Raw genomic sequence first — 70,519 nt, 5'->3', positions numbered from 1 at the left:
GTCACAAGTGTGGGGTTTGGTTTCCAAGTGTTGGGCCGGATGGCTTTCCGCGGCTGATCTCCGGCGGGATTTCATCGCGGTCAGAGAACGCTCTTCGGATGACCCGAAACCTCCATTTATGGGGACTCATTTTGTGGCCCAGAATGTGACCTATTTTGGCAAATAGGTCGTGTTTCAAGCGAAGTGAATTCTTATATTGCTGGGTGGAGCGTCCCATACACACCAACCGGTGTGCAGGTGATGTGCTGTGGAACCGAGACCTGAAACATGTATAATTTTGTTAACCAGCGTTGCCCCAGTAAATCCTATAAAAAGGGAAAAATTAAAATAAAATAAAATAAAATAAAATAAAATAAAATAAAATAAAATAAAATAAAATAAAATAAATAAAATACAGAGAGATAGACAGACAGCTACTTCCAGAGCTTATTAAGAAAATGGCATTTGGATCAGAACCAAGCACGTGCTTGAAATTCTCCTCAGATGAGTGACGACCCTAACTTCCCAGACAGTGGGAGGTGCCATCCGCGTCTCGGACAAGGTCCTCCTTAGGACTCGCAGCCCGAGTCCCGGGAACGCCGTCGCTGAGGGCACTGCCAGCCCCACAGAGAAAACGGACGTTCGCTAAACGCCCTTCCTTGCTTTGGAAAGAGAGGAGCCGGGACATTGACAGCCTGCAGCGAATTCTCACGTGGGGTCTTCATGATGGGGGGTGTCAGGTGACTGACAGTCAGTAGGTGAAAGACACACTGCTGCTCGGGGTGCTACACAAACCTGACTGTGACAGTCAACCTGCGGTCCCCCCAGTCCTTCCTCCTGCATCAGAGATGGCGAGAGACGGGCCCCCGGACACCGAAGAGCCCGGTCAGCGAGCACGACCCGTGACCCGAGCGCTGGACCGGCCGGGCTGCCCGGGGAGGTGCGGACGGGGAGGGCTGTGCTGGGAGCAGCTGCAGACTTTGAACTCCTGCAAAGGGACAAACTGTCCAGACCCGGGCTCTCCTCGCCTGACCTGGCCGTTCCTGACACTCTCTCCTCACAGCCACGCCCGGGGCACAGCAAGGACGGGGACAGGCCACAGGGAGCCCGCGGATGTTTGTGCCCAGAGTCAGGAGCCCGGCGGCGTCCACTGTGCCCAGGATGGGCAGGGCCACCGGGAACCAAGCTGTTTCCATTCGGGAAAGCGCCTCTCCAGCCGCGCGAACGTCCACACCGCTCCCGCCACGGTCCCCGTTCAGTGGGGGCCTTCCCCGAGTGCCACCGCTTCGCTGTCGGTCCCAGAGAGGCCAAACGGCGTCCGCTGCACGGGGCCTGCAAAATATTTAACCAGAGCTGCAGCACCGTCGATCCGTAGTCACCTCGAGGTCCCTGACAGCACCTGCTGGCCAGGGAAGCGTGGCAGCCAAGCAGGGCCTGGGGACAGCCTCGCGGCGCGGCTCGGAGGTGCCAGGAGACAGCCACCCCACTTGGCTGAGCCAGGGCACAGCCTGGCCGAGGAAATCAGTCCGCAGTCAGGCGATGGACACTAGGCTCTCCCGCCAGACGCCACGTCAAGGGGACATTGGTGGGACACTTGCGTCACATATGGCCTATTAGGAGCGGAAATGGTGGCGACCCCCTGCCGGGCCAGCGAGGCTCAGCGGTTGAGCGTGGACCTAGGATCCAGGCGATCCGGGTTCGATTCCCGGTCAGGGCACATGCCCGGGCTGTGGGCTGCAGCCGATCAATGACTCTCTCATCGTTGATGTTTCTCTCTCTCTCCCTCTCCTTTCCTCTCTCTGAAATCAATAAGGATATATTAAAAAATAATAATAATAAAAAAAAATTTTAAAAAAGCACAGGAGGGCCCCGCGGACATGCCCGTCTCCACGTGGGCGTCGGGAGCTCGGCAGCCACTGCCCCTTGTCCCGCTCGGCCGGCTGACCAGCCCCCTGCTTCAGGGCTCACTCAGGGCGTCCCCGGGCCTGCCCCCCACGACCCCTTCCCCACGAAGCCTTGATTTCATACCGACCGCGTCCCCCAAAAACGTATACGCACACGCTGAGCGATCATAAAGGCAGCCTTTACGAAAATACATCTCACTTTCAAAGCCGGGCCATCGGCTGTTGAAGCGCGTGCACATTTTGGGGGGACACGTTGTATCCCCAACTAGTGTTCCCAAAACAAAGCAACCTCGACTGGGACTTATTTGTAGCTACCCCTTGACTGCAAAGGGGGGAAATAAGAGCTTGAACGGGAAGACAATGTTACACCTGTTTTCAGGCCTCTGCCAGGCGCGGAGCGCTCCCGCAGCCGTGAGCTCGGGCGCCGGCCCTCAGCGCCCCGCGGCGGCCCTCCCGCCACCCGGTCGCCGCCGGGAACCACAGGCGCTTTCTCATCACGCCGATGATGCCGGAGGCGTCTGGAAACGTCGCTCACGCGCGTGTTGAGCTGGGTGCACCAGTAGATCTTACTTGAATCGTTCACAGAGAAGCCTACGCACGACTACATCACAAGTTGGGCTTTTACTAGGTTGTAATTCCCCTTCTCCGGGACAGGTTTCCTCTCTAAGGCTCCGTATCTGAGCGTATTCGTTGAAAAACACGAGCCCGAGAGAGGACCTGTGGGCACAGGAGGGAACCTTGGACGAGCGCCTCTGTCTGCCGGGCGCTGAGCCACACCCGTCCTCCAGCTCTCAGCTGATTTATTTTTTAACTGTTAAAAATATTTACGTATAGTCTCAAATTATAATAGTAATTTAACCTATTATAACAATGGATACAAAGCAGGAGAAGGTGACACAGGGGCAGACACGCTCACCCCCCCGGGACCCCCGACGGGGACCCTGAAGAACCCGCCACGCGCCCGGCCGGCGCGGCTCAGCCTTTGGGCGCCGACCCGGGAACCAGGAGGTCACCCGTTCGATTCCCGGTCAGGGCACGTGCCCGGGTTGGGGGCGCGACCCTCAGCAGGAGCCAGTCGATGTTTCCTCTCCCGTCATTGATGCTTCTATATCTCTATCCCTCTCCTTTCCTCTCTTAAAAACATATTTTTTAAAAGAAAAAAAAAAAAAGAGCCCAGCACACCCTCCCCCTGCTTCCAGACACACACCAGAGGCCTGTTGCCTGTTTACACCAAAAAAAAAAAGAGCCGTCATACCCCGTTCTTCTGTATTTTGACCACTTCTTTTTTTTTTTTTTTAATATATCTTTATTGATTTCAGAGAGAGGAAAGGAGAGGAAGAGAGAGAGAGAAACATCAATGACGAGAGAGTCACTGATCGAGCCCGCACCCCGGGCACGTGCCCTGACCAGGAATCGAGCCCCGATCGCCTGGATCCCAGGTCGACGCTCAGCCGCTGAGCCATGCTGGCCTCTTCTGTATTTTGTATCTGTCACCTGGCACCTGACTCTGTGACACAGACGCTCCCACAGGCCCGCGACTGTGCGTTTCTGTTTCTTGGCGCCCCGGGAGGTAAGCGCGCAGGAGGTCAGATCAGCGCGCCCAGCCGCGTGGGCAGCCGCCTCCCCGCGCCCTTCGCACTCCCCGGCTCGAATCATCGCTACATCGGGAAGAAACTGTTGCTACAGGAAAAGTCACCTGTTGCTACAGGACAAAGTAACTCAGAATGTAGCAGCTTAAAGCAACAATACACTTCTATTGGCCTAGCGCTCCCGGCCGGGTCAGCCGCAGGCCCCGGGACACAGGCTGCGGGAAGGCGGAAACGGGGGGCCGGGCCACCCCTCGGCACGGCCGCCCTCCCGGGTCGCCCATGTTAACAGCCTGGCGCGCGCACGTCGGTCCTTCCTTCCATACTACATGCTACATACAGGTTCCTGCACAGACTACAGTTGCCTCATGAGATCGGTATTATTAAATTTTAATTTTTTTTTTTTTTTTTAATCTTCACTCAAGCATATTTTTTCCCATTGCGTTTTCAGAGAGAATGGAAGGTGAGGAGAGAGAAGCGCCAACGTGAGGGAGACACGTCGGTCGGTTACCTCTGCCACACGCCCGGGCTGGGGCCGGGATCGAGCCTGCAACCCACGTAGGTGCCCTTGGCCAGGACTGAACCCAGGACCCGTCAGTCCCCAGGCGGACGCTCTACCCACTGAGCCACACCAGCGAGGGCTAACATTTTAAATAGTTTGGAATACTTACTATAGGTCTTTATACAAATTTAATAAATTTTAAAATCATATTTAAAAATAAGAAACCAGAACTCTGGTCCAAGATCCTATGACTGAAAAGTGGAGCGGCTGGTCTTTGGAGCCAAGACCCTCAGACCCCAGAGCCCACGGTGCCCAGAAGGCCGGGCGGCGGTCACCAGGCCGTCTCGCCAGCCGGCCTCTCCCCCGGCGACGGCCCTGGGCCTCCTTACAGAGGACTGTCGCTCATTCTGCGGCTCACGGGGCTGCAGGGCTCGCGGCCACGTCCTCTGTGCCCGGCCCTGTGCCCTCAGCCCAGCGCCCTCCGTGAACGCGAGAAGTTTCCTCTCGACCTGACCGTTCACGTGTCTCCCGAGCCTCGGTCCATCAGATGATTTCTCTTCCTATTTTACAATGAAAGTTTTCCTTTACGTTTTTTTTCTTGTGCAAAGAAAGACAGAGAGCGTCCCCCAAAAGTGTCTGCTCCCCCCAGGGAACGGAGTGAACGCAGCAGAGAGGGCGGGGACGGGCCAGCTCTGCGGGCCACCTCCTCCGTCCCCCTGCTTCCCGAACTGTTCCTAACCTTCCTCGCGGTGGGCAGGTCCTCAGGGCCTCGCCTGCGCCACCGGGACAGATACTTCGGGGATCCAGTGGGACAGGAGAAGCGTCCGTCCTTGGGAGAGCGCAGGCTGGCCTGAAGGGACACACGTCACCGCAGGCAGGACGGAACCAGGCGCGGGCGGAGTGCCGTGGGGCACGCGGCGGACAGAGAGGCCGCCTGATGGAGCCTCGCCAGGGGCGCGCCCGGGGGCAGGGCGCAGGTTTCCCACGGGATGTGGGCCGGCGGAGAGGGGTCTGTGGGCACCGGGATGGGACGGTGCTGGGCTGAACAGGGCAGTCGGCGCCCTCTTAACCCAGCGACCGTCAACCTTCTTCATCTCGTGGCACAAAAACTCGTCACTAAAACGCTGCGGCACACCAAAAACTGTATTTTTCACCAATTTGATTTTTTTTAAAAAGGCGTAATGTTTTTTAATCCTATGTTAGAAACAGCGATTGGTTGCCTCCCACACGCACCCCAACGAGGGCCGGGAATCAAACCCACAACCGAGGTACATGCCCTTGACCCGGATTCGAACCCACGGCCTTTTGGTGCCTGGGAGGACACTCCTACCACCCGAGCCACACCGGCCAGGACAAAATAAGGTGTAATTGAGACTCACCCGCAGCGAACGGCTATGGTCGTGCGGGCGGGTGTCCGTTTGCATTGGGCAGTCTAAGGGAAAGGCCCTGAGTAGCCGGCAGGGTGCGGCCGGCTGTGAAAATTCCTGTCGCACAGTGGCCGGGCCGCCGTCCTAACGCCCCGAGCGCCCCGAGTCTCCCGGGGGGGGGGGAATGACAGGCGAGGTCCTGAAACCGCGAGGGCCGTGAGCCCCCCGCCCAGAAGCACCCTCTGTTCCCCGGGACACGGTTTGGCGTTGCCAAAACGGGGAATCCAAGCTCTGTTCTGCCCTCGGTGATTTAAAACACGCGGCGGGGACGGCGGAATCGGCGTTTTCTCCTCGGGCCAGGAGACGGTGATGTCTCTGCCCCGCCAGGATTCTTCGTTTGCCTTAAACAAGAAACAACAATACCACCACCAACAGAGGGCTCACTTTTTTTTGGGGGGGGGGGGGCACCATATCCTTTGGACTCAGCTGTTACCTTGCTAGAGGAGGAACTTAATTACTTACAGGTTTTTCTAGAACAGTCCTCAGTTCAACCCACCACAGTTTACACGACAGAATCGCACTGGCGTCCGGCTCCCCGGGCCCTGCTGAGCCGGGAACGCTGAGCTCTCCGCGGTGCACACGGGACGAGGCAACGCCAGCCTCCCGAGAACCGCAGGCCCGGGACCGGCCTCCCGCCAGCACCCCCGGGGGCGCCACCCCAGACATGTCGGGTGAACGGGCCCCACTGGCCACTCAGATGAATCCCGTGTCTGCTCAGCTGGAAACCAGAGGCCACCAGCTGAGCACCTGGGAGCGAGTTCCTGCGAAGCCCGCGGCCTCGGGAGAGGCCTGCGGCCGAGGGAACCAGGGAAGACGACAGCCCCTCCCGCTCCCGTAAGCAAACTTCGGAGACAGGACGCTCCCTTCCCAAATTGCTTTGAAAATGATCAGCCTGCAAATTCCTGTTTGTTCCTGGTGTGTCAAGGATCCCGTAGAGGGGCGCAAAGACGGACTCCCTAAGCCACCTTTCCGTGGGCACAAACGGCGGGACCCGAGGCCTCCCGCCCGCCTCAGGGCGGCTCTGCCACCGGCATGCGCCTTGGAAAGCACAGGGGTCCCCAGGGCAACGCTTTTGATGGAGCTGATCTGCTTAAAGATGGGGGGCATCCTGCCTCCCCCCCCTTCTCCCTTCCTCCCGACAGGGAATCGGGAGGGTCTGAGCCCCGCTGACTCGCCAGCCCCGCAGGCAGCGCCCTTGGAGGCCAGGCCCTCGCTTCCTGAACGGGCCCGAAACCCGCGTTGCTAAAGAACAGCAGGGCTGGGGCGGCCGCCCCCGCTCGGAACGCTTTTATGGACGACGAACCAGCAGTAACGCCGCAAATGACCGTCTGCGGAAACCTTCCGCGCCTGGAGATCTAAATGACTCTAATTTTTGTGCCCCAGAATTAGGTATAATATTATAATTTCAAGCAAAGCACAAGAGCAATTTCTCCCTTCAGTGGGCACCAAGCTCAAGATGCTACAGGAAAAATAAATCGCTTTCTCCACTGATCGGAGAAATTTAAAAGAGAGACAAGTGTGAGCAAACAAAAGCTGTCACATCAAATACTGCGGGGGAAAAATCCAGAAAAAATGCCAGAAACGCTCGAGTCTAAATAAAGTCATTTATTTGCTATTTAACCCCTTCGCCGCCGGGCCTGCAGCAGAGGGTGGCACCCCCGCCCCGGGGGGGCTGACAGAGGGCAGGCCTCCCGTGCTCCTCTCCACGGTTGCGTTGCCCAAGCTTCTCTCGGTTCCCTGGGCTCTCAGAGGCTTTCCACGCACGGAGCTGCCGGTGTCCCTCCGGCCGCGCTCCTCTGCAGCGTCACTTCTCCGGAGAATTCTGTCCCGTCCAATGTCCAGCGCCTTCGGCAAAGAAACCGGGCCTCGCGGTCACAAAGGGCAGTGGCCACGCGGCCCCTGAGTTTCTGCTGGCCGCGGGGGTTCGGCGGGACGCGGCGGCGACCGATCAATCGGTTCTTCAATCCGGTGCCCCAAGGGCGACCACGCACCTCCAAGGTTAGGCTCCTGGGGGCAGGGGAGGGCTCTGAAGACAGCCCGGAAAGTGGCGAAAACGCAGATGGGACAGGGCGGGGGCTCGCCCCTGGCTCCTCCGGAGTCAAGTTCACAAACCTGTTTCCTGGGTCAAAGTCCCCTCATCTCTGCTCAGCCACTTCCTGCAGCCCGGGGCCCACATCCACGCCACGCGCCAGGCCTCAGCGCCACTGCCGGGAGTCCCCCGCCCAGCGGCTAGTCCTCTCCTGGCTCCCGGCTCCAGCTCCATGCTCCGTACTCACCAGGTGCCCGCACCTGCCCGCCGGCTATGATGGGCACCTGGCGGGCAGGACCCCACCGCTCCGCTCCGGATGCGGGGCCTCAGCAGGGCGTAAGCTGAGGCAGGGTCTTAAAATAGGCCTGAGTGATTGGCGCCCAATCTGTCCCCCAGAGGAAATGCACCAGGTTTGCAACAGGCGAGCTTAGCGCCCGCGGTGGGCCTGGTTAAATCAGGCGCCATGGTCTTCGCAGTTATGCACAAACAGGATGACCGTGCGCGGCCCCGCCCAGAATTACAGACCCCCGGGCCCATTGGGGCATCTCTGCAAACTCCCACCTCCCTCCCTCCCTCCCACCTGCAGGTTAGGACTTGGCGGTCGCCTCACCTCCTGCAGACTTGCCGTCCCTGGGAGACAAGGTCCCTCTGTGGTCCCGGTGCCCGTGATGGCACCTGCTCCTCCCGCGTGCCCCACGCCCAGCGCGGCCGTGACCCCGGCGCCTCCGAGTCAGGGCGGGAGGGGGGCTCCGGGCCAGAGGGCCCTGCAGCCGGTGCTGGGAGTCCAAACGCAGCCTCCCTCCCGGCTGGAACCTGGGCCGTCCGCTCACAACCCCACGTTTGCAAGAGGGACTTTCATTTCGTATGAGTTGTGGGTAATTATGTAATTCTACCACCTTCTCAAAACAGGGAGGTTGCAAAGCGTCCCCCGCAGTCAGGCCGACATCTGTAAGGGGACAGGCTTTTCTGCTTCGGGTTTTGAGGCACGTGCGTGTGTGTGCGTGTGCGTGTGCGTGTGTGCGTGCACGCGTGTGCGGGTGCCAAATTCTTCAGTTGAAACAGTTCGTGATGGAAAACAGCCTTCCCTCTCGCAATCAGTTCTCAAGAGTCCCTTCTGAAGCAGACGTGCGGCGTTTGTATTTTCAAAGAGGCGCCTGTTTCTCGAATGCCTTCCATCCTGGATCCGACCCGGTCCCTCTAAGCCACCCCGTCATCAGCATCCCAGACCCGGCTCGGAGCCCTGGGGGTGCGGAGCGAACGGGCAGAGGGAGTCACGGGGTCTCAGGGGCCCTACGGAGTCGGCACCCTGATGTCACCCGTGGCTGACCCCACGACGTCCACGCCGGAAGGCAATCGCTTCGCAAAACGCGGACAGGAGGTTGTCAGCAGTTAGGATGGGCTTATATTTTTTCCAGGGCATGTTTTTCTCCTCATATGTATTTCATATTCTTAGCTGGAAGAATATCAAAGGAAGCTGAATATCACCATCTGGAAGTTATGCCACGGACTCCAGTGGGCAGGAGCAGCGCCGGGTTTCTTGTCTTCCTGGGAGAGCGTGTTTCTCCCGCTTTGCGATGGGCACGCACATGGCCGATGCCCTGACAAGACTCGCCCAGCGTCTCAGAGCCACCCCACATCACCTCGGGCAGGGGTCCCTTCACGGTACTGGGCCACCAGTGACTTCACCTCGCCAACCAGCCAAACATGCGGACACGCAGATGTCAGAGATGCCGAGCGCGGCCGCTCGCTAAGCGCCGACGGCCTGTGTGGGCCCCGAGTCCTGTGAGGAGCCCGGGGGAGCCGCCCCCGCTTCAGGACAGTGCGACCACCAGTCGGGGCAAGGGCGTCTCCCCTTTCCCGCGGTTCTGCTTTCCAGAGCTTCAGTTACCCACGGTCAACGGTGGCCCGAAAAGATTAAATTGAAAATTGCGGAAATTAACAATTTCGTTATGAACGGTGCTCTGTTCTAAGGAGTGGGGGAGGGAGTCCCATGGTGTCCCCCTGGGACGTGAATCGGCCCTGTGCCCGGCGTCCCCCAGCGGCAGACGTTCCCCGCCCCTTAGTCGCTCAGCGGGATCGACCGTCATGGAATCGCAGAGCTCGTGTTCAAGTCACCCTCGTGTTCCTTACGTGGCCCCAGAGCACAAGGGCAGCCAGCTGACGGTTCTGATACAGCCGAGGGAAGCCCGAAAGTGCTGCCTTTAAGTGAAAAAAATGCGAGTGCAACGCAGTCAGATGTTCCCGGAGAGACCGCATTCAGGTAACTGTTGTTACAACGTATTGTTACACTTGCTCTGTTCTATTCCTTATTGTTCCTCTCTTGTTGGGCCTAATTGATAAGTGAAACCCGATCGCAGGTGTGTATGCCGAGGAAGGTTCGGGCATCCACGGGGGTCCCCGAACTGGGCCCCGTGGATAAAGGGGGGCAACTGTGTCCCCCACGTTGATGGTCAACTGGTTACTTTAAAGCTGCCAGTGTTCTTAAGAAGCAGAGGATGGTTACAGTGTCTGGAAACTTTCACTTTCCACATCCCGCTCCATCACTTTTGCGTTTCCACGGCCTTCCTGCCCACCCGGGGTTTCTTTTTCTTTTTTTTTTTTTTTTTAAATATATCTTTATTGATTTCAGAGAGAGGAAAGGAGAGGGAGAGAGAGACAGACAGAAACATCAATAATGAGAGAGTCATTGATCGAGCCCGCAACCCAGGCATGTGCCCTGACCGGGAACCGAACCCCGATCGCCTGGATCCTAGGTCGACGCTCAACCGCTGAGCCACGCCCGGCCCGGCAACCCGGGGTTTCTTCTTCGTGACGTGGTTCTCTCTCCGCCCGCCCAGCCTGCGAGCCCCAAAGGAAACTCCCGCACCCGGCCGGAGACGAGCTCAGTCATCAGAATGGCTTTTTAATGACAGTTGTAAACTATCCGTTACTATTGGATTGTGTGGGGGGCCCATCGTTATAACATTAGTTCTTTAAATTTTCACAGGACAGTTTCAACTTGGAAACGCCCTCGGAGGAGCACGTGCCCACGTCCCACGACCACAGGCTGCCACTCACAGGCGGGCGTTCGAGCAGAAGCTCACGGCGCCGGCCGCGTAGCCTGCCCGGCGGTTCTCACTCACACCACCCCTGCCTGTTACTAACACACTTTGTAGCATCACAAGCTGGGGCTGGACGTGAGGGATCCCGGGGCCCCTGACACTGAGGGGCAGGACGGCAGGGTCCCGAAGCCCACAGGCGTGACCCTGGACGGTGGAGATGACAGAGCACCCGTCCCTCCGGACCGATCCCGGGCAAACACGGTGAGCAACGGGCAAAGCCCCAGAGCAGGACTGGACACGGCCAGAGGGATTTACCACTAACTCTTTTCAAACCCCGTCAGCCACCAGACGGAGTAACTGAAGACGTCTGTAGAACTACGGAGAATTTAGCACGGGGTTCTCTTTGGGGGAAGTTATAAGCAGCTTTAATATAATTTATATCCATGTATTTCAAAAGCCCTACTCAGAACTTCAACTGAGACTCACACGTAGACTCAGTCCACACACAAGAGCCAGTTTTTATTCTTACCCGGAGGGAGTCAAGCTGCTGATCATTAACAGTGTTTTACACAAACTGGTTTACGTTTGGGGGGCCCGGTCCTCCGTATTTTTACCCAGTTACCTTAACTATGTCATCAGCAAGGTCTTAGTGCAGAGGATGACACTTCATTTCATAGCCTGAAAGGAAACGAATGGGGCAGATGGTACCCACGTCCTAACGCACCAGCTGTGGGAGACGCCTCACCGCTGGGCCCACCCAGAGCCGACGGAGACCCCCCCCCCACCCCGTTTACAACGTGCTCCGGCTCAGTTATCCGGAGCGAACCAGCAGGGAGACGTCTGGGTTTAATTTCGTTGCATTTCTCAGGCCCCGACTCCATGAGAGACGTCGGAGGGGCCTTTGTGGGGGGGAGCAATTCTCTGACACGGAGACCCCGCGGGGTAGGAAAAGCACTTTGAGGAAACGGCGTCCTCCGCAGAGCAGACCCGTAGCGGCCGCGCCCGGACAAACGCCCACCGCCGACTTACAGCCGGCGTCCTGCTGTTTTCTCTGCCTCCCGCGCCTGTAAGAGTGAACCGCTGCGGAAAGCAACGGTCCCTTCTTCATCCGAGGCCGAGTCATTACCCTGAGCGCCGTCTATTACCCACGTCCGTGGAGACGGCGGCTTCTGCGGATTGTCGTGGGGACATTGGCTCTTCTCCGCGCTGCGGAGGAACGGGAGGCTCCGGGAGGTTCTGAGGCTGGCCAAGGCCCAAGGCCGAGCCCGGCCTGTCTGAGGCCACCTCTTGGCCCCGTCGCTTCCCTCCCTCTGCAAGGGAGCCTGGCACCAGAGCCCCACCCGAGGGTGCACCGGGCGCTGGCTGCCCCGTTCCCCTGGGAGGAAGCAGAGGAAAGCCTTCCTCCCGCATCCCCAGCGGCTGGAGGGGGGAGCGCCCAGGCCCTGTCTGCCGAGCCCGCCCTCCCTCCAGGCGCCCTGCAGGCCTGCGGCACAGAGCTGCCCACGCACACGCCCAGGGCTTCAGGCTGCGCCGTGGAGGTCAGGGAAGCTTCCCGGCCGAGCAGGGATGGGGCCGACACCAGCCCGGCCTGTTATTTCACAGCTTGTGAAATGTGCAAAATGTGCAGACATGGAACCGGGGCACACGCACACACGCGCGCACACACACGCACACACGCTAATAACCTAATAACTTTCGCAGCCAGCAGATCCTCAAATCTCTTTCGCGCCCAGATATTGGGAATGTGCCCTCGCAGATGATCAGCTAATACTCGGAATACGCGATCAGAAAACAGACACGTGTCACTCAGGAGACAAATACTCGGCCGCCTTAATTCTCCTAATTCTGTCGTCACAAGCTCCCGTTTCCCCTTAACGACCGACGCATCACCGCCGCTGTGCTGAGAGTCGGTGGCGCCCAGGGGCTCCTCCAGCGGCCGCCGTCTGGCAAGGACGAGGCTGCCACACCCCCGGCGGCCACGAGGAGACGGGTGGGGAGACCCCGGGCAAGAGCGGAGGGCCCCGCAGCACCCGGCGGCCCCCTGTGGCGCGGGCCCGGGCCCACGCTCCGCGGCCTTCTCCCGGGCGCAGTCCCTCACTCACCTGGCCCACGCGCCAGGGGCGGAGACGAGCTGGCGCCTCCGCTTCGGGAAGGTGCTTCCCCATCCAGCCTGATCTGCAGGGGAAAAGACACAAGCGGGTCACTTAAAAATGATGCAAGACCGTCGGGTAGCTAGCTACTCGCCGCCCTTTGCAAAACCGGCCGCCTCGCGACTGTGGTTTGCTACCGGTCGACGCTGGCCTCGGGCTCTGCGAGGGGCAGGGAGAGGGTGGGCCCCCTCTTGTCCCCGGAGATGCTAAGCTGCACCGTCCAGAAAGTTCTGCTTCTCAAGAAGATAAACCAGCTCAGCGCTAGAAACTCACTTATCAGCAGTAAAGGAAGGACAAGAGTGTTTCTTGGGGGCGGGGGGACGGGAGAGCCTTTAGGGGCTCTGACAGGGTCCCTGAAGGTGGACCCAGTCCTCGGGGCCAGAGAAGGCTCTGTGGAAACACCTGACGCTCAGCAACGCCCCCGGCTCCCAGGGGTGCACACGGACCTGGCTGTGAATACACTGAACCCCGGTGAACGGCGCACAGTAAGCGAGTGCCCCGCGTGGAATATGAATTATACGATAACGCTGTTAAAAAAAAAAAAATACACGGGAGCCTGACTGAGCCAGAGAGCGGCTGCGACTTTGCGTGAAGCCCGCGACGTGGCTCACGCTCTGCCATTCACGGTCGGCTCTAAAACCGCTCTGTCCTTTCACAACGGCCTACAGGTCCAGCCAGGCGGCTTCAGCCTAAAGCCAGCGGGTCCCCGTCGCTCCTTTACGTTGGGGGGGGGGAATCGTTTTAGAATTGAAGCCTGGTTCTCAGACGCGGTGGCTGCTGACTTGGGTGTTTGTTCCCAGCGTGACGAGCCCCCCTCTGAATACTGATGTTCGGCAGGTTCGCCGCCGCGGCGGGGACTTCAATTGTCCTTCCCACAACTCTATCTGAGGAGCCTGACAATGGTGACAATCAAAGGACCGGTTTTACGGGGTAAAACTCTTCCATCTGCAATTTACTCTGACAGGCTCCACGATTTTTAAGTGCAATTAAATGCTAAGAATTTACCCAGAAAAAAATTTAAAAAGAAATCCTACCACATTTTAAAAATATATTTTTTTTAAGAGAAGGTGAAAAAAAACAGTTGAACAACTAATTACTAATGGGTTGCTCTTTTTAGAAAAAGAAAAAGAAAGGAAAGAAGAAAAAAAAAAAGGATTTGGCTGAGCCCAGAAATCCATGTCTTTGTGCAGACGGACAGGCGGCTCTCCCCGCGGCCCGGGGTCAGGGGCACTCAGACCAGCTGCCCGGAGGGAGGGAAAATACGACGTCGCAGACAGCAGCCCTCAGAGACCGCTGTCACCTGGCTCCCCCAGCACGAGCAGGCCAGCCGGCTCCCAAACGGGGGGCCGCTGCCCCCCGGCGACGGCCACGCCTCACTCCTCCCTCCGAATCCCAGGAACGGAATCAAAGACAGCGCCCGGCCGTGGGGCCCCTCCGACCGGACGCGGGGCCGGCGAGGGCCGCTGTTGTCCGGGAAAGCGACCTGTGTCCCTACCCCCTCTTGGCGCTCGGCCCTTGAAATCTTTATTCAACAGGAAGCAAACCGGACACCCAAACAGCTCTCCCGGCTACATTTGGATACATGTCAGGTCCCACCTAACGTTTCGAAACATTTTATATAAAATGTGCACCTGATACAGTAGAAATCTTCAACAGGACAGCTTCCACCTCCGCAATGCTTTCACCAGGGAGGTGCAACTCAACAACTGCAGACAGGCCCGGGAGACGCGGGCCCCAGGCGCCGGGCCCTGCCCCTCCCGCCAACCCCCGCCCCGAGCCCCAGTTAGGGCTCACTGCCCCCCCGAGACACTCCGCTGTTTGGTGGTCTTCCCTCCTCCCTCACAGCCCATGCATGGCACTGACCGCCCCCTGGGTGGCCCTACCCCCGGTAACACTCTAATGACCTTGTGCGCCCTTCACGGCCAGGCCTGGAACTCGCTGCAAGCAGGGCCCCCCTGGCACAGTCCCTGGCACAGTCCCTGGCACATCACGGGCTCCCGGAGATGTTCGCAGAAGGTTCCTTTCCTCCTGAGCTGCTAAAACAGCAGGCGTTACAAGTCCCCTGAGCCCAGGGCTGTGGGCTCAGTGGATGGAGCCTCAGCCCGTGAACCGAAGGGTTTCAGGTCTGATTCTCGGTCAAGGGCATGTACCTGGGCTATCGGCTCCATCCCGGCCCTGGTCGGGGCGAGTGCGGGAGGCACCAGTCCATGCGTCTCTCTCACATCCATGTTTCTCTCTCTCTCTCTGCCTCTCTCTCTCCTCCCTCCCTCCCTTCCACTCTCTCTAAATATCAATGGAAAAAATACCCTCAGGTGAAGATTAACAAAATAAAAAGAATTCTGTCCTTTCTGGACTGTACGCAGCCCACTTAATACGCTCACGTGGGCCCTAGAAAAAAACTCGGTGAAATTCCCAAACAACTCCTGACCTTTCTTACAAAATAAAAACGTGCTAATGAAAATATATATCTCATGCAGACTTAAGTCGGAATGCTCACTATTCTGTGCAAAATGTTCCTACGTCTTGAAACACGGGTTCCACGGACGCCCCGCGCCCAGGCTGGGTGGGCCGGTGGAGGTTATGTAACCCACCCTCTGCCCCCCGTGGGAATCCTGCCTGAGGGCCGGTGGCTAACTTTCATCACGTCCAGGGCTTCTGAGTATCTTAGGATCTATTATCATGTGCAGTTTATTTTTGTTCCAAAGGTCAGGGGCAAATGAAGCCACTTGCAGCTTTTTTAAGCATGGGAGACTTTCCTAGCAGGGGAGGGGTGAAGTGTGGCCACCAGAGGTCAACTGCCGTCCTTGGCGCTGTGTCCAGCCCACAGGATGCCTCCTTACCGAGCGCGGGACGTGTGGAAATAAGCCTCGGAAACGTTAGTACCTCGAGCTTTTAATCTGCTAAAGCTTCCTGTGAATTACCTGAAAGCAGGTGAGCACTCTTTAAACAGATAACACGAAACCACCGGGCAGCAATGTAAACTGACCCATAGGGAGAGATCCTAACGGACCCCGGATCCACGTGCCTTTTTAAAAAAAAAAGGTTTTTTAAAGAACGAGAGAAAGGGGCCTGTAATCCAGGCCCACAATCCCTTCCGTGCAGGTTGGAACTCCAAAAAACTGAAAACCGAGACTTGTTTCATAAGCTTAGCCCTGGACCCTGCCGGGAGGCTACGGACAGCCTCCATGCACCCCCCGGAGGGTCCGCGTGTTCACTGTAAAAACATTGGGGCCTGGGCCCACGTTTGGCAAGGGCAAGCTCCCAGGTGCGGGTCCTGTAAGGCAGCCTCTACACAGGATCCCTTTCCAAAATCGGGGAGGGGGGGATCTAAATTTTGAAAAACCTCTCGCCCCAAAGGTTTGTGGGCCGGTGTCGTTCAAGTCTGACGTCAGGGGCCTGGCATCAAATTCACTGAAACTGTCGGAAATAAGGAGGGGACCGGAGGAATGAAACGGAAAGCCCGGCCTTGACCCAGAGCTGCCGTAACCCCCCCACCCAATACACGGCACCTGCTGGCTGGCAGTGGGCCTGGCCCCCAGTGTTAATTCTGTGTTGACCCCTAAATCTGAAGTGGGTTTTTTTTTTAATTCGTGTCTCTCTTTTTGTTCCCGTAAGGACACGGGATGAATCCCTTTAAACTAAACCTAAATCTACTTTTTTTAAATCCTCACCTCAGGATGTGTTTTCTTACTGATTGTTAGAGAGAGAGGGGCAGGGAGAGAGGGAGAGAAAAACACCGATCGGTTGCCTCCCGCACGTGCCCCGGCCTGATGCTCCAACCAGCTGAGCCGCCCAGCCAGAGCTAATCATACACTTTTTTTTTTTTAATTAAACTATTGAATCGGAGCAAAGTCAGAACATCAAAATTATTCCCCAAAAATGCGTAAACCAATCAGCGTTTCGCCCGGTCTAAGCGCCTGGTTGAAGGGACCCAGTGGAAAGAAAGGCAGTGAGCCCATGGGTGCCAGAGGCTTAAACCAGCCAGGCCTTTGCTAAGCCTTTTGCTCGGGGAGGAGAGGGCGCTTGTCAGGTTTTTAAAACAGCTTGAAAGTAACACCACGAGCTCGTGTTCGCCCGGCCGTCCCCGCCCGGCTCTGCGGCCAGCACACCTGCCTTTTCTCTCCGCGACCCCACTGTCCCTGCAAGTTCGAGCCGTCAACCTGGCTCCCGGGGAAGTTCAGCTTCTCAGCCGCAGATGGAGGCGCTCGGGACGGGGCCCTTCACGCCCACAATGGTCTCTAAATGCTAATAGCTCTGATGTGGTTAATTTGATTAAGTGGAGAGAAATAATACCTGCTCCGGGATGGACAGGGACCCATTTTCCCTGCAATCCAAGCGCTCGACGTCCCTCCTTCAGTTTCCTGCGGGCTGTCATCATTTCCATTTCTTCCGGACCGCAGCAATTGCTAATCTCCTTGTCCCCAGAGGGGTAGTTAAAGTGGCTCGTTCACTTCATTTTTATCTCGTTGCTTTAATCACACGCTCTTGACCAGAGTGGACCTGTCACGCTCTTCAGAGCAAGGCCTGTCGCCAGATTTCCAGCGGGATCCCGGGTCTCCAGCGCCGCCAGGTGTGCGGGGACCGTACCAGACGCTTTTCCTTCCACCCGGTCCCTCGGTGGTGAGGGGACACCTCCCGGGTGAGGGTCCCGAGCTGCGCGGCCCCCGGGCATCGTTTTCCGGAGGCTTCTCCCGTTCAGAGCGTCTGCTGCTCTCGGGAGCCTGCTCCTCGCCTTGGGCAGGCGGAGAACACCCGAAGCAGGCCGGACTGTCCGGATTTCGGGGTTCCCTTTTGATGGTTTTCCCTCCGCCTTCCATCGCAGGCCAACCGAGTCATATTCGTGTGTTTTTTATTAAACAATTTAAGATTCCGTTTAACTTAAATAGTTGTTTGGAAAAGCCCAGGGACGGGTCCTGTGAGTCCCACGGAGAAGCAGGCCGGCCGTGGGCCTTGCAGGAGCCGGAGTTTGCTGGGCCGGCTCCTCCTTCAGCTGCTGAAAGGCGGGTCTGGTTTAGACGTCACCGCGCCGGACACTGGCCCGGCCTACTTTCCAGGCGTCGGGTGCTGACAGAGCCCCGGGGGTGGGTAAAACAAGGCCTGCCCTCCAGGAGCCTCCATCATCTTCTCTTCAACCAGAAGCCTCCCAAAGTCACGCCCAAGGCTGAGGAAGGGCCCTGGGCAACGACGGACGTGTGGTGGAACCAGGCCCCGGCGACCGCCAAGTGGTCCAGGGAGACGCTTCCCTGGAACCCATGTGGCCAGGTCACTGTGGGCCTGAGTGGCGGAGGTGGACCTGGGTCTGGGAGGCACAGTGGGGGCAGGTGGGGGCAGGGGAGGCCGGCGTGGGGCAGTCTGGAGAGGTCAGCTGTGAGGAGCCGCGAGGAGGCCACCGGGGCGAGGCAGAGGGTCCCGAAGGCCTGGGAAGCGCCTGAGGTCACAGTGGGGCCTGGGTGCCTGCTGTCCTTTCCTCCCAGGCCGCCGAGGCCCGGACACATCCAAGCAAAGCAGTCGCACAAGGACAGTGGTCGGCCGAGGCTGCAGTGTGCACGCAAAGCTGAGGGCAAGGCCGAGGGGCTGCCCCTGGCGGCGGCGGGGCCCGGAGGGGCCGTGAGATGAGGGAAAAGACGTCAAAATAACTAATAACTAATGCAAACTATTTGACAATTAAACATTCAACTTTGCACACGTGTTTTTAATGCTCCTCTTATAGATGAGCAGCCGTTTCCCCATCGGGGGCGCTCCCTTCACCGCCATCTAAATTATAATCCCCAGCTGCGAGCCTATCCCCGTCCGCCCTTCCTAAAATCAATCTAGAAACTTCCAGATCCAAACTTCTACTTAAGAAAGTCCAACACCTGGGGTGACACACCAGAAGCAAAATCCTAATTGTTCCAAACCTGGCGCTTTGCTCTGACCACCAAGTACCTATTTTATTTTATTTTTAATATTTCTTTAAAACACCTGCTTTCTTTCCATAATGACTTCTAAAAAAAGGAGATTAATTTTTTGGCAAGAGCAGAAGTTACTCTCTCAAAAAAACAACTCTTTTACATTCTACAAAGAGTTGGCTGTGACGTTACAGAAATAACACAGAAGAAAATTAACCAAAACCCACAAATCAAACAGGGGCCAGGCCCCAGCTTTCCCACATAAAGGCCACAGGCGGACGCCCTCCCTGCGGCTGGGGAGGCTGCAGCTCCGGCAGCAGCCCTGGGAGGCCCCTGATTTCCATAGAACTGCCTGGCGGTCCTGCCTTCTCTGCCCTCATCCCCCCCTTCTCCCTTCCCCCAAGCCCAGTTATTCAGCGAGTTATAATTTGGCACTAAAATTCAATTAGGCTGAAGCTTTGGTCATACGTGGTCTTCCTCTTGGCCAAGCGTGATTTCTCTGACCCACTTTCCAAACGCGAGCCGATCGATTCTAACGCGGAGAGGGGTTAAAGTTTAATTCAATCAAGCTCACATTTCTAGCAACTGGCCAGAAATGTTTTTTGAAAAACTCACATAAACAGGACGTGGGGTTGCTGGGCTGGAGCGCGGGCCGCTCGACGGTTTCCGAGCCCTTTAGAGACCTGCGAGGCCCCGGGGGCCTTAATGAATGTTCGCTCCCTCCGGCCCAGAGCGTTTTTTTTTGTTTTTGTTTTTTTGTTTTTTGTTTTTTTATTTTTTTAACAAAGGAAATTCCGATGAGAAAGGAAGGGCCGGGGGTTCAGGCCGCGCTGTTGTGAGTCAGCTGCGGAACTGGGGTGGGAGCCCCGCGGTTCCCACCGAGCGGGCGACGGTCTGTGGAAGCGCCGGGCGCCCCGTCGAGCCGCCTAATGGGATTGTGCGCGGCGCTCAGACGCGCTCGGAACGGTGCCGGGCACCGACGCAGCCCCAATCACGGGGCCCTCTAATTGCTCTCTGACTTTCTATGAAACTTTCTAAGCCACACTGACATCCTCGACTACAACTGCGCCGCTAAAGAAAAGCCAGACAAAGTGGGCGCGCAGGGGGCGCGCGGTTCTCAGCGCGGCCCGGCTGCGGTGGGGGGTCCCCGGGGGAGGGAGACGGGGCGGGTGCGAGGCCAGCGCCGCCCGGGAAAGAAAAATATGAGTGTTCGCCTTTGTGTGCAGACAAAACGGCCCAGCGCGGGAGGTCGGGGACGGGGTCACGCGGTTGCGCTGCAGCTGCTGCCCTGGGGCGGGGGGTCCGGGGCGGCCCCCGGGAGCGCGGGCCCGCGGAGGCCTCTGCGTTCCGGCGGCTGCACCGGCGGCCGCGGTCCTCGCGCGACCCGGGCCCGGCCAGAGCGCGCCCCGCTCCCACCCTCGGGCCCCCCGCGTGCGCGCGGGGCGAGGGCGCGGGGTCCGGGTTCCCCAGCCAGGTAAGCCCCTCAGGAGGCGGCGCGCAGGCGACCCCTCCCCGCCGCCCCTGGGCCCGTGGTCCCCGCGAGCCTCGGCCCGACGCCCCGGTCGGGAGCCCCGGGAGCCCCGCCACCGCGGCGCCAGGTCCGGGCCCGGGCTGCTTCCCTCCGGGCCCAGGAGGACAGGGCCCGATTCGGGCGCACGGGCCGTCTCCGGAGCTCAGGTGACCTGCCCAGGCGGCCCGTGGCGGGCATCACCCTCCCCCCGTGGGCAGTGGGCTTACCAAGGTCCCGGCCGGGCGCTCGGCGGTGGCGGGGCAGGCGGCGCATCCCGGGGACCCTCCGAGAGTCCCCAGCGCCCCTCGAGCGCGCCTGCTGCGCGCGCGGGCCCGATGGGACAGGCCTCTGCCAAGTTTGGGGTCCTCAGATGCCGCCCCCGGTGCCACCCGGTCACTCAAGGACGACGATGGCACATCGGGGGTCCAGGGGCGCAGGGATGGCGGCGTTGGCGAGGCCCCGCGCGGGCCATCAAAGGCCGGGGGCGGCGGCCCGCCGGGTCCCCCGTGGCCAGGCCCCGGGCATGAAAGAAGCGTTATCCTCGGGTGACACGGCGGCGGCTTCCCCCGGCCCCCCTCCCGCGGCCCTAATTGGGGCCGGCTGCTAATGTGATTAAAGGCCAGTTAAATGTTTCTGGGGCAGACGGTGGGAAGAGGCCGAGACCCCTGCCCCCTCCCCGGGTCACGCCAGGCCCTCGGCCCGGGTCGGCGGCGGTGCCAGCCCCAGGACGGCCTGGCCGGGCGCCCGCGACCGCTCACCCCGGGGCAGGGAGGCCGCGGGGGCGGGGGGGCCCTGCGCTTTATGTAAGCCGGTGGGCTTCGGGCCCGGCCGGATTTGGGGATTCTTTTTCGCACAGTTTCCATTTTCTGGCCTTTGGAACAGCGCCCTGGGCACGGGGGGCCCTCCCCCTCCGGTGCCCGGCGCCCGCGGCACCCAGGGCAGAGGCAGGCCCGGGGCGCGGGGCCCCCGCGGGGGGTCTGGAGGTCTCGGAGCGGGTCAGGTCGGGGTCTTTTCACGGAGGACAGTGACTCGGGATGTGGTGCCGGGGTGGGGGCGGGGGCCAGGCCGAGCCCCCCGACCCCGCGGCGCCCGCGCGCCTCGGCGACCCCGGTTCCCACGTCCGCGCCCTCGTGGGTGGTCTGGGCTCCGCGGCCCCCGCGCCCGCTCCCCGTGCCCCCCCCGTGCCCTGCGCCCGGAGGCCCTGGGGTCGCCTCCCCGACCCGCCTGACCGAGTCCCTGCGGCCCCGACAGCGCCTGCGGGCGCGCGCGGGGCAGGCCGAGCCCGTCCTGGGGAAGCGGGTCCCAGCCGGGAGCCGGCCCGTGACCGCCGCGCTCCCCGCCCGTGGCCCTGTCCCTTGAGGCCCGACCATACGCTCGCTCGCGGGGTCCCCAAGGGGCTGAACCCCCGCGCCTTTGAACTTGCAGATCCGGAGCCCGCGAGGACGGTGGGGGGGCCCCTCGAAGACGAGCGGGAGCCGGGCTGCGGGGCGAGCCCAGGACGCCCGTCGGGGGGCTCTGGGCGCCCGGGGCGCGCGGACGGGGGGCACTCGCGGCCTCCGCCGGCCCCACGGGGTCTCCCCACCGCCTCCCACGCCGCCGAATAGGAAAAGGCGAGCGAACCCGCAGGCCGCGCGCGAGGACCGAGCCCGGGGCCCGCCGCCGCCCCGCCGCCCGCGCGGGTCCCGCCGCTCCCTCCGCGGCCCCGGAGCTGCCTCCCCGCAGCCGGCGGACCCCGCGAGCGCAGCTGCGGGGCGCGGGCCTGGGGCTCCCACCCAAGGGGCGCCGGGGCAGGCGGCACTTTCCTGCAATATATATATAATAATATTTTTTTTGGTCAAAATGTATCGTGGACCTAAAATTTTGTCATGTTCAAAATCTAAAATTTATTGCTATCTGAAATACACAATTTGTACGTTTTTTTCCAAGCAAAAATAAAATAATAATATAAAAAGCAAAAGCTGGAAACCAAGAAAAGCCTGGAGAAAACAAAATGGGTGGTGAAGCTGTCTTTCGCCTGCTGTCTTTTTTTTTTTTTCCTAATAGCCTGAAGGAAGATAACAGTGAAAATAAAAATAATTTCATATTAAGCCAACACATCGCTGCCATTGATTTCTTTCCAGATGGGTCTGAGGGACCTGGCTGTTTTCGTGGGCTCAGAAAATGCGAGATTCAAAGTGATTTTCTCTCCTTCGACTGCTCAGAGAATTAACAGGGGGAGGTAAACAGCTCCAGCCTCGCAGTTGTTGTTTTTTTAAAAAAACCTGCTTACTGAACAGAGACGAAATTAGAATCCCTTCCACTTGAGATAAAAGTTGCACAGGAAAAGTCACCCATTTTTTTACCCAAAGAAGTACCTGGTTTGTGTTTTGTTTACAGCAGTAATATTTAACTAATATGCAACAAACCGGCTGACCTTGGGTTTGTTTAAACTACAACTTCCCTAACGTCAGTAGCCCCGATGGTTGTAAAAAAAATAATAATAATAAATCAGGTTTAAACCAATGTCCCATTTGTCCTGAGGTGGTTTTTTCCCGTGATCTCATGTCAACAAGTGAGTTGTATAGAGGAAAACAAATAATGTGTGTGTTCCTGGTAAATAATTTTCTCAGTCTCAAAAAAATAAAAAACACACCGACTGCTGCTTTTTAGGAATAACCTTGACCTTGCCTGGGAGAAGGGGAAGTACATTTTTATGGGCGCTTGGAAACGCAGGAGGAGAGTGGAGGTGCAATGACTCACCCTAGGTTAGGGGACTCGCAGCTGGACAGGGCGGTGTATTGGATGTGGGGGGGCTGTGTGTTTCCATCGGGGCAGACACAGCCGGGGGCCCCTGCACTTCTGGTGTGTTGGTGCAACGGAGGAAGCCCGGACGGGCGGGTGTGCAGTGGGAGGGCAGGTGCCCAGGGCAGGCAGGCAGGACAGGGCGGGGGCCCCTGGAGGACTCCCCTCCCCTCTGCGATGTTTTCCTCTCCTGTATAACTCCCCCGGTGGCCCACTCAGCAGCATTGGTGGGGTCCCTTGGTCATTTTCACACACCAAAAAAGTGAAGGGTGGACCAAAACCTGGGACCAGAGGAGTCCTTGTCACGTCAAGAGTCCACAGTCTGAAGAGCGAGCGAACCATGGGGCATCTTTGCTCACAGAGGCCGGGCGACAGCATCCAGCCTCAGTCCTGGTTATGGAGCCAGTGGCATTTATGTGTGTGAGTGTATTTGAGGTTCTTTTTGTTGTTGTTTCTGGTTTGGTTGTTTTTCTGGGGAAACAAAGGTCCCTTTCGCGGCCCCTGGGCAGGCCGGCAGGGCAAACACAAAAGCCCGAGGGGACAGTGGCCCCGCGTTAGAACGCTGGTTTGCTTTGTGCTTGGCTGTTACAATAGAAGGCTTCAAGGTGCCTAGAGTTGCCCAAACCAGAGGCCCAGGCCCAGGAAAGGAATGAACACCCCACTGCCTCCAAGAGGCCCTGCAAGAGTTGTGTCTGAGATCTTTCCACCAACATCGGCCCCCAGAACCCTCCAAGGAACAAAACAGTTATGAACATGCAGAAGGTCTAACGATATTTAGAAAACTAGCGGCCGGCCCCCAGCTGTGGGGACCATAAAACAGGTGGCAATAAAAACAAAAGAAGTGACAGTGAATGCCCACCGAAGGGGAGGGGGGGATGATCCGGCCAAAGGTAAGAAGGCTACACCTGACAATGCACATGGGGGGCGTTGCGCCCCACATCTGCGTCTCCCAGCACAAGCCCAGGCTTTCTGTGGTAGGAGCAGGACCCCTGGGAGAAAGCCAAGCAGGTGCATGGGGCCAGCCCCGCACGCTGGCCGGAGGTGGTTCCCTGATTGAGACTCGTATCTGACCGCCCCAAAGCCCCCTAGGTGCCTGCTGCAGGCAGGAGGAGCTCAGTCTCCTTCCCCTGCAGCCTCCCGGCCCAGCCTGGCCCTTCTCGGCTCCTGCCCTCCCATCACCCTGACATCCTCTTGCTCCCCAAGACACTGGCCCAGGGTTAGAAGAAGCTCTCGCTCTGACTGCTCCCCAGGACCACATGGGGCTCAGCACCTCCTAGACCAAGCTAGCCTGGTGGAGCAGCTTTGGGGTGTAGCTTGAAGATTTGGGGAGCACCCTGGCCCACACCAAGATAGGGGAGGAAAGCATTGCCCTTCAGGCCCCGGGCCAGGGCCTTGGGACGCCCCATTAAGTCTCCCCGGTGCTGCAGTCAAACGTGGACGCCCCGAGTTCTCAGACCCCACACGGTGTGCCGCCACCTTGCCGAGCCAGCGGCATTGTCATGCGGGCGGGGGCGCTTGCGGAAGTCCCCCAGCACATCCTGGCTCCTGTCCTGGGCCCAGCACTGGCCTGTTGTTTAGAGAACAAAGGCCCGGAGGCCCCTGCAGAACCAAGAAAAGCTGAAAGCAGCGGCTTCCAAAGCTTGCTGACCCGGGCCAGGGTGACAAACACATGCACATCTCAGCCCAGTGCCGGCGCAGTGGCCACACGTAAACTCTAAGTGCTGAGGTGTTTCCACGGGGCACTGAAACAACCTTTTCATGAAAGAAAACTTAGCTCACTAGCATCGTGATCTCTGACGCGCGTTATCTTATTTCTTTCCAATGGATGGCGGTCTCCTCAAATAATCCCGGGACCCTGATGGGTCGCAGCTTGGAGTTCACAGACCAGTGTTTACAGAGCTGAGGGAATGGGGTGAGGAGCGCGGGGCTCAGGCCAGGGCTGGGTGTCCACAGTCCCCACCTGCTGCTCCTGCTTCTCCCATTCCAGCCCTGGAATCAGGCCACCGCTGGGATGCTGGCCGCCACTTCCTGAGGCCAGGACGCTGGAGAAGCCACCTCCCCTCACTGAGCTTCTTCCTCTTAGATTGGGGATGAAAACTCCCACCCCCTAGGGTCACAGTGAGGGTCCAAGGAAACCATGCACGAGGTGAGGGCTTCACTCAAAGTGCCCACCCTCTGTCACTTCTGTTCCTCTGCCTCCCTCCCACCCGCTGGTCCTGCCCAGGTCACCTGTCAGCTTAGCCCTAGGTCCCCCTTCAGACCACCTCTTCCTCAGCTCCCACGGCAGATCTCGGGGCTCACAGACCTGTGTGGTCCAGCTCAGCACCTGCAGGGCCCAGACAGAGCCACGCTGCCCTGGTGGAACACCAAGCACCCAGGGACAGTGGCTGTCGGATGTGGATGCCCTTTTGCTCCCCGTGTTCCAGGGGCCCGAGGGGTACAGTCGCATGACTGTGGGTCACACAGTAAGTGTCAGAGCTGGAGTTGGGCTGGTGGCTCTCCTGGCCTTGGGAGACCATCACACTGTCTGATGAACAGCCACTGGGGTCCGTAGCCAGTGTCGTCCCCTGGGGCCAGGCAGAGGGGATCTGACCACGTGGAAAGTAGGTGCCACAGACTCAGGTTTCTTGCCCCCTTTACCAAAAGCAGGAGCGAGCCAGGTGCCAGCATCTGCCACCACTCTAAAGGCCTGAGATCATCTAGGCCACTCCCATTGCTTTACAGATGGGGAAACTGAGGCAGGGTGGGGGGCTCTGATAAGACCACGGAGCTAGTTGGGGCAGAGCTGGATGCCTGCCACACTGAGGTTCTGCCGTCCCCGTGGAAACCTGGCCCTCATTAGAGCCTGAGTGGCCTTCCTGCACCCGGCTGCCAGGATACCTGTGGTCACCAATGGCAACGTCACTCTCTCAGCAGCCTCGCCAGTTACAGAACAGCCACCGTGAGCTCAAGGGCTCGCTGGATTCAGAGCTGGGATGAGACAAGTGAGGCTATTGTTTGGGGGCCAAGCCTGCAAATGGGACGCATTTCTGCCCCAGGTGGTCTCGGGTCTCTGTGCTGGACTCAGTAGAGCTCCGTGAGAAATTTGATGTTGGTTATCAAGCAACCATGGTGCAGAAATAGGTGTTGCCTTCTCCAGCTGCCAGTTCAAGGCACAAGGGTGGGCCCTGGGTGCCAGGTGGACCCCAAGTAACACCTGGTGCAGGGTGGTCCCTGTCTCGGCCTCACTCTACCCACCTGTAAAATGGGGAATTGTTAGGAGGTCTTCCACCCTCCACATCCCGGCAATCATGGGCAGCAGGGCTGACTTCCCTAAGCCAGCGCCAAGGGCCCTGCCAGGATGGGGGTCACTCTCTGGAGTCCTGATTGTTTTCTTTAGCCCCCTTTCTGGAGACCAAATATTCTCTGTTGGGGGAGGGGAGAGTTTTTAAAACGGCATGAATGTTTTTCTTTTTAATACAGAAAAGCACCATAAGGAATTAAAGGCATCTTACCATTATCCAGGTAACCCTGTTGACGTTTCTGAAAATAAAGCAATAGATGCTCCTAGGAAGAAAATACAGAGGACACAGAAAGGCAAAAACGAAACCTGAAAGCCCGCCGCCCCTCTGCCCGCGGGCCCAGGGCAGAGCAGCCAGGGGCTCGGACCATGTCCTGCTCCTCCACACACTGCCCGCGGGATCTGCACGGTCCTCCACCTTCCCTGGGCCTCGGTTTCTTCATCTGCAAAGTGGGCCAAATGGTAATACCCACCTCCTTCTAGGGACTCGGTGAGTTAAGGGCTTGCAGGGCCAGCAAGAGAGCTGGGTACTCAGTATCCGAGACTCCTGTGTTCGCTGCCCCTGAACCCTTCCCAACACTCCTCCAGAGCACACAGCAACACGCTTTATATACATACACCCTTCAGTTCTAATATGAAGAGTTTTTCCTCTTGGTTTCAGTTGTTTTTTAATTCATCTTTATTTTTGAAAATATTACCCTTCTTTTTATCTTTTTTTTTACTCAAAAATGGATCATACTCTCCATGGCATCTTGCCCTCTTCCCCCGGCTTACCTTAGAGATCCACCCGTCCCAACATAAGCAGACGGACACACCCTGCACCTCTCTCCTTCTTAGGAGCCTCTAACCCAGGAGGGGGGAACGTCCGGCCCGCGGGCCCTATACGGCCTGAGAAATCATTTGGTCTGGCCCTGCCAAGACAACCACAGGCAGGACTCAAATTCATAGCTAATTTTTAAGTTGATAATTTTGTATGGCCCGCGAATTATGTTATAAATATCCAAATGGCTCTTGGCAGAAAAAAGGTTCCCCACCCCTGCAATCTATGTGTCCAGTTCTCTACCAACACCAGGAAGTTTGGTTCCCAAAAGTGCCAGCTCTGGCCCACACTGCAAGTGCATCTTCAGGGTGGCTGGATTTACACTGCCACTGCTGGGCCTCCACCACCCCTGCCAGCCCTGGGCATCCCCACGGTCAGCCTCGCAGGCAGTGCAGGGACCACAGAGGCTTAGTAATTCGGCAAAGACTCAGAGATGGGGAGTGGGCCCCAGGGCTCAGGGAGGCCTCAGGGTCCCTGGAAAGATGGGCCAGGGCCACAGGCTGCAGCCAGTCCTCAGTGCCTACCAGGCCCCGCTCCCGCCCTGCACTCGTCTCCCTGGATATTTTCTCCAATGAGGTGCCTGCCCTCGGGCGGGGAAGCCAGCTGGGTCGTTATCAACTAACTCTATCTGGGCCCTCCACGAGGCAACCCTCCACAGGCCGGGCTAGCAGGGATGCCCACTGTGATCCCGCAGGGCGGCCTGTGGCCACAGCCCACGAGTGACCTCCTCAGCAGTTCAGCTGTGACCTCAGAGAGCCAGCGACTTGTGGAAACAGCCAGATGCTGTCCTGAGCCAAGCCCAGTGGGGATGCTGCCGGGGCCAACCCAGGTCATCCATCCAAGTGGCCACAGAACAGTGACGCCCATCTGCTCCCCGCCTCCCCCCGGGCCATTACTTGCTTAGAGAAAGTTCCAGAAGAAAGGCTCCAAGCCTGTTTCCAGTGATGGTGACATCACTAGGTAAGGGGGCAACCTCCCAGGTGACAGGGGGACTCGTTGGGAGAGACTGAAGTTTAGCACCTTGGCTTAAATATTTTCATGCTGAGTCTGACCATCTGCTGAAAAGGGGCTGGGCAGTGACCGCAAGCTCAGCCCACCTCTGAGGCTTTGCAGGTGCTGTTCCCGTTGCTGGGACTGCTCTCTCCACCCCACCTGACCTTCCCTAGCTTCCTCCCATGGCCACTCTGTGTGGCCACTTTTGTCGACTTAGCCACCTTCCTCCCATCCCAACATTCAGAGTATGAGCTTCTAGAGGTCGAGGGTCATGTCTTTCCACATCTGTGTCTCCATTGCTCAAAGCAGTGGCTGGCACATGGTAGGGACTTAGTAAGTCCAGGCTGGAGGTAGAGAGAAATGTGGGAAAGGCCCTGGAAGAGGGCGTCTGAGGGCCTGGTGTGGGGTCCTGGGTTAGCCATTGGGACCTCTCGACTCTGTAAAAAGGACCATTGGAATGATAGGTCCTAAGAGTTCCTCGCAATTGTGTTATTTGTGGGTTTTCTCATGGCAGGAGCTAGGAGGTGGGAGGAGAGGCGGAGAAAGCCCCCAGCTGGGTGCGCATCGCTCCCAGGGCAGTTCCCAGACGCCGCGCTGTCCCAGATGGACAGGAGGGCATGAGAGGACACGCTCTCACTGACCATCCGGCCCAGCAATGCTAGAAACTGTCAAAAAGTAAAAATTCCATTTGTAAACAAGATCGAATTATTTGATTGTGAAACCAGGGTCCATGGAATTTAAAATAATTTAATGTGAAATAATATCATTTGAAACGCCAGCCAGCCAAGGACCCGGGGGCGAGGGCTCTAGCCTCCTGTGGACAGACACGTGGGGCCCAGCCTCGGGGAGTAATAACAAGTGGCTGTGCAACAGGCGCGGTGGGGCCTCGGGTCCATGGCCACCCGGCCCGGCACGGGGCCGCCCGCCCGCGGCCACATCCTCCCGGAGTTCACAGTCGATTGGGTGGCGTATAATCTGAACCAGAAGGGAGGCCCAGGTGGAGCTAGGGGGGCGCACAGTGGGTCCCAGCAGGCATTGCCAGGGAGGCTGTGGAGCGTGGGCACCGCGGGACCAGCTGAGGGCTGGGCATAGTCTAGAGGGCGGCCCCCTAAGAGGAGGGGCAGCAGGAATATTCAGAATAGAAATGGTGATTGTTTTGTACAAGCAAGTCATTCCCAAAACTCAGTTTTGACATCTGCAGAATGGGAACGGTCCCAGCCCCCACTCCCTGGCTGCAGGGTCGGAAACCCCTCGCAGGCACCCCCTGAGCTGACGTCCGGGTGGACGGGCGCTCCCAAGGGGGCACATGCCGATGCACTTGGCGACGTCAGCAGGCACCTGTGGGAGCTGCGCGGCGGGCAGGTGCCCGGGAGGCACCGCGGGGGCTCCACGCTCACTGGCTCCCGTCCACCGGCACCTGCTGGTGCTTCTGGGGAGACGGTGGAGGCAGGGCCGACGGATCCCGCACAGCAGCGCTTGGCTCCCACGTCTCCTGCCACAACATAAACACGTTTGGGAATATTTCAGGGCTGTAAGAGCAAGAAAAACAAACCCAGGGAACCCAGACAAAGAGCATGCAAAAGCTAACTTTCATGTCACATCCAGAAACCACATGTTCACCCAGCCACCTGCAGGCTTGCAGCGCGGCGGGGAGGTGCCACGCTGCTGGGTTTCGAAAACCAGGCTGGCCCGGTCCTGCAGCGGCGGGGGGCAGTCCAGCCGCACCTCCCTCCACCCTCCCAAACCTGGTGCAACCCTTGAGGCCGCCTGGGCTTCCTGGGGGCAGCAGTGCCTCTGAGTCTGAAATTACCTGGGAGGCAGTTGGAGGGGAAGTGACTTCTCATCACTGCAGTGCCACCCCGGGCACTGCCCAGTGGGGTCTAGGAAACTCCCAAGGTCACCCGGCCCGTGAGTGGCAGACCTAGAACTCAAGCCCTTGACTCCCAGCCTCTCTCTCCCTGCTGCCCCGAGCTGGTCGGCCCTGGCTGGCCACGTGGCCGGGTGAAGATCGGGGCCAGCACGGCCACCAGCCTGCACATGCCAACCAGCTACCTCTGGGCTCAGAGGGCTCCAGCCCTGCTCCCCTTCGAGACGGCCAGCCGAGCAGCGGTATTTTTATCCCTGCCTGAGCTCGCCAGATTACATTGTCGGGGCCAGCGCTTGAGAGATATTTCCTTGGTTTCGCAATTCACGCGGTGACTAACACATGTCACATTTTGAAAGCGTCTCTTGGTAAAAATTGAAGCTGAATTGTAAATACATAAAAGCCTCTATGTTAATGGGGGTGCCTGATTCCTTGGTGGCTGTTTTGTAATCCCGAGATCCCAAAAGGATGTGGAGTTCTATAAAAACGGGTACCGAGCCCACACCCCAAGCCGCCCTTTGAAACCGTCGCTGTGGGCATCTGTCCATCGTTACAGAAATTACAAGCCTGTCCCGCCCCGGGTGCTGGACATACCTCGCCTCCTGTCAGCACACTGGGTATTGGGTTACAGTGACAAAGCTGAGGCACAGAGATGTCACGGCTCACTCAGGGACAGTCCCTGACAAGGGAGGGTGCAGGACTAGGTTCCAGGATCGGTGCCCTCTGTAGCACGGGACCCCCACAGCTGTGCCCATCACGCCTACGCACATCCCGTGCCATCCACCCTACGCCCGCCTTAGCCGATGGCAGAGGGTGGTCCCCACCTGGGATGGCGAACGCACAGGCTGGACACCTGGGACCTCTGTGGGGCACCAGAACTAAGGACGGAAGCGGGTGGACAGCTGGCGGCAGGGCACCTCGTGTCCCCGAGCACGTCAGAACTACAGGGCGCATGGGAGCTGGCGCAGGAAGGTGACAGGGAGTCGAAGAAGGAGGGAGAGAAGCCGAGGGGTGGGGCAGGGAGAGACCTCTCCGTGGAGAGGCCCGGGGCTGCCCAGCCGGTGCCCGGTGCCGCGGATGAGGGGTGTTAACTCATTTTGGGAAGTGGCACATGATACCTGGGTGGGCACAATGTAGTCACGGCTCTCGGAACACACGCCTGGGGGGTGAAAGGGGCACGAGACAGCCCCAGAGTGATCACCGCACAGGGTGAGGAACACAGAGGTAGAAGCGTGTCCGGGGCCCACCAAGGAAGGGTTCATTCTAAACCGGGGTCAGCAAGGGCTCCCCAAAGACAAGGCGTTGCCATCGACTCTCGGGCTTTAATTTGGCGCCTCCAGAACGCCCGTCGTTTCAGAGCCGGCGGGCCCTTGCCGGAGCCCCCCGGCTCTCCGCGATAACGGGGTGCCCCGGGCCGCGGGGAGGGGTACTTTCAAGTCCGTTCTTTGTTTTTGATTATAGCAACAACTTACAATGCCTGGGAAGACATTTCCCTTAATTCAATTACCAAGCGAGCTAAATGCATTGGCTGGAGATAATTAAGAATCTTTATAAATATAAAATAATTATCCCATCCAATGAGGCGCTCGGTGCTCATACCCAGGTAGCTTTTCAGTCAGAACCTCCTTCGTCTAAGCCCTTCGGAGGCTGGTGCCACCTCACCCACCCGCGGCGCTCGCGGTGCCCGGGCGCGCTGCCAGCTTCCCCGAGAGGCGCGTGCCCGCCGGGCGCCCCTCACTCACCTCGGGCCGGCCTGGCCCCAGCAGGTGCTGCAAGCGGTGTGACCCGGAGCGGAGGACACTGGGGCGATGGCGCCACTGGTCTGGGGCCGGGGCCGAGATGACGGGCGCGGGAGTGCGGGACCCGCTGTGTGCCTCGGCAGCTTCTCCATGCGTCTGAAGGATTTTTAAGACCCAAAGTGTATAGGAACAGAAACCAAAACCAACAAGACTCTCCCCATTTTTTTTAGCCTCCCCACCGGAGGGTATTTTTCCGAAAGAGAGAGAGAGAAACATGGATGTGAGAGAGACACAGCTAGTGGCTGCCTCCTGCCTGGGCCCCAACCAGGGCCGGGAGTCGAGCCTGCAACCGAGGTGCGTGCCCTTGGCCGGAATCGAACCCAGGACCCTTCAGCCTGAGGGCTGACGCTCTAACCACTGAGCCAAACCGACCAGGACAACTCTCCCCATTTTTAGAAACTCGGCCCAGACCTTCCCACCACTCCCAGGGCGGGAGCAGCAGGAGGCTGTAGTGGGGGGCCTGGGAGAGGGGACACCCTCGGAATGGAATTGTGTTTGCATCTGTGTCCTGTAACGGCAAGGGTCATCCTCACGCCTCTCCTCGACCCCCCAGAGCCTGGTCTTTAGGATCCCTGGCTCTGCGCCGTGACTTTCATGGACCCCTCTCACCGCAATGATGTCTACATTTAAAAAAATTACGAACCTTCGAATACTTCAACATTGTTTTCTGCTTTAGGCAAAATTGACTGAATGTCTGTGGGCCCTAAAAGAATCCTATTGAGACAGACATTCTTCTGCTGAGCTAGCGCCTGACAGGGAAGCAGGGTCCCCGGGACACACTTAGGGGCTCAGTGCCCTGGGGCACCTCCCACCCCTCACTGCAAACCGGGGACAATGACACAGCTGTGCAGGCTCCCCCGAGGCTGCCCGAGGTCTTGGTGTGAAAGCCTTCACTCGAGCCTGGCCTCGGGAGGAGATCGGGGAGGAAGAGGCCCTCCTAACATCCCAGCAGACACCCGACTCCTGTCTTCTGGAATGTTCCCAAGAGTGCTTCAGCTTTCTTCTGCAGACGGGACCTCTTGATTTTATTCTGCAAACCTTATGCCTATCCAGCTTCCTCATGAGCTAAAACTCCATGTACTTAAGTAGCATCCGGGGCCCCTGAGTGCTCTGAGGATGCCCCTGATCCCCCAAGGCGCCCTCTGCCAGGCTGCCCGTTGGCATTGGCCTCGGTGGGCCTTTCTGGATCTACCCCTCCCTCCAGGGCGTGGGCTCAAGTTCCGTCATTGTAACAAACGAGAGAGGGGGCGCTTATGACTGCGAGGGGCCGAGACTGAGTTCGGGCCTCGCTTGGAATCTCCCGGTTCGATTTCTTTCCCTCTTGGGCACGCTGGTGGACGGCGAGCTGGCGGGGGCCCTCCTGAGCCAAGCCCACCGCCTCGAACAAGAGCTGGGGTTCCAGGTGAGGACTCTGGGTCTCCGGGTCAGGCTGCCCTCCCCCCGGGCTCCTCTCTGGGCCTCACTTCCCTGGGAGAGCAGCGGGCTTGTGACCTGAGGACGCCGCGGTAGCTGAGACTGGAATCGAGGCTCATTCCCGGCATCCCCGTGAGTGCTCCCGGTTTGTTTAGTTTGGGAAATGAGGCCAGAGCAGGTAGAAGGCTGCAGGTCAGACCCCAGCGCCTGCGAGGAACTGACTGGCCCTCCCCCCACAGCCCAGTCACCCTCTCCCTCCACCTGGCTGGCTGGCCATTTATTCAGCAAATATTTATTGAGCAGCTAGCACGGGCTTCTGCCTTTTCACACCGTCAGGCCTTTGCGTAGGCTGGGCCTGCACACCCTATCCTTCCAGACCGGGTCGAAGGCAGCCTCCTCCAGGAAGCCTGCACCAGAGCTCTGCGCCAGACGCAGCCCCCCTTCCCAAGGAAGGCCAGCAGAAGGGGCCCTGGCTGTGGTCAGACGGGCTTGACTGAGGAGCATGGGTCCAGGACATCGCTGTGTGTCCTCGGGCAGGTGACCCAAGCCAGCAACTCTAAAGGGTTCATGAGGCCTGGCTGGCGTGGCTCAGTGGTTGAGCGCCAACCCGGGCACCAGGAGGTCATGGTTTGATCCCCGGTCAGGGCACACGCCCAGGTTTCGAGCTCGATCCTCAGTAGGGGGCACGCAGGAGGCAGCTGATGGGTGATGTTTCTCTCGCATCGATGTATCTATCTCTCTACCCCGCTCCCTTGCTCTCTCTCTAAAAATCCATAAAACCATATTTAAAAAAATAAATAAATACAGGGTGCATGGTAATAACATCTGCCTTCTAAAGTGACACGCCCGGAGGTGCTACATAAAGAACACCTGCACCCATCACAGTGAGCAGCTGCGCCTGCAGGGAGTGCAGGAGTTACCCAGGCCTCGAAACTGGGAGGAGGGCGGAGGCTGACGGCCCTGTCTTAGACACTCAGGACCACCAGTGAGAAAATCGGCAGAATTCTCGCTCCTTCGCACGGGGGAGAGACAAGAAACACTAAACACAATAAGTAAAGTCTGCAGCGTGGTGGGAAGCGGCCGGTGCTTTTAGAAAAAGGAGACACCAGAATGGGGCCATTTGGAATCTGTGCAGCGGGGGAGGTGGGGCGCACGCAGCGGCTAGTCCAGCGTCAGGGAAGCCTCGCTGAAAAGGTGGAATCTGAGCCGATTGAAGTAAAGGAGGGAGGCAGTGAGACAGACATATGGGGGGAGCCCTTCCTGCAGAGGGACCGCTAAGGGACCGGTCACTTGCATATCTTCTGGGAAGTATCTGTTCAAGGCTTTTATCCAATATTTTAATTGCATTGTTTGTCCCTTATTGAGTCATAAGAATGTTTTTCTATATTATGGTCAAGTCTTTTACCAGGTGTCTATATTGCAAATCTGGTTTCCCACACTGTGGTTCATCTGTGCATTTTCTTAATAGACAGATGTTCATTTTGATGACCTCCATTTTTTACCAAGTTTACTTTCATGGTTTGTGGTTGTTTGGGTCTTATTAAGGAAACCTTTGCCTTCCCCAAGGTCACAAATATTTTCTTCATATTTTCTAGAAGTTTTATAGTTTCGGCTTTTATGCGTACGCCTGTGATCCACTTCAATTTTTGTGTATGATGTGAGGTAAGGGCTGAGGTTTATGTTATTGTAGATGGATATCTGGTTGTTTCACCAACATTTGTTTTAAAGGCTTTATTTACTTTCCCCAGTGATAAAAATAATTGGTCATACATACATGTACCCATATTTCTGGGTACTCTATTTCATTCCATTGACCTAGATGTCTATCCTTAGGCCAATACCATGCTATTGCTTTATAATAGGTCTTAAAATTCAGTAGTATAAATCTTCTCACTTTGTTCTTCCTCAGAATGGCTTTGGCTGTTCCAAGTACTTTGCATCTCCACTTAAATTTTAGAATAACCTTGTCAATTTCTACAAAAAGGCAGATATAATTATAATTGCAACTATGCTGAATCTATAGGTTATTGAAGGCAGAACTGACAATATTTTGTCTAACAATATTGAGTCTTTGAATCCATGAATATGGTATATCTCTTCATTTCTTTATGCCACCTTTAATTTCTCTCAGCAGCGTTTTATAGTTTTTTGTTTCGTTTTTTTATTTATCTTTATTGTTGAAAGTATTACAGGTGTCCCATTTTCCCCCACAATTGACCCCTTCCACTTCGCTACCACCCCCTCCCCAGGCCTTTACCCCATTATTGACTGTGTCCCTGGGTTATGCTTATATGCATATAACTTCTTTGGTTTATCTCTTCCCACCCTCCACCCCCCTTCCCTCTTTCTTCTGAAATATGATCATCTGTTGCATGTGTCATCAATCTCTCTGGGTCTATTTAGGTCATCAGATTCTTTTGCCCGTTAGCTTCTTCAACATTTCCTGTAGTGCTGGTCTGGTGGTGATGAACTCCTTTAGCTTTTTCTTATCTGTGAAGCTCTTTATCTGACCTTCAGTTCTAAATGATAGCTTTGCTGGGTAGAGTAATCTTGGTTATAGTTCCATGTTTTTCATCACTTTGAAAATTTCTTGCCAGTACCTTCTGGCCTGCAAGGTTTCTGTTGAGAAATCAGCTGACAGTCGTATGCGGGCTCCCTTGTAGGTAACCAGCTGCTTTTCTCTTGCCGCTTTTAAGATTCTTTCTTTGTCTTTAACCTTTGGCATTTTAATTATGATGTGTCTTGGTGTGGGCCTCTTTGGGTTCCCCTTCTTTGAGATCCTCTGTGCTTCCTGGACTTGTAAGTCTATTTCTTTCCCCGGGTAGGCAAAGTTTTCTGTAATTATTTTTTCAAAGACGTTTTCAATTTCTTGCTCTCTTTCTTCCCCTTCTGGCACCCCAATAATACGAATGTTGGGCCTCTTAAAGTTGTCCCAGAGGCTCCTTATACTATCTTCATATTGCTGGATTCTTTTTTCTTTTTGCTCTTCTGGTTGGGTGTTTTTTGTTTCCTCATGTTCCAAATTGCTGATTGGATTCTCAGCATCCTCTACTCTACTGTTGATTTCCTGTAAATTATTCTTCATTTCAGTTCGTGTAGCCTTCATTTCAAATTGGTACTTTATTATGTCACTGATTTTCTGAGTTGTTTTCTTAATAATATGCTTGGGCATCCTTGTAAACAAAATACTGAACTCTGTATCTGTTAGCTTGCTTGGATCTATTTCATTTAGTTCCTCTTCTAGAGATTTCTTCTGTTCTTTCCTTTGTGACATGTTTCTTTGCCTCCACATTTTGGCTGCTTCCAGGTGTTTGTTTCTATGTATTAGGTAGAGCTGCTATGTCTCCTGGAATTTGTAGAGTGGCTTTGTTTAGTAGGTGTCCTGTAGGGACCAGTGGCTCAGCCTCCCCAGTCCCCTGAGCTGGGCCTTCTAGGTGCTCCCCTGTGTGTGCTGTGTGCTCTGACCTGTTGGTCCTGTTGTAGTTGAGCCTTGGTTCCTGTTGGCATCACTGGGAGGAATTCACCCTCCAGCCAGTCAGCTGTGAGGACCAGCTGCAACTACAGCCAGAGAGCTGCTGTGCTGGAGACACCCCTACGGAGCAGGATTTACTTCAGTGGGGCTTTGGTGTTCACCAAGTGCGCCCCTTGAGTGTGTCTCTTGTGGATGTGGTAGGGTTGTAATCCCAGATGGTCGAGTCTGACCACCAGGTGCACTGTCTCTGGGGCCTCCTGGGAGGTACAAAGTCAGCCTGTGCCAGTGCCTTGCCCAGGGCCACCCAGCATGAGCTACTCAACAAACCGTAGTTGGTTACTGCTTGTGCTGGGCTTGGAGGTGCCCAGGAGAGGCCAAGCTATTAGCCAATGCAGCTGCCACTAGTGCCAGGCCTGGGGCCACTTGTCAAGACGTATGGGGCCCGCTGCTGCTTGTTTGAGAGATTCTAGGAAAGTCCTAAGCATGAGGCTCGAGGGGCCACTTGCAGAGAAAAGGCCCTGGAAATGGCCTGGATGAGCTGCAGGTGGGGAGGGGCAGGACCTCCATGAATCACCGGGTGGGGCCAAAGGTGTGAGTCAGGTGCTGGCGATGCAAATGTGGCACCTGCCTGTGGCTGTGTGTGGGGACGACTCACCAAAGGAGCAATGGCCTCTGCCAGCTCCTCTGCCTGGGAGAAAGGTGCCCCTCTGCCTCTTGCCCGATTTCAGGCAGGTTAGTTCCTCCCCGAGTGTCCCAGGTCCTTTCAAGCTGCTGCCCGGCGCTGGGCTCAGAGGGAGCGTGTCTAAGTGAGTCCTTGCTCGAGCCCTTTAAGAGGAGAGCCTGGGGCTCCGGCAGCCTCCGAGACCGTGAGCCACAGTCCCTGCCAGTTTCACAGCCCGAAGTTGTGGGGACGTCTCTTCCCGGCCCTGGAGCCCTGGCCTGGGGGCCTGCTGTGGGGCTGGGACCCCTCACTCCTCTGGGAAACCTCTGCCCCCGAGATTCCCTCCTGGGTTTACCCCGCGGCACCGGGTGTGGGCCCCCTTCGGGTCTCCGATTCAGCCCTGATCCGCCCGAGTCTCCCCCCCCTCCTACCCGTCTCGGTGCTTCTTCAGCTCCCTGGTTGTGGGGCTTCTGTGCAGCCAGATCTCAGGAGGCTCTGAGTGACGGTGGTTCTGCATTTTAGTTGTGATTTTGCTGTGGTTGCGGGAGGCGGCTGGTGCAGCTGTTACCTGCGCCGCCAGCTTGTTGAGAAGACCGATTGTATAGTTTTTGATGCACAGGTCTTGTATCTATTTTGTGAAATTTATCCCTAGGCATTCCACATATTTTATGCTGTTGTAAATGCTATTGTTTTTTAAGCTTTTTAAATTTGAGGTAATTTTAGAACATCAGAAGAGTTGCTAAAAGAGAATAGAGAGTGACCCTGTGCCGCTCACTCAGCTTCCCTTAATGTTCACACCTAACCTAAATCATGGCGCAATTCTGACAGCTAAGAAATGAACATTGGTACAATGCTATTAACTAAACCTCGACTTTTGTTGGGTATTTTACCAGTGTTTCCACCAGTGTTCTTGTCAACTTCCCGGCCCCCACCTTGTGTTACGCCGGCCTGTTTCCTTAGTCTCCGACAATCTGGGACAGTTGTTCAATATTACTGTCTTTCGTGACTCAACATTTTTGAATAGTAATGGCCAGATGTTGTGCAGCAGGTCCCTCCGTTTGGCTTTGTCTAATGTTTCCTCGTGGCTGTTTGAGGTTATGCATTATTGCGAAGGCTACCGCCAGGGTGATGTGTCAGGAAGCCCAGGCTGGTCCCCTGTCCTGTCACCGGTGATGTGAACTTTAATCACTTGGTAAAGACGGTAGTTGTCAGATTCTTTCATTGCACAATTACTATTTTTCTCTTCATGATTAGTAACTGTAGGGCAGAGAGATACTTTAAAACTACGCAAATGCTCTGTTTCTTCTGAAACTTTCCCCGATCATTTTAACACGCATTGGTGTATCTTGCCTCCATTATTTCTGTGGAATTCTAATGCTGATTTTTCTATTTCCCTCATTCCTTAGACATGTAATAATTGGAATCTTTCTGTAAGGAGGTGTTCTTCCCTTTCTCCCATTTACTTATTTACTTATTACATTGGTGTAAACTAACACATATGACTTTATTCCTTGGGTTATAATCCAGTGCTATCAATGCTTGTTCTGTTGCTCAGACTGTTCCAGTTTTGGCCATTGGGAGCCTTTTCAGATTGACTCCTACGCATTTGCAAAATTTCCCCATTCTTTTGATTTTTTTGATTATATGATTAATTTGTTATACGGCATTTTTATTTCAATTACCAACTGTTCTTTCCTGGGATATAAACATACAATTGACTTTGCAGATTTAAAATGGGTTTGTTATAGGCACCATGTAGCTGGGTCTTGCTTTGTTATGCAGTGTCCACATCTCTGCCTTTTAGGAGTATTTAGACCTTTATGCATCATTGCGTTTAAGTCTATGATATTTCTATTTGTTTTCCATTTGTCCCATTTATTTATTTATTTTCCTTTTTTCCTTCATTTTTTAGGATTGTGTGTGTGGGGGGGGTGTGTTTCACAAATAGCTAATAAACTAGATCTCTTTGCTCTAATTTTTAATAGTTGCTCCAGGATTTAAAATGTGCATATTCAACTTCTCACAGTCTACCCGCAAACGCATACCACTTCGCATAGGATGTAAGTACCCTACAATATACTTCTGTTTGCCTCTCCTATCCTTGTGCTGTGGTTGTCACAGATTATACTTTTCCATATATAATAAACCCCACAGTATGATGTTGATATATTTTTTAAATAGTCAATTGTTTTTTAAGGAAATGTAAAAATTTCTTTAAATTGATTTTAGAGACAGAGAAAGAAACATCGGTTTGTTGTTCCACTTATTTATGCGTCCACGGGGTGACTTTCGTATGTACCCTGACGGGGATGGAACCCTCAGCCTTGGCATATTGAGATGACGCTCTAACCAACTGAGCTACTCGGCCGGGACCTAAGGAAATTTAAGGTTGAGAAAAGAAAATTTGTTTTAATAAGTGTTTTTAAATGCATGTGTCAGAATAATGTAAAACATTTCATGTAAGATATCAATTTATACTCCATATATGCTTTATATTTTCATATTTAATATACAAAATGTGTAGTATTACATGTAAAACATCCTTTGTGGAACAGGTTGGGAGGGTTTATTATTATTAAGTTTCTATTTGTGTCTGAATAAAATAAGTACATATGACATCTATCATTTAAATATATTTAGTCATTTTTATTTTTTTAACAGCACTTATGAACCACCAGAATGTCATGAAAATCCTTGCAAATAGTCATTCTTAAAGTGGGGTTTTGTTTGTTTTTTTAAATTTTTTCCCCTTTATCCGAATATTTGCCATTTCTGGTACTCTGCACTCGTTTCTGTAGATCCAGCTTTCCCTCTGACATCTTTCCTTCCTGCTTGAAGGACTTCTTTTAACGTTTATTGCAGTGCCAGTCCGCTGGTGTCTTAAAACTTCATTTTTGGAAAGTTTTTTTTTTTTTTTAGGGTCCAGAATTCTAGATGAACAGTTTCTTCCTCCCGCTATAAAACATGTTGCCCCATTGACTTCTGGCCGGTGTTTCCAAGAAGCATACTAATGTCACGCCCTGGCCCGTGTGGCTCAGCGGTTAGAGCGTCGGCCAGCGCACCAAAGGGTCGCCAGTTGGATTCCGGGTCAAGGGCACGTACCTGGGTTGCAGGTTCAATCCCTGCCCGTGTCCGGGCCCATGCAGGAGGCAATGTGTCTCTCACATCGACGTTTCTCTCTCCCTCCCTCCCTTCCACTCTCTCTAAAAATGAATGGAAAAATATCCTCGGGCCAGGATCCTCAACTAAAAAGAATATTACTGTCACTGCTGTCACCGTATGTCTCAGTCATCGCTGCTCTCAGAATTTCGCCTTTCGCTCGGGTTCCGGGAAGTTGATCATGATGTGTCCTGCTGTGGTCTCTTGTGTTATCTCGCTTGGAACTTGCAGAGCTTGGGCTGGCAGATGTAGAGCTCTCATCAGGTCTGGAGGCGGTATTTCAGCCGGGCCCCCGGAGAGAGCACTGCCGTCTTTGAGGACAGGGGCTCCTCGCTGTGTTATTAACGACCCAAAAACCACACTTGTTAGGACGCCGTCCCAGAGCCCGAGCGAGCTGGGTAAGGCTTGGTGCTACTGGTACTATGGTTGGGTTGGAGTCTGGGGAGAACCCTTGAGGTTTTCTCAGTCCCTCCGAGAGCTGGGACAGCAGTCACTGCCTCTGGGCGTGGCCATGGGGACAGACAACCCCAAGCTGTCCCAGATGCCGGCAGGAGTCGGGCGGGAGCTGGGGGAACGGGCCTCTCGCGCAGATCCACTGCCTGGATGCTGTGGGCTCGCCATGGCCATGGCCACGCAGGCCTGCAAAAGCCCAGCAGGCAGGGCTGGGGGGGGTCCACGTTGTCTCTGGGGTCTCCCTCCCCGTACATGCCCAGGACTGCATTGCTGGGCAAACCCATGATGAAAAAAAAATCAAAATATTAAATACAGACAAGCCATAATGGGACCTGAGACAGAGAAAAACAGCTAAGACTGATCGTGCCTTGTTTAAAATTCGGATGTTGTTCATCATTGATTTTTTTGCATGACTTTGATTTTTTAAAAACATCACAATAAAATATGATTTATCTGGATTGTGAGATTGAATTTTGCACTTGTACACTTAAAATGTATTAAAATGGTAAATACTATGTTACGTGTATTTTACCACAATAATAAAAAGGTAAAAAACAAAGAAAGAAAAAACGGCGCCAGCTCTCCCTCGGGGCTCTCAGGTCATTTGCACAAGAGCTCTGGCGGCTCCCCCTCCCTCCTTAGCCTCCGTGCTCCGTGGAGCAGAGGCCCCCCATCATCTGGCCAGAGGCCACTGCTTGTAAAGCAGCAGAGATAAATATTTTCTACCTCGCCTTGGGTAGGGAATATAAACAGAAAAGATCCAGTTAGATTTCTAAAGTAATTACGTTTTGTTCCCCAAACACTGTTTCTAACCCTTCCCTATTAGCCTCCTTAATTCAGAAAGCACGCCGGGCCCCTGCTGGAGGCCCCTCGGGGTCCAGCTCCTTCCGGGCAGCAGACTGTCCCCACTGGAGCTGCCCGCGGCTACTTCGACGAAGAGCTTCCATGGTCATCATCCGGACAAGCGTTAGGTGCCGTGGTGGTGAGTGTGTGTGATTTACACATCTGAGGGGTGGTAACAGCCCAGAGTGTCCAAGTGACTTGCCCAGGGTCACACAGATGGCCGAACCTTCGGCTCTGGGCCCTGGCCCCTCCCTCTCCATCCCTCAGCCCACCAGACATGTCCCTCCCCCCTGAGGACCCCTCTCTGCTTGGCACGCACCAGGGTCACCTTCCCAGGCCATCAAAGTCACTCCAGCAAACCTCTTGGTGGTTACTCCCACCCTCTGCCATTAGCAGGGCCAATTTTTGTCCCCCCAGATGGGAAAGTGTCTCTTACTTTTCTCTTTTGACACCGATTATTTGGCCTAAAGCAGGGGCCGATTGAAAGAATCAATCCCCAGGAACTTTGCCGACGGAGACGCTAGGCCCTTACGCTTTGGGTCGCTCCAGAGGAGCAAGCTGATTCTCGGATCCCGTGCGGCTTCACCTTGAGGCTGGTCAGCAACCCTGACGCCCCGAGCTTCGGCGTGGCCCCGGCCGGGCCTCCGGAACGCGGGCCCCGAGTCTCCCCATCGCCCCCACCTGCCGCGTGGGGAGCGGGCATCGGGCCCTCCCGCCTCCACAGCCACCCCCGGACCCCAGCCAGGCTGCAGCTCTGAGGGGGACCGCTTCCCACCCCCATGCACAATTAGAGCTTTCCTTTAGAAGGGGAGTAAAGAACCCCCAAATCAGAGCGAACACAGGCAGCTGAAAGGAGGGTGCTCAGGGTGGAGTTCAGAGGCCCCTGGAGGCCCCGGAGGCCCCGGGAGGCCCCAGGCAGCGGCGTCAGTTCCGTGGGCAGCTCAGCGCCTAGTTAGGTCCCTCGTCAAACACATTTTCTTCCTGGACAACAGCAGAATTTCCTTGGCTCCGGCAGGGAGGAGCAGCTGTCCCCGCTGTTTATTCAGATACCATCCTGGCAATATTCAGAGTGTTGTTTTTCTGTCTTCCCGGCAGGATCTGAAGCTGGCTGCGGGGCGGTCGGAGGCACGTGTCCACACGTGGCTCCCAGGGTGGCCCCGCGGAGCTCAGACACCCTCTTCCAAGAGACCCTCGCCGGTTCCTGTGGGCCCCCCCACCCCCACCGCACCCCCCCCCCGTGCCCACCCCCTCCCCGCTAACGGGCACGGTGCCACGAGCACCAAAGACGAAAACACGCCGTTTCTAACGTGTCTCTCTCACCGCCGCGCATTTCTCTTCACTGTGCGTCTTGGCTGATCGACACTTTAAAATCCCAGCCACTGTTGGTCCCAGGTTTTCAAAGGGTTTTGCACATCTGATCCCCTCCCCCACACAAAAAATAACAAACCGGAGGCGCTGGACAGGGGCGGGTCGCGGGCTCCTGAAAGCGGCTTCTCAATCAAAGCTTCCTGCCTCTGCCTCTGGTGCCCCGGCTGCTGGGAGCTCTGGGCTCTGCAGCCTGAGAGGCGCCATGTGCCAGGCTCTCTCCACACTGTGACCACAGCTCCCAGGACGCCCGAGGCCGTGTCTCCCGCTGCCTCCTGACACCCAGTCACTTCCTAGCCCGGGAGCATCACTGCGGGTCTGAGCACCGCCCCCCCTGGGTCTCTCTCCCTCCAAATTAAGTACAAACCCCTCATCAGTGTTCAGGGCCCTCAGCGTGCCCCCTGCCTTCTCAGCAGCCTCACCCGCAGCCCCCCCATGTCCCACATGCAGGTCGAGAGGCCGGAATGTCCAGCGGAGCCCGCGCCCTCCTTCCGGGCGCTTCTGTGCGTCTCCTTCGGGCCCGAGGCCCTCCCTGCGCTCCCTGCGCTCCCTGCTCAGAACCTCGTGTGTGGTTCTCCTCTTGCCACCGCAGCGAACACCACACACTGCGTGGCTTAAACAGCACGTTCATAGTCACAGACGGGAGGCCAGGAGACCGAAACCGCCCCGCTACATCGAAATCAGGGCATTGGCTAGACTGGCTGCTTCTGGAGGCTCCAGGGGAGACTCGGGTTCCTGGCTGTGCAGCCTCTGGGGCCACCCACGCCCCTTGGCTCCTGTGCCCTTCATCTTCCAAGCGCATCACTAGGATGTCTGCTTCCCTCGCCGCGTCTTTCCTCTGATCTGAGCCCCTTCTCTCTTTCCGTTGAGAGGACCCTTGAGACTACAGTGGGCCCACTGGGGGAATCCAGGACATCTTCCCAGCTCAGGGTCCTCAGTGTGGCCACACCTGCCGAGTCCCTCTGGGGCCCCCCTTCAGCCAAGCATGGCACACGGCACCTGACCCGCTCCAGCTCACTCAGTCTGTTCATGACCATGGTCCCGTTTGACTTCCCAAAGCAACAGGGGAAGCGGCTGAACAGAATCATCAGCCCCATGTGACAGGACACACGTGAGGCATCAGCACCACAGGGCAGTCAGGGGGGGCTCGGGGACCTGCCAGGGCTGCCATGGGCACTGCTGCTGCGGCGACGGCGGCTTCCCCGGCCTCGAGGCAAATGATCACCAATGCACAGGGCCAGCCAGCGGCTCATCCTGTGCCCGGTTCACAGCTCTGAACTCAGGGATTTCACGTTGAAACAAGAGCCCCTCTTCTCTCCCCAGACCTTCTCTTTCCTGGGGTGGGGGACCCGCCTGAGGGAAGAGCCCTGGACGAAGGGAGACAGACCCAGCTGCAGCCCAGCTCAACCCCTCTCAGGCAGTGCAGTCTTGGCTCAAAGTAGGACATTGAAGGTCAATACACCAGCACGCACACACGTGCTCACACACACACACATGCTCACACACACGTGCTCACACACACACGCTCACACACATGTGCTCACACACACACGCTCACACACATGCTCACACACACACATGCTCACACATGTGCTCACACACGGGCTGTCACACACATGCTCACACACACGCTCACATACACGTGCTCACACACACATGCTCACACACGTGCTCACACACGTGCTGTCACACACGTGCTCACACACACACATGCTCACACACACATGCTCACACACACGTCCTCACACACACATGCTCACACACACGCACGTGCTCACACACACAAGCACACACATGTGAGGGGCTAGGCATCCTGAGCCTCAGATCCCTCCTCACCATAGGATATGAGGAGACCGACGTGCATGTCCTGGGCCCTGGGACTAAGGGGAGGGGTGCCCATGTGCTCTCCTTTCTCCTCTCTGTTTGGCCCTGGCCGGAATGCGGATGAGATGGTGGGAGCTGCAGCAGCCGCCTTAGACCATGAGCTCAAAGTTCCTTATTGAAGGCAGCAGAGCAGTGAGCTCCCGGCGCCTGGGCTCCTGGTGTCCTGGTGCTGTGTTCCCCTGAATCACTTGTTTTTGGACTGTAACTAAGAAAGAAATAAACGTTTGTGTTCAATCCACTCTCTGAGGGCAGCTTTGCTCCGGTATCCTGACTAGTACAGATTTGTGCACACAGAAGGGGGAGGTGCTACCACAACCAAACCAAAGCCCCACGCTCTCTGGCCTCCATGGTCCAGGAGGGAGATTCACGCACTAGCCTGTCCTGTGGGAATCCTGTCACAAACATGCTCCCTGTGATGCTTGGAGGGCAGACCACATCCTGACAGCCCCGGGGACAGACGCTGGAAGAACTGGTTTGAAAACTCAGAGTGTGGGTGTGTTTCGGCTGCTGCTCGCTGCCTGGAGCAAGTGATGCAGGAGGGCTGCAGCGGGTGCTTTGAGGGGACAGCCTTAGTGGAAGATACGAGACTGGCCGGGCCCCTCCAAGCCCCTGCCATGAACTGTCTGCAGCCAGACGAGAGGAGCCGGGCGGGCGCCGCCATCCGCGGGAGGCGCTGTGCTGTCTCCCTGCCCGAGCCCCTTGGCTGAGATGATGTCAAGGTAGCTGCTCTAGCACGAGTGGGAGGAGGGCAGGCCAAGAACTGAGGCCCGCAAACAAAAGACCAGCGTCCGTGAGAATGAAAAGCCAGGTCTGGACAAGATCTTTAAGTGGGGTTACGTGCAAAGTGGGGTAACCAGATGCAAATAGAAATAGACCGGAAACCCACTACGTTTTAGAGGGAATTGTATTTCCAAGTAAACCACAGCCTGGGTTTCAAATTCATGTTGTTGTTTTTGACATCCCCCCTAAAGAAAGCCCTGGACACCCCGGAGTATGAATGTGGCCGGAATTGGGTTCTGAAGGTGAGCGACTGCCAGGAAGGGTGTCCTCAGCAATGCCCACTTCCAGTGAGGGCTCAGGGAGGACCGTGGGGGCCAGAGGACAAGGCATTCCTCCCAGGGAGCAGGGGCAGGGTCGCCAAACAGGCCAGCTGAGGTGGGTTGTGGTGGCACCTGCTCAGCCATGGTGGGTCCTCGCCCTGGCCCCGCGGGTACTGCACTGCGTACCTCCCTCAGCCAAAGGCAGGCTTTCTGGCCGCTCCACTCTCCCTGTGCCACTACCGAGGGGGTTTCAGACCATCTATCTCCTTTGTTTATAATTTTAGGTTCCCTGCTCACAAGGGGCCCCGTCTGGCCTTGATGAGAGGACCTCACATCACCCACAGGTCCTGGACACGGTACCCAGAAGGGACATTCGGGCCATGTCCCAGTGAAGGGGCCGAGTGCACTCGTGTGCATGGGAATCAGGAGGCTCCCAAGGGGGGGACTGTGGTGTAGATTGTCCTTTGGACTCTTCTTTCCTTAGTAACAGAGCCTTTTGAGCTTGAGCTCACAGCACAGAGCCACCCACCCAGGAGGGTGTTCCTGCCTCCCTTGCAGCTAGATGTGGCCACGTGGCCAGCTTCCAGCTGTGAGCCAAAGTGGCACACGCAGCTTCTGGAGGCCGGGACCTCACACTCCTCTCTCTCTCCTCCTCACTTCCCGGCTGCACTATGGACCTGTTGGCAGGCACGGCCTCCTTGAGCTGCCAGGTGGACGGCAAGGAAGGGAGCAGAACTGTGATCGAAGGAACCTGTATCCCAGGCCCCAGGGAGCTGCAACGTCGGCCCTGTGTGGCTTATGTTGAAATAAAGAGAAATGTCCTCATTTTGCTCACTGTGCCGTCGAGATCTTTGTTACAGCCGCCAACCCTGTAATCTAACTACTACGGTCACAGCCTCCACATGCGGGCCCACAGGGCAGGCCGGGGAGGGAGAGCGGGACCTCGCGGCGGTTTTGTTTGTCTCTTTCTAACCAGAGCTATTCTGTGCCGTGGTTCTCGGTTACTCCCTGCATGTACCTCTCAGAGGGAAAGGCTGCATCGTCGGTCTCCATAGCAATGTGGCAAGTACTTGTAAACACGAAAACGCTCGTACACACGCACGGAATCGCTGTTGCTCCAGCCCCGCTCCCCCGGCTGTCATCGGGGTTAAGTGGGCGATTTGCTTCTTTGGGAAGCGCTGGGCTCGCTCCGCGTCCCCGGGTAATTTATTCACCCGCGTCTCCACTCTGTGGTCCCTGAAAAGGGAGATCGCAATCTCCGCTTCCTCCCAAGACTGCTGTTGGGATCCTGCAAAGCGACGCAGGTAGAGCCCTTGGCACCGTGCCTGGCGCCCGGCCGGCTCTCGGGGATGTCGCCTGCCTACCCTGTCCTGTTCCCTGCGCTCTGAGCCCCAGACCCCGAGCCAGAAGGCAGCCACAACGCTGACTGTCCAGGGGCAGCAGGGGCAGTGTCCGGGGGGCACTGCCGGGCCCAGGCAGCTGAGGGGGGCACATAAAACAGTCATGAGGTCAGACCCAGCGTGAGAGGCCTAGAGGTGGCAGAGGGGCCGCGGTTTGTGAAGACGTGGGCTGAGCGAGGTCAGCTAGCAGGCCGTGCGCATACTTGGGTGGAGAGAGGAGAGGTCTCAGGCCCAGCCCCGGGGAGGGGGGACCTTGGGAAGAGGGGGAGCCAGGCAGGTGGGGGGGGCAGCAATGAGGCCTGAGGCCAGCATGACATCCAGTCCCTGGTGCGCTCAGATCCCCCCCATTCGGGCGGCGCTTTGGCAGGGCCCCTCCAGGGCCACCAGCTTTAGAAGAGCAGGACTGCATCGAAGTCATCTTCCTAGGCCCTTCAGCAGCCTCCTCGCCTGTGTCCGGGCCACCAAGCATGGCAAGGTGACCTGTCACTCTGGTGCTGAGAGCCCTCCCGGGGCTCTGCTCCACACAGTAGGGGCTTAGCGTTGGGTGAGTGAGGCCCTGGCACGCAACAGGTGCTTTTACGTTGGCCACATCAGCCGTTGGGTCTCATGCCCTGAGTGGGTCCAGGGGCTCCCCTGCTGGACCCACTGTGCGCTCACCCCAGGGACAGCTTGGTGGCCCGACTTCTCGGCCACCTCAGCCAGGATCCGGGTGTCCTCAGGAAACCCCAAGAAGCGGGTGCCACAGAGCTGGGAGGCACTGTTCTTTCCCGTCTTCACATCGGGCTGAGACTCAAAACAAAACTGTCAGATTCCAGAACATTTCACAGCGGCAAAAATAACTGCGCTTGGGGAAAACATGCAGACACTTCTCAAAGTCATCGAGTCGCTTCAACCGTGTGCCAAGAGCTCCTGGAATTGACAGGTTCGGTTTGCCACGCACCAACTGCGCCTTCCCTGCCAGCCTCGCGTCCCGCGGCCCCACGGCTCCCGGCGCCAGGACCTCCGTGCAGAAGAGACGACAGGCGACGGCTGTGAAGCCGCCTTTGCTTGGCCCTGCCCAGGGCTGATTCAGAACCGTACCCGGAACTCGCAGGCACGAATGCCAGCCCGAGGCCGGGGGCACCGACAGTCGAGGCAACGCCGGCCGAGCCCCTGGTCGCGCTCCGGGCACCCACTGGTGACCGTCTCACTGGAGCCTCACAGGGAAGGTCTCCCAGTTCAGAGGTGGGCACTGAGGCTCCGAGAGGGACAGCCATCCTCCCCCAGTACATGCCCTCCCGGCCAAAAGCACTGTCTCCCAGACTCCGTGTCGGCCAGGCGTGGCCGTGGAGTATTGTCCAGGGATGTGAGCAGGACTGTCACCCTCCTGGTGGTGCTCTCCCCTCGCCCACGGGGATGGCAGGAGCTCAGACAGACAGCAGAGCCCCGGGTGGAAGGAGCCTGGGCTGCTGAGAGCCTCAGTGGTGACCTCTGAGTCATTCGGTGAAAGAGGAATTAACACACTCACCCCAATTAAGCATCTGACAACACAGGGTTGCTGTCACAACTGGTTTTGTGACAGGGAGACCCACCAGGGGATCCTCATAGATGCCGAGGGCCTGAGTCTTATCCCAGGAGATGGGGCCCTCGTGGGCAGGATGGGGCCCTCACGGGCAGGATGACTCGAAGAGGAGCAGTAGCTGGAACCCACTGTGTCTTTCAAAGGCCCTGCTGCCTGTGACACCCAGGTGGGTTCAAGTGGCAGCCTGGCCTCTGAACCAGGGAGATGATGGTGCCTAGTCGGGGTGGTGGCAGAGAGATGGGGGGAGGTGGGTCCATCCAGACACAGGAGGGTTTTGTTTTTAATCCTCACTGAGAATATGTTTATTGGTTTTAGAGACAGAGGGAGAGAGAGAGAGAGAGAGAGAGAGAGGGGGAGAGAGAGAGAGAAACATCGATTAATTGCCTCCCACATGCACCCTGACTGGGGATGGAACCTGCAACCTAGGTACATGCCCTGACCAGGAATTGAACCCACAATCTTTTGGTGCTCGGACAATTCTCCAAGCACCCGAACCACCCAGCCTGGGCCGGACACAGGAAGGAGGGCACACAAGTGAGGCGAGCCGGGGCGCGAGGCCCAGCGCCGGCCTGAGCGGGCCAGGCTCGGGCGGCTGGCGCGGGGCGGGGCGGGGCTGGCCCAGGGGCGGCTCGGCAGGGAGTCGGGTGCCTGCGAGGGGCCCAGGGCAAGACGACCTCGGCAGGTGGGTACGCAGGTGTGGACCTCAGAAGACAGCCTGCAGGAGCGGGGCCGGGGTTGCCAGCCTGTTAGTAGTAAATGCCAGGGAGGCAGTGAGAGCAGCCAAGAAGACAGAGGGCCTAAGGGTCACCAGTATTTCAAGGTTGGTGGAAGGGGGGTCCTCGGAGGAGCCTGGGGGAAAGTAAGCAGAGAGGAGAGGGGGAGCCATGTGGGTGTGGGGTCTAGAGGTCCTGAGGGAGCAGCCACCTGTCACTGTCACTGCAGATGAAGGACCATTCCAAAGGGGGCCACTGGACCTCGTTGGAGAGTGGCCGCTGGGCCCGTGAGATGGCAGCCGTTGGGGCAGGAGGAGGGGATGGATGCCAGGAGCCGGGACACGCAGTGGGGGTCGTTCCCTGAGCTGGAATAAGGGTCAGAGCTAGCCGGAGGCGGGGGTCCGGGGAGAGGGTTTCGAGGGGGAGGTGTCAGGGCAGGTGGGGAGGGGGCCGAGCCCGGGCGCAGGCGGGAGGGCGGGCCGACGGAGCTGGCTCGTGCGCGGCTCGGTTTCACTCCAAGCCCCTGATCTTTTCCATCCGCCAATCTAGACCATTTTTTTTACCTAATATTTTTCTTAAATCTTAAGTAGTCTTGCTTTTTAAAGCTTGTTTTCTCTTCTAGGCAGTATTCTCAGTGAAATCACAGATTTGATGGGTTAACTTTTTCTCTAATACACATGAAATCACATACACAATTATGTAACCGGTCCATCCACGCACCTCTAAAATGGTCTCGGGATCCAGCAGGCCTCCCGTACTTCTGGAACCCGGGTGGGAGGAGGCCCTCCCTGCCCTCTCTGGAGTAGGTGGCCTGGGGACCCCCACCTTACCGCTCACGGGCAGGACCCAGTCTCCACCTCCACGAACTGGAGACGACCCTCCTCTGTCTCAAGAGTGGGTGTGAATCCCCGGCCGGTGCTGCTCAGTGGTTGAGCATCGACCCGTGTACCAGGAGGTCACTGGTTCGATCCCCGGTCGGGGCACATGCCTGGGCTTTGGGTTCGATCCCCAGTGGGAGGCGTGCAGGAGGCAGCTGATCAATGACTCTCTTATCATTGGTGTTTCTATCCCTCTCTCCCTCTCCCTTCCTCTCTCTCTAAAAATCAATAAAAACATATTTTTTTAAAAAAAAAAGAGTGGGCGAGAAGACAGAGAGGAGTGATGCACACAGGGGTCTAGCACAAAGGGCGCTCGGACACAGCAAGGTGGTCGCCATTCCTGTTTATTGGCACCCAGGCGAGCCTCGACCCCTCAGCCCTCCTGGTGCCTGTGCCCGGCAGCCTCCCTCATGCCAGGCCCTGCAGGGCTCACAGAAAATTCCAGCAAAACTCGCGCGTCAGAGGAGGAGCCCATGTGTGTGCCAGCCCATGGAGCCCATGCCCCCGTGACATCGGTCCTTCCTGCGTGGCAGGGAGGCTGCCCTGGTTTCCTGCTCGAAAGCTGGAAATACCCATCCTGCCCGTTTTGCACCATTTCTAAACTCGGTTCTCTCCAAACTACCAGGGCCTGCAAGGGAAACCTCACACTTCTTAAACTATCTCCTTGTACAGGTGGGAAACTGAGGCAGAGGGAGTCCCCTGACAAAATCTTAGAGCAGGATGAAACTCTAAAGAACAAACAGCCCAATCTCCTCCCCCCACCGGACAGATGTGGAAACTGAGGCCCACAAGGGCAAGGGCCTCGCTGTCATCACCCAGCAAGGAAGAGGCCAGTGGCTCAGGAAACCACGCTGCTGGGGACTTTTCTTCCCAGGGCAACACCCTATCGCCAAGCAAAAGGGGCCACTGGAGGCCTCAGGTCTCTCTTTCCTCTGCAAAGTCACCAGCCCGGTCCATGGATGCCAGGCAACCCGGCTGGGTGGTGGCCATTGTCTGCAAAGAGCAGAAACCGGCTGAGTCGGGGTCAGAGCCAGGCCAGAGCAGGACAAACACATGTGGCCCGAGCACTTGGCAAAGGGCGAATGTCTGACCGACCACAGGGGAGGCGGGTGGGTCTCACCTACTCTGCTCTGCTCCGGGACCCAAGCCAAGCCAGTGGCACCGGAGGGACCGGCTCTCACTCAAATAAGAAGAGCCTATGATTAGCATGAGGTCATTTGCCCCAAGGCAGCTGGCTGTTCAGGGCAGGGATACCCCTCTGGGCTCCTGGGCAGGGACACCCTTCTCCCCTTCATGGGGCAAAGGTGAGCCCTGGCCCAGCCTTATTTAAATCATTCAAATTCTAAACCCAGCGGGTCCAAAGAGGAGAGGCGAACGTACTTCCATAAAAATGTGTCTGAAAAGAACATTCTCCGCTCACACTGGCCCTCTGCCTGCTTCCACTTTGGGTTCTGGGCAGACTTTTGGAAGCAGATTTCTCACCAATTACCCAGAGGAAAACAACTCCCAGAAGGCCCAGCCAGTGCCAGGTGGAGCAAGAACTGAGCCCCTCTGGCAAAATACCCGCTCCATCTCTGGAAATCCCAGGAGATGCCCATCAGGTTGGCACTGGCCGCGCCCACAGCTGCCCCTGACCCTGCTCCTCTCTGCCTGCCCACCCCCTGCCCCAGCCATCGCTCACTTCCCCCCAGCTCCTGGGCCAGAAGGAGCCACTCAGCTGCCAGCAGCCAACACTGAGCCCCCAACCCCTGACACAGGGGTCCAGAAATATCCGACAGACGGGGAGGGCAGCCAGCCCAGGTTCCTCTGCTATCCAATCGCCCCCACACACTGTCGTCACTGCAGGCCCTCGGGTCTCTGGGCAACACGGGCCACGACCCCTGCCCACCCTGCACAAGGATGCTGCATATTCCGGGCAAGGTCTTGGACGTGGCCAGAGGCTGCCAAGGAGAGGAGGGCTCCAGGAGTTCGTCTCTTGTCGCCCATCGCCGTGTTACCAACCAGCAAAGGAAAAGCAGGAGGCAGGACCTTCACACATGCTCTCCCCGTGACCAGGCCGGGGAAGTGGGCCTCGCCATGTCCTGGAATGACCCCACTCTGCTCAGAGCTGGGCCCTTCTAGAGAAGATTGGAAAAACCCCCAGATCGGGTGGGGGCCTTGCCAGCTGCTTGGGAAAATGTCTTTTCAGAGCTTAAGGGCGTCATCTCCTTGCTTCCCTCTCACTCAGGCCGTGGGCTGCAGAGCCCTGTGCTGCAGGCTGGAGGCTGGGGTCCCCAAGGAGGATACAGTGCAACCCCTGGCCTTGCTCCCAGGGCCTCTGCCCAGAGCAGGAGACATCCCTACAAGAGACGCAGCAGCAATCCTGAGGCTGTGCGTGGTGGGGGCGGGAGGGGGGCTTAGGGAAGGCTTCCTGGAGGAGGTGGCTTCTACAGACCAAGTAGAAGTTAACCAGAGAACAAATGGGGGAAGGGCATCCCAGGGAACAGGAACAGAAGTGTCCTGTGAGCAAAGGTACAACAGAGCATGGTGGGCAAGGGCAGGGGGAGCCTTGTGCGGACAACCCAGGGGCGAACCAGAGGGGGCATCTGTGCCACAGGAAGGACCGTGGGCTGTTTGAGGAGTGCAGTGGGGAGCCAGGGAGGGCTTTCAGCAGTGGTACCACAGCCTGGGTTAGGCTTGGACAGTTTACTCTGAAGGCTGCCAGGCAGAGGGCAATGAGAAGGGTGGCAAGTGTGGGGGCAGGGGGACTAGGGCTATCCTGCCTGGATCCAACGCAGTAAATCCCCAGCCCTCCCCACCTGGTCCCTTATCCAACCTCACAGCCCTTCAAATTCACCGTGACTTCTCTACCTCTGAGCCTTTGCATATGCTGTTCCCTCCGCCTGCTGTGCCTTGCCGTGCCTTACGCCTCAAGAGCGTGTGCTCAGGGACAGCCAGGACGCCCATCCTGAGTGTGTCCCTGTTCACCCCTCTTCTGGGAAGAATTTATTGCTCCTTCAGATGGTCCCAGCAGGGGTCTGGCCATGGCCCAGGTCTAACAATCCTCTGGTCAGGAGTCAATCTCTCCACCCGGTGAGGGGCCTGTTGAGGGGGGGACACGCCTGGTGCCCCTGTGGATCCTGAGCCCTGAGGCAGGCAAGGCACACACAGGCTGGGCTCTCAGGGAGGGCTGGCGGGCTGTCCCGGGACACCTGGGTCTGAGGTCACCGTGAGCCCTGTGACCTCAGCTCCAGCTCATCCCCGAGCAGTTCAGCTCCATGTGGCGAGCGAGTTGTTTACCTGCCCCCGGAGTGGACGGCAGGGCCCGGCTGGGCTGCGGTGAGCCCTTCCCCCGGGCCCTGCCGCCCGCAGCCCTGTGCTGAGCTCTGCCCGCGCAGAGTGAGACCCGCCGCGTCCAGCCAGGCCACGGCAGAGCGCGCCTGTCCTGCTCTCGCTGTGCCCAGCCTGCAGGACAATGGCGCTGGTCCAGCGGGAGGGCCAGGGCCCAGGGAAGGGGACGCAGCGAGCCTCCCAGCTTCCCGGGCAGGAGGGAAGCACTCCCCGCCGGGCTCTGGAGGTGCGCCAGCTGTCTGCTGTCCTCTGGAAGGTGACTCAGCCGACTCGGGCTCCCTTGCCCAGGATCATGCTCCCTCCGAGGGTGGCCCGTATCCAGAGCCTGGTGCACACAGGGGAATAAAGCGCCAAGCCTGGTACATTTCTGTGACTTCTGGCGGCACCTATTCCACACCTGAGGACTCTGCTCTGACCTGATGCCAGGTGACCCAGAGGATGCAAACCCCGAGCTGGGCCGGAGCAGGAAAGGGCTGTGCAGCCGGCGCAGGCTGTGGTGCGAGCAGCGGCCCTCGGGCCACATGCCCTGTCGCTCCCTAGGGTCCTAGAGGCATCAATGGTAGAAAATGATGCCAGGTGGATTTCCTGGCAGACTCCAATGAGAAGATCTCCAAACAGATGCCTCAGCGTCTGGAGCAAGCCCTTGACATCTGCAGTGAGACTCAAATGTCCTTCAATGCACAGCTCCCGCCGTGCGACCCTGCCAGAGACGGTGCCTGAGCACAGGACAGCAGTGACCCCGCGGCCAGAACTGCCCAGCGTGAAACGGGTCCCATCAGACCCACCAAGACGTAAGGTGAGTTAGACCCTGGCCTTCACTGCTCAGTGGTTGGAGCGTTGGCCTTCACACCAAAGGGTTGTGGGTTCAATTCCCAGTCAAGGGCATGTAGCTGGGTTGCAGGTTTGATCCCCAGCCCCGATCCCGGGCTCAGGTCAGGGTGCTTGCGGGAGGCAACTGACTGATGTGTCTCTCTCACATCAATGTTTCTCTCTTTCTCTCTCTCTTTCCCCCCCTCCCTCCCTCTCTTCCGTCCACTCTCTCTAAAATTCAATGGGGAAAAAAATCCTTAGCTGAGGATTAACCAAAAATAAATGAAAAAATTAAGGTGAGTGAGGCTCAGCAGCATTCCATCCTAAAACAGAAGGGGCACATCTGAGGTTCCTCACAAGCAGGACCTGACCCTCAGTTTCCCCCAGCGCCTGTCCCTGAGCTCGCACCTCTGGGCCCCTGCGACCTTCACAGCGAGGGGGAATCGGAGCCGGTTCACGGTGGCTCGCTCAGTATGTGGGTGCAAACTGTGAGTGCTGGTGGCTGCTCCCGGCCACTGGGGAGGCCTTGAAAACAGTGGGCAGGGAGAATCTTCCAGACGGGCAGGGCCTGGGGCAGTCATCCACTTTGTATGGAGAGAGGTGTGGCCGAAAGTTAGAGTTTATTTTGATGTGCCCTGTTTGTTCCTTTTTTCCTGTTTCTCTTGCCGTTTGCACTGTATCAGTGAAAATTCTGCTATGTGAGGGGTCAGAGTTTTTGCTGCCTGCGTTTTCTTATAGGATTTTTATGGTTTTATGACTTACATGTAAGTCTTGTATCCATTTTGAGTTTATTCTTGTGTTGGGTGTAAGTTGGTCTAGTTTCACTTTTTTGCACGGACCTGTCCAGTTTTCCCAGCACCATTTATTGAAGAGACTGTCTCACTCCATTGGGTGCTCCTGCCTCCTTTGTGAATACTAATTGACCCTAATTGCCTGGGCCGATTTCTGGGGTCTCTGTTCTGTTCCGCTGATCTATGTGCCTGTTCTTGTGCCAGCGCCAGGCTGTTCTGATGACAGTGGCTTTGCAGTATAACTTGGTATCTGGTATTGTGATCCCTCCAACTTTGTTCTTCTTTCTCAAGATTGCCGTGGCTATTCGGGGTCTTTTTGGCTCCACATAACAAAGTCAGAGTATAGAGGGACTCATGGGCCATGGCAAATAGCTTGGTCAGCTGGCCAGGGGCCTGGACGTAGAAATACGAGATCAGACCCAAGAAGGTCACCTGGAGGCACAGGGGTGGCGTCACACAGTGTGGAGGCCTTGGCATTGCTCGTTCGCACGCACCTGCTACAGGGATAGCCCTAAGACTAAGTGGTTTGGCCACCTGACCTCAGCCAAGCTCTCAGTGGCCATCCTGGGCTGGCACCACGGCACAGGGATGCACTGGCCACATGGCAGCGGTGACGGCGGCCCTGCAGATGGGCGCCAAGGCTGGTCTAGTTAAGGCTGCTGCTGAACTTCCAACCTGCCGGCAACCAGACCCTGCTGAGTCCCCGCATGGCCACTCCCAGAGGAAACCAACCAGCCTGGTAGCAGCAAGTTAACCTCACTGGACTCCTTCCATCCCGGGAACAGCAATGATGAAGTTTGACGGGAATCGAGAAATAATAAGGGTGCGGTCGCCTTTTCTCTCCATGTGGCCTCAGTCAGCACCACCCGAGAGCTCAGAGTCCACGAACTAAGGGGGCAGAAGCAGCCACATCACGGTCACCACCAGTGACCCACTGGGGGCATTGATGCTTCCCAGCCCTGCAGCCCAGGGCTCTGCTAGAGCTCTCACCAGGGGACATGAGAAGAGTGACACTGACCTACAGGCTGTGGCAACACCTGCCACTTTGGCTTTTCGTGTCCAGCAGATAAGAAGAGGCATCATTGTCCTGCAGGGGTGACTGGTCCTGGTCATCAGGAGGAAGCAGCCGCTCGGTCTCCGTGGAGATGCGGAGAACTCTGTGCGGCGCACGGGTGGCCCAGCTGGGCACCTCTCGGTACTCCTGTGCCCAAGGTTGATGGTGCAGCTCGGACGACTGGACGGAAGTGGCAGCTGAGGTTGAGGGGAACTGGGACACTGAGCAGAGGAGGGAGGGGACGGCCAACCCTGCGGCCTGAAGCCCCGATGCAGTGGCCCGGCTGGAGTTTGCCCACTGCCCTTCCTCTCTGAGCTTCTGTCAGAGACAGAGGCCACCGGAATCAAGGAGTGGCTCCCAGCAGTGTGGGGAGCTTGGCACCGTCCTGTCCTCCTCTCCCCCCCACAGGCATTGATCCTGAGCCCACCCCCTAAGCCCTCCTGCCACAAGCCTACCTGTCCGAGTTGAGGGGCCCGACCCCCGACCCTGGGCCACTGAATAACTACGTGAAGCACAGCTCTGTCCCGGCCCACCCGGCCCACCGGGCCGTGAGCCAGCCATACGCCCGGGCTGAGCCCAAGCGGGGCTGTTTGTTGTGGCGGTGAGCTTGCCCTGGCTCCTTGCTGGAAGGAGTGAGGGCTCAACAAGAGGATGGATGCCTTAGGAAAACGGCTGTCTGGGGTCAGCTCTGCCCCCGGGCGGCCCTGGCCAGCTACATCTGTCCCAGGCCATGAGTTCAGGGCTTCCTACCCCTGGGAACCCTTGTCTGGCAGCCTGGACCTGGCGGGAGCAGGTATTCGGGGGGCCAGTGGTGAGTGGACAGACTAGTGAGGGGACTCCAGCCTCTGTCCCTGCGTCTCCCTGGCCTGAGCTGGCCTCTGGCCCCTCCCCCAGGCACCTGCTGAGCGCACAGGGCTCCTCCCTCAGAGACGCGCCTCCCCTGGAGACACACCTGAGATCGTCCCCTCTGGGCGCCCAGCACACACCTGCCCCATGCAGGGACCTGGTCCAGGCCTCCACCCGAGTGCCCCACATCCATTCAAGAACAGTTTGGGGGCTCTGGGGATCTGGGGTCTGCCTCTCTCACCAGAGTGGGGACCCTGGGGGACATAGGTTGTGGCAGATCCACCTCTGGGCCCTCAGTGCCCAGAACAGGGCCAGGTGCTCAGGGAATACCTGTGGGAATATCCCGAAAGCCTGTCTCCCCGTCTGTGGACAGGCACCCTCAAGCAACACGACCTCTCAGGGACAGAGTCAGAGTCCGGGGCCCAACAGTGATGGGTGGAGTCTGGGGGTTCCTACTCTGGAGCCCCAAGGAATGCCTGCAGACTTGAGGAAGGCATATGTGCAGTGGGGGCCTCAGCCAGGCCCCGGAGCCAAGGCCCCATGCCCCCTGCCCACCTTGAGGCAGAAACCCTGGTCACCTCCCTGACCCAGGAATGCCCCCCTAAGTCTGTCACACAAGATGGCTCTCCCAAGCCCTGCCCAGACAACCTCCTACCCCACCCTCACCCAGCCACTGGATTTTCTTCCCCTGACTCACCGAGGTGTAAAGTAAACTGCGCGGTGGTGGTGAGCCGGGCAGCTCCCTGGCCAGTTTCGGAGGAGCCCACTGCATAAACACGGCCACCACTAATGAGGGCTTCGGAGAGGCTGCTCCCCTGGGACACAGCTTCCTGCTTCTCAGGCCTGGGTGTGGGAACCCGAGCATTCTGGAGACGTTCTCGGCAGGCTGGCAGACCAGGCAGTGGGCGCGGGCAAGGAGGGCCTCCCCGGATCCCAGGAGCAAGCCCTGATCGATGCCCGCAGTCTACCGAGCCCCGCGTGGCAGGTGTTACAAGCAAGAAGTGCAGGCTCAGAGTGGAGGGGGTGCCTGCCTGAACTCAGAGGTGGGGATAGAGGAAGCGGGGCTGGGACCCAGGCCGGGCTGGTGTCCACGACCCCTCCCTGCAGTTCTCTGCTGCCCAAGGGCCCTCATGCCCAGGGTGGGTACTATCCACATACATACAGTCCTGGAACCCAGAAAAGGCTGGTCTGAGGAGGTGGGGCCTCCGGAGTTTGGGGCGCTGCTGGGTAGGCGTGTCTGTGAGTGTGTGTCTGTGTGTGTGCGCACATGCATATGTGCACCTGGGTGTGGTACCTGCGATGGGGAGCCCTCACCTGGGGTCCCTGACTGCTCATCCTTTCGAACCCAGCTAGTACCTGCAGTCCCTCCAGCAAGGAGAGCTGGAGCCACGACCTTTTCATGAAAAAGGGGCTACTGCCCAGAATCTGTCCGCGGCTCTGATTCTGCCCGAAAAGGGCTCTAGGCCCAGAGTTTCCATTATCCGCCTGGGGAGCCCTGCCCAGTAGATGGTGCTGGGCCCCCAGCTCCGTCCCGCACTGGCGGTCCCATCGAGGGCCTCCTCTGAGAGCCTCAGTGTCCCGGTTCTCCAAGGGTCATCATGGCCGGTGCATCCGCTGACAGGCACCTGTTTGCCAGGTGTTTGCAGGTTCAACTCCTGGTCTCTTAGAATGGGCCCTGCAGGGCCAGAATCTTCTTCCAAACAGCACCTGTTTGCTGAGAGACTTGGATGGGCCTAGAGCGGAGGCGCAGGGCAAATCTCGGGTGGTCTCTGGGACCATCACTTGGAGGGAGGGGCCCTCGGGATCAGATACCACCCTTCTGAAAGGTGGTAAGTTCTCCTGCTCTGAGCTGGGGCTGCCCGCACCTGGTCCCAGGGGCAATGGGAAAAATTAGGACCAAATAAGGCGGAGGCCAGGCTTAGGGCTCGGCCGCCACCCCTCTGGCTCACTGGTGAGGCCTCCCTTTTCTTTGGGATGCCTCAGGCCATTTGTATTTCCAAATATGGCTTCTCCTGTGAAGTGATGGTGACAGTGGACAGTAGCTGGGGCTCTGTTTTTGTTTTCAATGCTCTCACTTGGCAAATACAAAGTTGGCACCTATGACAGGAACCAGAGTTAATGTTTGACATTTTTATTGTTTGCGAAATCCACCCGCCTGGGACTTTGTAGGAATCCTCTCGTTCAATTCTCACCACGTCCCCTCGGGAGGGGTTCATTGTGCCCCATTTAAAGATGAGGAAACTGGTGAGAGGGAAGGACTTGCCCAAGATCTCCGCCCGCCGGCTGGGTGGGGTTGGAACTGGGCCGCCCGCCCGCCGCCCTTCCCGACCCGGCCTGGCCCTCCCAGCCCAGGTCCCGGGATGGAAGCCCTGCTCCCACTCAGCCTGCACAGAAGCGGTCAGCTTGACACTGGCCACGATGTCAAGTCGGCCCACCCAGCCCAGGGATCCTGCCCCGGTGCCCTCCGCAGCCTGGGGCCACCCCAATAAACCCTCCCAGCCCCACCCGCCCGCCCGATGGCCAACTGAGCAACCAGAAGTCCCTGGCACAGACGCTGCCCAGACTCACCCGCCTGGCCCGCCAGCCCCTGGGACTCCCCTCCTGAGCCAGGCCCTGGTCTGGGATGATGCGCCTGGTGTCCTGGGCCACTCCCCACCCCCCGGGCTGCTGGCAGCCCACTGTCCTGAGATGGCCGTGCCAAAGGGCTCAACTGCAGTTACTCAATGACAATGAGGACAAGTTGTTTGCGGTGGCCACAGGCCAAGGGCTCCGACTGTGGTCTCGCCTCCAGAGACATCTGGGAAGCGGGGTGGCTGCACCAGCCCCGCCTGGGCAGTCCTGTCCTGGCACTGACTGCTCTGCATGGTGAGCTCTCGCTGGTCACTCCACCCCACTCTCCAGGCTTCTCCAGCGAATGCTGAGCTCGGACGCTGGCATTTGAGGTCCCAGTGGACCCCTCCCACCCGACCTCCAGCGCCCCCGCCCCCACACCCTGAAGTCCGGCCAGAGAATGTCCTTTCCTTTGCTCACTCTGTTCCCTGTGCCTGGAAGGCCTCTCCTCCCACCTGCTTATCGGGCCTGTGGACTCCTGCCCAGTCCCGGGAACATGCAGCAGCACCCCCTTCCCTGACGCGCCTGTGCCCCCATGAGGAGGTGTCTTCCTGCTCTGTGTCCCTGCGGCCCTTTCCTGGGGCCTCAGTGTTCCCGTCTGTAGAACGGGCGCAATAACGGTTCCCAGCTCCCCAGGTGGACGTGAGGACTGAATAAGTGAGACAGTCCATGCAGATCCCGGCCACTCACACTTGGCCACTGCTCAGTTCACGGCGGGTTTATAATTCTCATTGTCACTGTCCTATGGCTGGGGCAGCTCTTCCTCCCCGCCCCCAGGAACGCTGTCTTCCTCCATCTGCACCCACGGGCCTCTCCCACCCTCTCTAAGCAACCTCCCCCTCCCCCATGGCCTTGACCGCCACCCGCAGCTGTCCCCAGGGGCCTGGGCTGGCAGGGCCAGCTGCTCTGTGGGCGCATCCACCTGGAGTCTGCAGGGCGTTGGCTGCTGGCTTTGGTCCGGCAACTCTGGCCAGCCCCTGACAACTTCTCCTGACCCTGCCTCACTGTTGCCGGGTGACAGCCCCAGCTGCAGACACCAAACTCTCACACAATGTGCAAAGGCAGGAGGCGGGACGAGACGGACAAGGCTCCCCTCACACACCTGCTCTCAGGAAGGAACCAGCCTTTCCCAGAGGCCCCCCGTCAATGTCCCCTTTGCATCTCACCAGCCAGGTCTGGCTCATGTGGCCACACCTGGCTGCAAGGGGGTCTGGGACAGCTGTTTCCTGTCATGCACCTGCCACTTGTGCCAGAAACCTGGGCACCACCCACACCTGACCTCCAGCCAGCCCCCTGCCTCCTCTCCTCCCCCCTCCCCCCCGCCCATCCATCCCTCCCTGCTCTGCACCAGTTCCCTCAGCTCTCATCTCCTGTCCCCACCCCACCCCCTCCAGTCCACTGATCAGCAGCGATATCTTTCAAATCGGAACCTGTCCATGACCCCCGACTTCTCTGGGAAACGTTCAGACGCCTTCATCTGTTCCCCAAGACCTCCTGGTGCAGCCCAGCTCTTCCCAGCCTCACCTCCACTACTTCCCAATAACCCAAAGGCAGCAGGGATCCCCAGATCCAGGGTCTTGGTGGGAAGGGATCCCAGGACACCAGGGGGGAGGGGGGAAGTCAGCCACCACCCACCATGACTGCCGTGGGGAACCAGGGCACACTGTCACCAGGATGGGGTACTGATCCACCTGCCCCCAACGGTCATCACGGAGGGTGGGGGACAGGTCGGGCCTTAATTCTCTGGTATTTGGCCTGACCTGCTCCCTGGGAAAGTGATTGAGGTGCAGGGGTGGATTCTGCGGCCTGAACCCCACGGTGAGGCCTGCTCCCTCCAGACACCCCAGAGCGCCCACCTCCGCTCAGGAGTTCCTACCCGGCCCTTCCCTGCCGCGCCTCCCTGGAAGCTGTGGGAATGCGCCCCTCCCCGCGCCCACGGCCTTGGTGCCCAGCCCGCTGGCCTGTCTTCCCGGGGACGGAGAGCTCCCTCCTGTCCCGAGTGCAGCCCATTCCCTCCCAGCTGGGCTCAATTCTGGCTCCAAGGTCTCGGTTTTAAACCCCTACCCTGTGGGGCTCCAGGCCTTGGGCCCTTCACGGCTCCTAGGGGTGGGGGGAGCACGCAGAACCAGCTTTTGAAAGCTTCCCTGGGCCGTGGGAAGGAACCAGGAGCCTGGGGGCTGAGCCTCGAAGCCCTTCCCTTCCCTGAGCCTCAGTTTCCCCTTTAGGAAGTGGCCGCCTGGGGCACCTGGGAGACCTACAGCTTTCTCAGAGCACCCTGGGGAGGAGGGTCAGTCGGAAAGGGCACTTGTGGCCCGAGGTCCTCTATAGCAGGAGGCAAAACCCTCATGTCCCCGCAACCATGCTCCTCCCTCCCACCCTGCCTTCACCCCTGGCCCACTAACTGCCTCTGTCCTCGGGTGGGGCCAGCCCCCAGCCTTCGCCTGTCCCAGCAGCACGGAAAGGACAGAGGGAGAGGGCTCCCAGGCCCCCTCACCCCTGCCCAGGGCCCTCCCCATGCCTGCCCCCATCCCTGGGGTCCTCGGGCTGGCTGGGGTCCAGCCCCATGACATCTAAGCCGGGTGGTGCCCGACCACGGGTGCGGCGTGGCTGCCAGCCTCTCCGGGTGTCTCATGCTTGTACCTTGGGACGTGGGCCACTGTGGACACCCAGGCCTGGGAGGCAAATGGTGGGGGCAGCCGCTTGGGCGGAGGCGGGCTGGGAAAGCCCCAGGCGGGAGGCTGGGCCAGTGACAGGAGGCCCAGCGCCCAGGCCGAGGACAGGACACTGTGTTTTGATTATTTCCAGTTTCCTGACCCCCAAGTAGTGATTTAATGTTCCTGTTTACTCCAAGGGTTAGAACAGAAGGCGGGACAGCTAAGCTGGCCTCCCCGGCCTCCCCTGGCATCACCCCCAAACTCCTAGCAGGGAAGCAGTTAGCGAGAGCCAAGGGTCCCAGGGGACAGGAGCAGGTCCTCTGGGTGCATCGGGCACCTCAGATGGGCTCAGGGTGGGCCTCACACAGAGCAGGTCCCATCAGGGGTTGAAGGGCATGACCCTCCCACAGGACGCATGGCCAGGTGACCCTGAGCTGGCTGAAGGAGTGGTCCAGCTGTGGGGTCCCCCCGAGCTGGCAGAAACTGCCTGGCTGTGGGGTGGCTGCCCAGGCCCCCCATTCCTGGTTAAGGGCGCATATATCCACACTCCGGGGCCTGCCCACATTCTCTAGGGTTTGGACTTTGGCCGGGACACTGTCCCCTCTCAGAGTCTGAGTGCATGTCAGGGACGGCTGGCAGGCGGAACTGGGAGCCTGCAACTGGCTGGTAGGGATGCTGGGAGTCAGCAGTCCCGCTCCTTGCTCCCGAAATCCTGGTACATGCGGCTGGCTTGTAAAACCGCGAGAAATCTGGCCTCCCGTGGCTCCCCTGATGTGTGGCTACACTTGGCAAAGGGAGGGGATTCGTTTTTTAAATTATAATCCAGTTTTTTTTGTTTTGTTTTTTTTGTTTTTATGGTTTGTTTAAATTAACACAAGCTCATTCATTGTCAACAAAAAATTAAAATTCTGATATAGTTTCCGCACAGGGAGGTCCTACCCTACAGGATCCATTCCCTTATTCAAGAGCATCACTGCCCTGGCCAGTGCGGCTCAGTGGTCAGAGCGTCCACCCGTGGACCAAAGGGTCGCAGGTTCGATTCCCCGTCGAGGGTGCCTATCTGGGTTGCAGTTTCGAGCCTACCTCGGTTGGGGCAAGGAGGGGGGGCAACCTATTGATGTGTCTCTCACATCAATGTTTCTCTCCCCCTTCCACTCTCTCTGTAAATCAATGTAAAAAATATCCTCGGGTGAGAATTAAAACTAAAAAAATTTTAAATTAAGAAGCATCACCAGCCCTGGATGGGAAGAGGGAGGAGGCGGGCAGTGGGGGGCTGCCAGGGCAGGCAGAGAGCCAAGTGGGGGCCCCAAGGGAACCGCGGGCAGCCGGCAAAAGCGCCGCAGGGGGTGCGCACAGAGACAGAGGTGGCTCCCAAGGAGCCCACGGGCGCTGTCCGCAGCCAGGAGGCCTGGGCTCCCCAGATGTACACATCACCCGAGAGTGATGCACAGAGGACCCTGTGCACCCAGTGTCACCATGAGTCCTCTCCCCCCATAAGCTACAGGGGAACAACAAAGTCACAGAGGGTGGGATCCAGCAGTGCAGGATGACAGGGGACTACTTTCTGGTGCCACTTGCACTCTTCAGCTGACTGTGGGCAGAACCCGAGATGCCAGGAGGAAGGTCTGCCAGGTGCTATCTCCTCAAAGGGGAGCCCAGGGGGCCCTCCCCGCAGGGCCATATGTCACCAGGGTCTTGGGGTGGCAGAGCTGGGCAGGCGACCAGCCCCAGCCCTATCTCTACCTCCGATGCCTGTCTGACTCAATTTCCCCTCACGGAAACCAGAGCTGAGCCCAAGGACCTTCCAGGGCTCACCACTCAATGCTGTGGGGCAGAGGCGATGTAGGAGCTCATTTCAGGGGTCCAGGCCATTCGTGCACAGAGAGGTCACTCCTGAGCCCCGTCCACACACATGGACTGGAATGAGGTCCCTTTGGCCCCCCATCCCTCAGCATTCACTCAGCCCTGGGGTCACTCCTGCCCGCTGCTAACAGCTGGCTTCGGGCAAGTTTCCTGACCCCTCTGAGTCTGCGTCTGCGATGCCTGGACTAGGAGTGCGCGTCAGGACTGAGCAGACCCCAGAAATCTCGGTGGGCATCCAGGTGGTGTCAGCTCTGAGGACTCAGAGACAGTAAAGAACTGGGCACCCAGGAGAAGTCTGAACACCTGTGGGCAGGGCTCCCCTCTCCAGGGCTCAGCACAAGAGGGCAGATTTGGGGGACACATAGACCCAGCTTTGAAACCCAGTCCTGCCATTTGCCCACTGTGTCCCCCTCTGAGACCTTTGGGGGTTAAGGGGGGGACAATGAGACCAGTGGGGTGCCTTGCCTGTGCCAGCACATAGTAGGTGCTCAGGAAATGTCCCATGAGCCTGTACATGAGCAGTGAGGGCTCTAAATGTGGCCCCAAAGGTGGAGACACCGGGCCCCAGAGGTTGGAGGTCACCCCCGCCACCCTGCTGAGACCTGCCCTGGCTGGGGGCGTCTGTGGAGGGGGCTGTATGCGGAAAGAAGTGGAACAATGAAGCCAGTTCGTTCAGAGTTGCAGTGCCTTTTGCAGAGCGGCTATTTAGAGGGAAAAACACTGTCCAAATCACAGCCGGGAAAACCTGCAATTGCCAGAGCAGCGGGTAGGCGGCCAAGGATTGCGACACCTCGGCCCCAGGGAGCCAGCAGTGCCAAGCCCCGCAGAGTCAGGCCCAGGGCACCTTCCCGGGTGCCTGGCCTGGCCTCAGCCCTGGAATCCAGGCCCCTCACCCTGGACGTCGGAGCCCTGCCCAGGACAGAAAGTGACACAACCAGGGGCCCATATGATGCCTCTGTGAGACTTAGAGAACGGCGCCCCCTGCCCAGGTGGGCTACAGGCTGCAGCCCAGCACTCCTGCCCCTCAGCCAGGGCTCCCGCCGGCCACAACCACCAAGCAACACCAGTGCTCACGCTGCCACTTTCAGTGCTCACTGTGCATGGTAAGACCTTGACCCTGTCCCTGTAGAGCCCACCCATGTGTTTGAGTCTACCTTTTCAGGGGTGACAATTGGAGCAAAGTTTGTCTCCCCAGCCAAACAGGAAGCAACGGGGGGGGGGGGGGCAGGCCCTGTGTGTGCTCTGCCCCCCTGCACCAGGCCTGCTCTGTGTACATGCTCAGCAAATGTTGTCAAACAAAGGGTCTCTTTTAACCCTATAACAGATTTCTGACCCCATCCTATAAAGGAGGTTGGAGGGATGATGTGGCCTGCCCAAGGCCACACAGCTAGGAGCAGTGGGCTGGAGAGGAGCCGGGTCCCCTCACGCCTCTCTCTGCACCCCCTCTGCTCCAGGCTGCTGGGCCACTCCCCATACATCACATGCAGAGCCACCTCTCAGTGGCCCAGCCTGAGCTCCCTCTCCTGACCGGGCGGCTTCCAGCCAGCAGGAAAGGAGGCAGCATGGACCGGGGGAAGACCTGAGCGGCTGGGGCGAAAGCCTTGTTCTCCCATTGATCTGCGGGTCCTTGCTCTTCCCTGAGCCTCAGTTTCCCCTCCATAGCACAGGAGGTCCCACCCAGTGATGTCCAAGATCCCTTCCTGTCTGCTAGTCTGATCTGCAGTCTGGAGCAGGAATGCTCATCGGCAGCACGCAAGCCTCCACGGCTGCTTTCTTCACTGGCAGCAGACATCACTAATCAATCACCGACCAGTCTTTCCCACTGATTCGTATTGAACATCAGGGTCCTTCTCCAACAGTGCACAAGGCAACCATTTGATCAACATTGACAATTAAGATAAAATCTCTTTACTGCCCTGGCTGCTGTGGCTCAGTGGTTAGAGCAAAGGGTCATAGGTTCGGTTTCCAGTCAAGGACACTTACCTGGGTTGCCGTTTGCTCCCTGCCCCCGTCAGGGTGCGTGCAGGAGGCAACCAGTCAATGTGTCTCTCTCCTATCGATGTTTCTCTCTCTCCCTCCTCCCTCCCTCTCTTCCACTCTCTCTGAAAAGCAATGGAAAAAATATCCTCGGGTGAAGATGAACCAAAAAAAGGCAATAAATAGGAGACTGTGTAAGAAGGGGCCTGGCAGGGGGCTCCTCTGGGTGCCCAGGCATGCCCCCCAGAGGGTCTGGTGTGTTAATAGAGCCCTGGGAGGCAGGGGTGGCGGCTGGGCACAAAGATGGTGGGGCTGCTTTGCTGCCTCCTCTCATTAATCTTCCCAAGAGCCACTTTGTAGAGATGTGACTGGAGCCCCAGGGCAGGTGACCAGCCCCAGGAAGGAGAGGCAGATGCTGCTGCTCACCACCAAGCTCCCCCACAGCCCCCTGGAGGGGAAGCAGCCGGCCCCCGGCGGAGCCCTTCTCTTCTGCCTCCAGCAGCGTCGGGTCAGGAGGCCACCGCCGTGGAGAGCGGGCTGCCCCCGAGGTGGAGGCCGCTGGCCCCAGGCTGCCAGGACCCGTAGCCAGGCAGGTCCCCCGGTGCAGGGGTAACTGTAGCGCTGCTGGAGAGCACTGATGGGAGGAGGCCGGGGCCGGATGCGGTGCCCACTCCGGCCACATCTGGCCAGCATGTGGATGCAGGTCAGGAGACACCTGGCCCTTGCCACCTGGGCTGCTGGGGTTTGCTCTGCCTCGCTGACAGGCAGAGCCAGCAGGGCTGACAGCTCCCCACCCATCCCCCTGCCAAATTGTACTTAATTATAATGACAAATGATGGCAGGCATCCACAGCCACATCGCAGAACATGACAAACACCAGCGCCGAGCCAACAAGCCTGCTTCCCACACCACAGTGTTCCTACGGGGAGGCTGCGGGGGTATCTCAGGCCACTGCGTCCTACACGGCTGGCCCAGGCTGGACCCTGTGGGCCGGACCAGGGTGGGCACTTCGGGGTGAGGCCGGGGGCTCCACGGTCACCAGAGACATGGACCTGAGCCCCGCCCATCCCCTGGTGTCCCTCTGTCACCTGCTCATTCCAGCAAAGCAGGAAACAACTCACCCGCCGCAGGGAGGGGCTGCGCAGTGCTCGGCTGCCACCTTCCCTCACCTTCTCTAGGAGCAGCACCCAGAATCATGACTCCAGCCACACCACCCACAGGAGTGCCAGCGACCCCCAAGGGGAGTCTGTGAGGGCCTAGGGAGGCCCCCTAACCAGGAGACCGAAGGGTGGGCGAGGCCCTGGCCATGGACAGCCAGGGGCTCCTCCCTGGACCCCAGGAAGCCCTCCTCACTCTGTGGGACGTGGGCGCTCCTGGGACCACAGAAGAGGAAGGAGCTGTGTCCCCTGAAGGAAGCCCCTGCTCCCGCACTACATACAGGGCAGAGGAGGGAGGGGACCTGCATGCTTCTTAACCACGGTCCGAGGAAGGGCTTAAAATGAGCAGGGCACCCTGGCCGGGTGGCTCAGTTGGTTGAGCGATGTCCTATGCACCACAAGGTTGCAGGTTCCATTGCTGCTCAGGACACATGCTTAGGTTGTGGGATCAATCCCGGATCAGGGCACGTACGGGAGGCAATCGATCAATGTTTCTCTATCACATCAATGTTTCTCTCTCTCCCTCTCCACCTCCCTCTCTCCCTAAAAAATCAATAGAAACACATCCTCAGGAGAGGATTTAAAAAAAAAAAAAAAAAAAGGACAACAGGGCAAGTGCTCTGTGGGCTGTGCCACCTGAACTTGAATCCTGGAGTCTGTGCCAGGAAGCGTGTGCCAGGGAGAAAGGAAACGGGCGCTGAATGTGTGGAGACAGAGGGGGAGTGGAGGGCTAACCCAGGCACAGGGTGACCCATGTCTGGGGTGGGGTGTTCGGTCTGGGAGTAGATGCTTGGGGTGCAGGTTTTCAGAGGCTGAGGGAGCTAGGAGTTGATGGGTCCAGGCGGGCCCTGTGACGAGCTGAACGGAGGCTGGGGAGTTGTGGGAGCCACAAAGTCGAGGACTGAGAGTCAGGTTGGTGACTGGGCACCCATGGGGATGTGACAACTTGGATGACAACCAGCCAGTTGTATGGGAAGAATGATTCAGGCCAGGCCACCTGGGGTGGGAGAGGAGGGTCCAGGTCCGCCTCAGCAGAGGGATGACAGGAGGAGAGTGTGGACCCGTGCAGCGGGCACCCCCGGGCTCCTGGGCATCGTCAGCCTATAGCACAGATGGGGAGACAGAGGCCCAGAGAGGGTGCCCACCCCCACGGCCTGGACCTGCAGGATCCAGACATGTCTCTGAGGCTCTTTTTGTATCCCTATCTGGATCAATTCTGCTCCTTTTGGGGCGGTGGATGGAGCCCGTGGGGGCAGGCGGCCCACCGAGGGCCCATGGAAACCCAGGCCCATAGGGCCCCGCGGGGCTGGGAAGCGGGAGGTGTGTGCAGCGGGACACGTCTGTGTGGAGGCGAGTGGGTGTGCTCGCCCGCCGTGCAGGTAATGTGGCTGCCGGGTGACAGGTGCCCACAGGGAGGACAGGATGCAACTGTGTCTCCAGGCAGTGTGGCAACAGGGAGAAGGGTCAGGGGGACCCAGGGTGGGCTGCAGCGGCTGCCTGCTAAGGGAGCTTGGTGGGATGGGGTGCAGGGCGATACGGGGGTTGCACCGGCAGCTCTCATGTGAGCCTGTGAGTGGGAGGAGCGGAGGATGCGGGCGGGTGGGAGCTAATTAGCTGGAGCCTGGTCTCTGTGCAGCGCCTGGACCAGAGCCCATGTCTGCCAGCCTCATCTCAGCCCGCACCAGCCCCCCTCAGTCTTCCTGTGGCTCCCCATCTGCCCCAGAACCCCCAGCTGCCAACCAGGCCCTGCGACCAGGGTCCTCCCAGCACTGTCAGTGGGGTCGGGCGGGGAGCAGGGGGCATGCACAGAGGGCCACTGCAGAGGGGAGAGAGGCATCCGTTTTTTCTCTGGCTCCTGGGAGGTGGGGGGCAGTGCTTCTGACCCAGCCCAAGGAGGTCCCTACAAGCTGCCCAGTCCAGGGGCCGCTCACACCAGTTCCCCAGCCCACCCCTCCGCCCACCAGGACTGTGGCTCAGGCTGCTCTGGGTATCACAGCCCAGGGCTAGCCTGGAGCAGCAGCGGGCTCTGCCTCCCGGTGGTCCCAGCATCTCACAGGTTGTGCATCCCTCAGCCTCTCCCCTCGGCCCCACGGCCAGCCCCACAGGGGCGCCCAGCCTGCCATGCACACAGACCAGCAAACACAGAGTTTTAAGAAAAGCAGGGAGGGAAAGCCAAGAGGGAGGGAGACGAGACAGCCCCAGAGTCCAGGGCAATGGTAAGAAGGCCACTTTCAGGAGTGGGCTGGGGACCAAGCCGGGAACCAGGTCGAGCGATGGGCACAGACCTGAGAGGAGAGTCCCTCCCAAGGTCTGAGCCCAGCCAAGGAGCTAACCCCAAGGGATGCTCCAGCAGCATTCAACAGGCGCTTATGGGCGCTGGTTACCGCCCAGGCCGAGCTCCTCCAGGGCTACAGGCATCTGAAAGTTCTAACAATTAACTTTCTTCTGATTGTGAAAGTGAGGCAGGTCCATTGTTTAGGGAGCTGGGGAGAACCATGAATGGCCTTGAAGGACTGAGACTCCCACTGCGCAGTCTCCAGGGACTGCGGGGCCGGGGGGGGGGGGGGCCTGCCACGCAAGTGCACGGAGCGCTGGCGACCTGCCTACCCCATGGGGCTGTGCAGAGACCTGCTCAGAACAGGCCCCAGTGATCCCTGTTCACACCTTCCTTAGCAAACACTGAAGCACCCACTGTGTACCAGGCTCCAGGGTGCCAGGGCCAGAGAAGCCCATCGTGGCCGGGACAGTGGGAGGCCTGGGGTGGTACAGCCAGGTGCTGATCCCCAGAGCCTGTGACTGTTCCCTCACCTGGCAGTCTCTGTGGATGTCAAGGGCCTTGAGGGGAGGAGATGACCCTGGACCATTTGGGTGGACCCTAAATGCCATCACAAATGTCCTTATCAGAGAGAGGAAGAGCTGTGAAGACAGAGGCAGAGACAGAAGGGATGTAGCCACAAGCCAAGGTCACCAGCAGCCACCGGAAACTGCTAGAGGCCAGGAGCTGATCCTCCCCAGAGTCTCTGGAGGGAGCC

Source organism: Miniopterus natalensis, chromosome 1 (assembly GCF_054644295.1).
Source record: "Miniopterus natalensis isolate mMinNat1 chromosome 1, mMinNat1.hap1, whole genome shotgun sequence".
In the NCBI taxonomy this organism is placed as follows: domain Eukaryota; kingdom Metazoa; phylum Chordata; class Mammalia; order Chiroptera; family Miniopteridae; genus Miniopterus; species Miniopterus natalensis.
This window is presented reverse-complemented; position numbering follows the sequence as displayed.